At 34.6% G+C, this 72,089-nt stretch overlaps 1 protein-coding gene across 1 annotated transcript; it reads left to right on the top strand.

The window, feature by feature from the left end:
- The first annotated feature begins 40,320 nt into the window (after positions 1–40,320).
- On the top strand, positions 40,321–61,736 carry LOC128997815 (homeobox protein slou-like). Its single transcript, XM_054423557.1, has 2 exons — positions 40,321–40,924; positions 60,842–61,736. Exons 1-2 carry the CDS (start codon positions 40,321–40,323, stop codon positions 61,402–61,404), a joined length of 1,167 nt encoding a protein of 388 aa, XP_054279532.1. The 3' UTR covers positions 61,405–61,736.
- The last annotated feature ends 10,353 nt before the right edge of the window (positions 61,737–72,089 follow it).

Below are 72,089 nucleotides of genomic sequence, written 5' to 3'. Positions count from 1 at the left end.
TGTTAATTGTTATGTTTCGCCAAGACCTGTAAAATGATACCAAACTCGACTCCACTTGTCATTAGCAAATTTCGAGCTACCCCCTACCACCACACACTAAGGGCAAAAATTGACAAAAATTCAAAATTGACCACAATTATTGTAGCCCCTCATAGCTAAGAAGGTTGTCGCAAAAAGATTTCAAATATCTCAAATTGTTAAAAAGGTGAAAGGGGGTGCAAGTTAATTTTCAGCCATCCTCATGGTTATTTGGATTTTAAACGTTTTATGGCACCATTTTGTTATTAGTGGACCGATTTTGGTTTTCCTTATGTCAATTGTTATGTTTTGTCATGACCTTAGAAATGAACTCGACTATACTTGTCATTTTATGATTTTGAGCTACCCCCTACCCCCGCTACCCCTAAGGGGGAAGATTTTCAAAATTGACCATAATTTGTGTAGCCCCTCATAGCTATGAAAGTTGCCACAAACTGATTTCAAATATCTCAAATGGTTGAAAATTTAAGGGGGGGGGGTGTAAGTAACTTTTCAGCCACCCTGTATATTTTCATCAAACTTGGCAAATATTTTTATTTTATACTAAGCTGATAATATTTTCCTAAAAATCACACTTCTTTACCCTCCCTGTAGCAGCAAAACTTGGTACTCGTTAAACCTAATGTCATTGAATTAGATTTTATTGAAAATAAAGTCACACAAATGGAAATTTGCTTAGGCTGCAGGTTTGTTGCGTTGGGGGTTATATGGAATTGTAATTGATGTAGAAAGAAGACTTTGTAGTAGTCCATGATTAACTCTAATTTATATAAGATTCTAAATAAATCAATCCCGTTGGCCACAATTAGTAGCTCCGGTTGCTTGTTATTTGAACAGCTACTGCAAACCAGCGCTAATATTCGTATTTGCTAGCAGCTATACCCGTGCCTTGTAACGGGGTCAGTATGCAAAAGAAACAATGCTGGTTCTTTGAAAATGCCAAATGGTATCACTCCTACCATTTAATTTAGAAAGAAAATTTTACCATCTTACTTAACTTGATAATAGTAAGTTTTTGTTAACTCATACTGTGAATACTTATTTAGGCTACCTACGATACAAAACCAATGATAGATTTTAAGGTATAATAAAAGAATGTGTTTAATGGTTTGCACTGTAAACGAAAAGCTAACACAATACCTAGTTCAAAAACCTATCAATAGGGTCATTTTCTAACATTTTTTAGTGAATGGTAAAAATTAATTAATATCAGGCAAATGGAAATTCACTCAGTCTATAGGTTTGCTGCGGCAGTGGGATTATATTACTGTTTACACAAAAATAATAAAAAACTAAACCTCATAAAACTCAGGATAAGGGCCTAGGTTGATACGGCAATGATTATAGAATCTTAAGTATTTCCTATAGCCTATTCATGAATGATTTCTTTTACAATGAATTATTCCCTGTAAAATATTATTACAGCATATCACAAATATTAGAACAGACTCAGTATAATAGATCATAAACATAACGAAATGAAGTAACTGAAAGAATCATATACTAATGAAATTTCATTAACATTATGGTTTGTCAGCTCCATTTTAAGTAATGTTAAACAATGTTTACATTCGGGCTAGTGACATCATTATTTTACATTATTTATAATCCTTACCCTCCCTGTTCCAATATTCGTGCAATATTTAATACGTTAGAACCAGCTGTGTGGGATTGTGAAATCAAAACTCATTTGACAGTTACATTCTGCAAATTCTACTTACAACTAGTTAACGGCCCGTGCTCCGCCACGGGAATATTGTCAGCAATAAAAGAAATAATAATTAACAAATACTGTTAATCTTTGTATTTTATTTAGGGGTTGTTTAATTTTTTACATGAAGTAGAACTGATAGTTTGCCTGTATAAACTATTTTATGTCAATCAAACCGATGTATTATTTTAACCAAATGAATGTTTTATATCAATTCGAATTTCATTTGAAAAATAAATAGTATACGAAGTGGGCAATGCTGATAACCTAATAAGCAGCTATTTATGCTATTCAGATAATTTGCTCAAGTATATTCCTATATTCGTCGTTTTTTTTCATTACATTTGTTGTCACTTAGCCTATATGTAAATCAGCATCAGCAGTTGGTCGCATTTCACGAATCTTTGACCCATACTGTGAGTAAAAGCTGTGTTTACGTCGTATATATAAAGTTGGGCATACTTTGTTCAATGTTAGAGGGTATTAACGGTCCAATTTGATGGAAAAGGAGTCGTGGATTTTAAAACTATGTAGACTACCACTACCAGAAAGATGTTGATTCAAGTGAGACTTAGAGCTGGCCATTTCAATTGCAGATTTGTATTATATTTTACTCAAATAGTTTTTTGTCTCTTTTGACCCTTAATACTTTTTTTATAGTCGCTGTTGATAAGATTTTCCATAAACTCAAAATGTTGATAAGGAGTTCATTTTACCTTCCCCTTGTGACAACATAAGGAAAAAATATTTGTGTCCCAGTTAGTCTGTTCTGACTCAAAATTCATAGATTTGCAGTACTGACAAATCCAATCTAACGACCCCAATTCAAAAAAGTTGGTATTTTTAGAAGAGACTTCCAGAGCACATTTAACATCATCACTGCTCTTTACCTTTTTAGTTCGATGGTTCTCTACATGTTTTTTTCGTTCTGTATGTCTCTTTACAGGTTAATGATTACCTTTTCTTTTTCTTTTTGTAATTTTCACATCCTCGGGTTAATGATAAAGTTTTATAACGCTATAATGACCCAAGTCAACATTGCCATTAAACATCAAGTCAGATACTTCTTCGCCAGAACCGAAATCGTAAGTCACAGTTTCTCAAGCAACTTCCCTGTGTAGGCCTACTCGAAAAAATATAGTTAGGGTATAGTTCACTGATGAATTGTAGTTCCAAATATCCCAGCGTACTCGCCATCTCGAGAAGGTAAAATTTGGACGTCGAACACTGATCTTGAGTTAGATTAATCACTTACGATAAAATGTTTGTATGTTTACCAATCATTAGCAATTATCTGTACAACTTGCAAGCGGATTTCCCTATGATTGTTCTGGTGGCTATAGAGAATAAATTATATTGATCAAAACAATAAGTTTCCGTCCCCTACTATGGGTATTATTTCACATTCCATGCTCAAACTTAAACTCGATTACCACTTTCCTTCAGATCACTTTGCAGGAAAACAAAAACATTTTTGTGTCCCAGTTAGTCTGTTCTGACTCGAAATTCATAGATTTGAAGTAGTGACAAATCCAATCTAACGACCCCAATTCAAAAGAGTTGGTATTTTTTTGTAGGGACTTCCGGAGCACATTTAACACCAACACTGCTCTTTACCTTTTTAGTTCGATGGTTCTCTAAATTTTTTTTCGTTCGGTATGTCTCTTTACGCCCGGTTAATGATTACCTTTTCTTTTTCTTTTTGTACTTTTCACACCCTGGGGTAATGATCAAGTTTTATATCGCTATAATGACCCGAGTCAACATTGCCATTAAACATCAAGTCACATACTTCTTCGCCAGAACCGAATGGTAAGTCACAGTTTCTCAAGCAACTGCCCTGTGTACTTGAAAAAAAAATCACTGATATATTGTAGTTCCACGTATCCCAGCGTACTCACCATCCCGAGAAGGTAAAGTTTGGTACCACTGAACGTCTAACACTGATCTTGAGTAAGAATCGTCACCTACTATAAAATGTTTATTTGTTTCCCACTCATTAGCAATTATATGTACAACTTGCAAGCGGATTTCCCCATGATTATTCTGGTGGCCGTAGATAATAAATTATATTGATCAAAACAATAAGTTTCCGTCCCCTACTATGGGTATTATTTCACATTCCATACTCAAACTTAAACTCAATTACCTTCAGATCACTTTGCAGGAAAACTAAAACATTTCAAAAATAAGTTAACAAATACACTTTCCTTGATCAAAATTGTGTGTTTATAAACAGAAACTCCAAGTTTAATAATTGCATACTAAAAGTGAGGTTATAAAAATAATAACAAATGTTTGGCAAACATTAAACAGCTGACGAATAATTTATAAACTGTGTATTATATTCTTCAATAAGAATTATATTGACTCGACCTTTAAAGGGCTGTAGGTTTTAGCCCTTACAAAAAACGTAAATTCTAAGGAAGTTCGGCAAATCTACACACTATCCCCTTTAATTTGAGACATAAATCTTGTAGATCGGTCCAGTAATTACTGAGAAAACAGTGTTACAACTGTGTATTAAATATATAGATTCTGCTTGTTTACTTTTTTAAACTTTGTAGGTTTGTTCTTTGTTTCCACCATCAATCAATATTTACTTGTAAATCTCTTACCTCAGATTTTTTAAAGCCCACCGGGCAGAGCCCTAGGTCAATATCGAAGCGGGAATAGTTCTATATCATCGGAACAATAGCTTCATTTGTGTGAAATTTGAGCCCAGCCGATTCAGTAGTTTTTGAGTTTTTCTCATACAAACGCACAGACAGATACACAGACACCACCTCTTCTTTATAATTACTAGCAGCTATACCCAATACCCATGCCTTGCAACGGGGTCAGTATGCAAAAGAGACAGTGTTGGTTCTTTGTAAATGGCTTAAAAATGGTTTCACACCTATCATTTCATTTTGAAAAGAAATTAAACTGTATTACTTAGATGATAATAGTACGTTTTGTTAACTCAGATTGTGAAAACAAATAGGCTACCTAGGATACAGAATCAATGATTGATTTTAGGGTATAATCAAATATCATGTTGAATGGTTTGTACTATAAACGAAAAGCTATCACAATAGTTACGAACCTGTCAACTGTGTATTTTTCTAACTTATTTGTGAGAAATTATAATCAGACAAATGCAAATATTTGCTTGGTCTGCAGGTTTGCTGTGGCAGGGGTATCTTACTATTTACACAAAAATGTAGGTATCTAAAAAAATGCTCATAAGAGTCTGACTTATTCCCTGTAAAATATTATTACAGCATTTCACAAATATCAGAACAGACTCAGAATAAATCATAAATATAAGCAAATGACCTAACTGAATGAATAATATACTAATGACATTAACACATGGTTTTTCAGTTCCATTCGGGAGAGTGACTACATTTATTTATGTTTATGATCCATACAGTTTCTGTTCTAATATTCGTGCAGTATTTAATATGTTTAAACCAGTTGTGTGGAATTGTGAAATCAAAATTCATATGACAGTTCGTTTTGCTTGTTTACATTTTTAATCTTTGTAGGTGTGTTCTTTGTTACCATGGATACCATCAATCAATATTTACTTTTACATCTCTCACCTCAGATTTTTGAAAGCCCATAAGGCAGAGCCCTATTTCGGGAATGGTTCTATATGTATCCTCGGAGCAATAGCTTCAATTTTGTGCAATTTGAGCCCAGTCCGTTCAGTAGTTTTTGAGATTAGCTCATATATTGTCATATATTGTCTGTGATTCAAGTTATGTGTTGGAAGGCGCGTTAGTGAACGACGGACAAGCTTTGTTACTCAGTAATATGAACTGGTCCTTCAGCCAAGAAGTGCAGTGATCAAGGGCTGTCCAGTTTTGAACCATTAAAATATATAGATTAGGTATAAGTTGACTTTTCTCGGGTTCTAACCGGTGGCCTTCTGATTACCAGACGAGCACTATTTCAACCCAGCCACACAGATTTATTACAATGGATATTAATACAATTTATTTCAATCTCATCTATATAAATAAAATTACAGTTTTGTCTGTATATTGCGTAGAATCATGTATTTTTTGGCAATTTTTACGATTCATAGCCTAAGAAAGCCGAAACGGGTCTTATCTCAATTTTTGTCTGTCTGTCTGTCTCTCTCTCTGTCATTCTGTCTGTGACGCCAAAATGTCAATTTACGCGGCCTACTCCAAGGAAACTAGAGTACCGATCAAGATTCAAATCATTTTTCTGGATTGGTGAGAGTGTCTTTGGGTATTAAAATATGGCCTCCCTACTTTTAAAATAAAATAACAAACCATAAAAAAACCCAATTTTGTACGATTTTTTTTAAATATTTCTCCCAATGTTTACTACATACGACATAACGAACAGCTGTTTGGATTAGATTCTCACTTCTAGCTGTGACTTATACAGGGTTAGGCAAAAGTCTGGAACCCCCCAGTTAACTTCTTAACGCGTTGCAGTAGGAAAACCAAACCCGGCAAATATTTACAACATAAGAAATTGCACTTTTTCATCAAAGTTACAACTTTGTCCCCACCCCGAAAATGGGGTATTTTGGGGGCAGCCCCAAATTTTTAAATGTAAACACCTATCAAGTGACCCCTCATTTTAAAGGGTTTATCAAGAGAAATTGAATGGAGCAAACCAGAGGTCAATATCGCACCCCTAATCAAAATGGCAGCCATTTTAATTATTAAAGATGAGCAAGCAAGATAAAGTCTGGGCAGCCCCAGTTAACTTTAAAAATTATATATTTTAATACTGACCAAAAGGTGAATTCTCTTTTTTTATAAAGGTATGCTCATTTTCCTGTTCATTTTTCCTGCTATAACCTGTTGCCATTTTGATATGGGGTGCGATATTGACCTCTAGTTTGCGCCATTTAATTTGTCTTAAAAAAAACCCTTTAAAATGACGGGTCACATGATAGGTGTTTACATTTGAAAATTTGGGGCTGTTACCATAATACCCCATTTTGGGGGCCGGGTACAAGTTCTAACTTGAATGAAGGAGTGCATTTCTGTATGTTGCAAACATGTGCCGAGTTTGGATTTCCCACTACCACACGTTATAAAGTTAACTGGAGGTGTCCAGACTTTATCTTTGCTTGCTCATCTTAAATTAAAATGGCTGCCATTTTAATTAGGGGTCCGATATTGACCTCTGGTTTGCGCCATTCAATTTCTCTTGATAAAGCCTTTAAAATGAGGGGTTACATGATAGGTGTTTACATTTGAAAATTTGGGGCTGCCCCCAAAATACCCCATTTTGGGGGCTGGGGCAAAGCTGTAACTTTGATGAAAAGGTACAATTTCTTATGTTGTTAATATGTGCCGAGATTGGGTTTTCTACTGCAACGCGTTAAAAAGTTAACTGGGGGGTTCCAGACTGTTGCCTAACCCTGTATGTTTACATTAAATGTTGTTTACAAATACTGCAACATTTCCAATCACGTTTTGTAAGCAAATCGAAAACCAGTCTCAAAAGAATATTGAGTTATTAAACGAAGTGAGATTTTTTTGACTTACATAACGGATTTAATTGATCGCAAGTACAATAATGTGTAACTGTAAATTAAAATAATCATCACCTGGGTCCAGGAACCTGGAGATTCTATGTCTATACAATTCTACTTGAGTTTTGATAACCTGGAAAAATACTGTAAATCAGTGTTGTGTTGTATAAGACTGGGAAACTTACATTTTTTTAAATCATCGACGCCAATAGTTTACAAACAAGGTTTCACTCATTGATGCAACTTTAATCACAGTTGTGTAAATTGTAAAGTAAATAATCACAGCTGCACTGGGTAATTATGGATGTTGCTGCGACCTCAGAGGATCTTTTCGATTTCGTTGTGATTATAACATAGGTTTACAACATAAAATGCCGCTAAACTTACTTTTCCAAAGTATCACTTTCGGTTTCTATCAGCGTTTAGTGCTCGCTGGTTTCTACTCACCGCAATGTGCTGCAATCAATGCATACCACCAATAGGCACATAGCCCATCTCTTGGGTACGTAGGCCTACCCAATTATTCATAACCACCTTTGACTACGATTCTTGATACCGGTACTTTTCCCTAAAGTTACCTACTTAGGAAAAAAATTACAAAACGTCCAAAAACCCAATTTTGTTAGATTTTTGTCACATTACCTCCTAATAATTACTAGATATACCTCGATATACCAATCATTTTTCAGGGAATACGTCATCTATTATCTATAACAAAACATTTTCCGGATAAAGGTTGTTTCTTAAAACTGTCACCGATATATTTACATTAAATGTTGTTCACAAATAATGCAATTAATGGGAAATAACTTTGCCTATCCTCTACTATTTTGTGATAAAATCTAAAACCAAGGGAGATTAATAACCTTGTGACTTGATTAACGCATTTATTTGGTTGGAATTACTATAGTTTTTAACTACCTGTAAACGTTGGTTTTTGGTACTGGTACTTTAGAACCTTTGTTTATGAAAATTTCAACCGGAATTCAGTGTCTAATGGTGAGGTTAAGGTAGTATTGTAACTACTTTTAACCAAACCAGTGTGGAAAGTAGCTTTCAAATATAGGCCTGTTTCAGGGCTATGTCTTATATATCAAAGCTCTTTTTTGCAAAGCATTTGTTTTGGCTTGGAATGGTCGGATATTGTATTTGCGAAGGTTTATATGTACTGTATTCTTATAACAGTTTTGCCAGCATATCAGGAAAAATTCACACTTAATATGCAAACCAACTGCTGTTCTGCATATAAGAAGGTTTCAACTGTCTACTAGATCCCCGTCCGTAGAACGGGCACACAGCTTGTTGAGAATAAAGAAGCACATTTGTATTCAGAATTATTTTTTGAACATTTAGTTACCATCAAAGAACGAGGTTGGACCTGAAAATAAATATGTTGAAATATGCGATTGACTGTGCGATTTTCACAATATTTACATTTCATAGGACTGTTGATAAAATGTACGGAATATACTTTATACTTTTCAATTAAATGGCGACCATACAAAGTAGGTATTTTAAGTCAAGTATGAATGGAGATGAGTGTAGGATGAGTGGCGCGATCTTGTAGTCTTGTTAGTGACTAAGGCCGACATTCCTTAGAAACAGCTGTTAATTAGTAGCCCATACAGATAATGGCAACTAAGGGACCTAGTGGAATCCGAACCACATTTTCGCCTTGGTGTATACGAATTGGTCTAATTATCAGATAGCCCTGCGGATAGTCGTAGTACTTACTAGTGCGGACGTTAATTCATACCAGGGAGTATCGCATCCACAGTGAATGCCTATAAATATCCACACAATTCGTGACCTCCCAGTAGCTGGATTACAGGACGACGCCACCCGTCCCAGTCTTATTTATTTTATTTATTATTACATAAAAGCATAAAACTTAACACTCGACTGTGGTTTTGAGTTATGCCTTCGTTCTATCCTACCGTAACCTAAGACAACTTATTCTACAATAACCTAATAAAAAACAGGACTTGTAAATAATTATAACATTTCAGCCTGAAAAAAGCAGAGTGTCAGGGAAAGAACGGAACAGGTCCTTAAGTCCCCCCTTCATTTACTGCTTGTCGTCAACAGCTGTAGTAGGCTTGCTTGCGGTCAGACGTGATCTCAGCAACCGCGCTGGGCTACATGGTTAATGTTAGAACGGTGGGAATTGAGCCCTCGCCCCTCTAATACTCTGGAACTTTCCCCGTCATTGTCTTGCAAAATGAAATGATTTGCTAAAACTATTTGATCATTTAGTCGGCTTATCAGCTACCTTAGTTGATACCACTGTGGAGACCAACCTGTTAAATGCAAATAAAATTATGTTCTTTTAATATATTTTGTCCTTTTTTCTGATCAAACAACTTTCAGCTAACATAAGCTAAATGTAGCAACTATTAAATATTTTTGGTAATGGCAATTTTCTAAAACGTATTAACTACTAGTAAATATGTTTTAACTCATACAACTCTAAATAATGTATTTGTTTCTTTATGCAAAGATAAATATCATAAAAATGCTCGTATATCTATATAAATAAAATTACAGTGTTGTCTGTACATTGCTTAGAATAATAACGTTTTTGGTTAATTTTACGTTTTATACCCTAAGAAAGCCGATACGAGTCTTAACTCAATTTTTGTCCGTCTATCTGTCTCTCTCTCTCTCTCTGTCATTCTGTCAGTCTGTCCGTCTACCTGTCATTGTGTCTGTGAATGCAAAAATTCAAATTTACGCTGCCTACTCCAAGAAGATATTCAAGAAATGTATTATACCATTTAGTAAAAAAATACAATTTGTAACGTAAAAACTATGCTAAAAATAAATCAAACCATATTATTAATACCCTCGCCACAGCAAACCTGCAGACTAAGCGAATTTCCATTTGCCTGAATTGATTTTAAATTAAATCTATTTAAATAGCATTAGATTTAACGAGAACCTACGTTTGCTGCTACAAGGAAACTAATACAGTATGATTTTTAGTTAAATATTATTAGCTTAGTATAAAATAAATAAATTTGCCAAGTTTTATAAAAATATATCCATAAACAAGCAAACTACAAACTTTTAACAATATTCTCCATAGGAATTTAAAATTTAAAATTTTTTGAATTTTCTCCGTTACTAATAACCGTACAAAAACACTTTGATATACTTAATTATTATCTTTATTAATTATCTTTAAAAAGGTCGAGAAAAAAAGAAAACCCTTTAAACAAAATTTCATCAAAATCAGACAAATATTACTCAAGTTATCGCGTTCACGGACATATATATGTCAAATATGTCAAAATATAAATTAATATTTTCTATTTTGTTTTAATTTCTTAGCTCCTTTCAGGAGACGTTTTTTTTGGAGACACTCCAAATAATTCCAGTTTTTTTATTTATTTATTTTTATTTGTACCTGTTGTGACTAAGTACAGAATGAATTTATATCCACTTCAATTCGTAATTGATCAATTAGATTAACAAAGCATATAGTTTAGTTAGTCTGGAACAGTACAGTGACTTGTTTAAATCAAGGAAGGTATTTTTGTGTAAGATGGTTTTAGTTAAGTTTTGTATCAACTCGGAAGCCAGGCAATCTAGTGGTGAATTTATAAAAAGAGATAAAATCTTGTCACCGAGAAGTATAAAATATTTCTACAGCGCAATCCAGCCAATATTCCTGAACCGAGGTCTATTTAAAACTCCAAACTTTAACAAGTTCCCTACCAGCCTTATTACAATGTCCTAAACTTTTCTTCATTGTAGCGAGCAAAACCATAAAAAGTTGGGCAGGAAAGAACGTGGATGACTATAAAGATCACGGGTAAAAGTTGTTTGTATTTATAAAGCGGCGGTTAATATCGCGCAGTCGGCTTCATTAGGACAAATCGCTGGAGAGGGCGTGGAAATGGCATTTTAAAACGTAATAGAGTCTGTTGGCCTTTCGCTGAAATATTCAAGCGCTCCTCAGCCAAATGAGATATTAGCTTCTCGCGGGGCCGCTGAATCATGCAGCCCGCTATATCGCCGCCACTCCAGCCTCCACCACTCGTTGCTCTTATTTGGTGGAAATGAATTCGGTCCGTGAATAAATAAAGTTGATGATCCACACCGTGCTCGCGAGTCGCGTCATCAACAATATTTCACAGCTGATGTTTTCATTTCTGTATATAGCGCGCATGACACGTCCCGCCTACATAAGTACATCCTGGCCCGCTGAGATTTCAGTTCTGCGATGATACTCAAGATACACAAGATAAATGTATAAAACACGTGGGTCGTGTATCTGATCATACTTGTGTGCTGCTGCTATTTCATTTTATAAGAAACTTGTATTACTCGTACTGTATTTAAATATTGGCCTGCACAATATATACAGCATATTTATATTTACTAGAGGTCGTCCATTGGTCAAAAACTCTGCCAATATATGTAATGAGTGTACAGACATCTTTATTTTTACCCTACGCTGTAAATAAAACATGTAATTGGAATTTCTTCCATTTCTTTTGATTTTCTGTTTATATTGCGTTGTTATTTAGTCACCAGCATGGCAACCCATAAGGTCTACGTTATTTTTTATTTTAAATTCATTTTTGTGCAGATTTTTTTAGCCTATTTTGATTTATGATGGGATTCTGCACATCTACAGGAAAATATCTTTCCAACAGTGTACGCAGATGTTCCTTGTGATACACACGAGCTGCAAAAAAAGGTTTGAAAGAAACATGCTTGCCTATCAATATATAGATTTTAACTTTCATGTAAACACTTTCCTAACCAACCTGTTCAAATTAAAACCTCAAACAAAGTTAAAATACTTAAAATCAAATGTACAGATTTTACGATTTGTGGTTTATTCGGACCCAGTAAACTACTGCCGTAACAATAATTCTCAAGGTAAAAACCAAATATCCCTCATTTGAACGACAGTCACTATTTTATACACCAGCTAAAATAGAAAATAACTAGTGACATTTAATTCATTACTAGTGTAAATTAAACATTTAAATTATGAACGACAAATGGATGGTTTAATTCTTTAATGTCTTGAACTGAATTTCAACGTTATCTTTAGGAGTGGACTTTTTAGAAAAGAAAAACTTAAGAGTTTCATTTAGTAAAACATAAAAGCTATGAAGGCTCATAAATATATAGTCAAGTTTTTATCATTAAAAACCCGACTTATGAATAAATGGCATTTAGTCATTTATAAACATACAAAAGCATTCCATCCATCTAAATCTTTTATCTAAAACTTGTTCACAAAAAAAAAACCGATAGTTCAGAGTTTGAAATAAGTTAAAAATATAATGTAAGGCAGGAATTTCTATTTTTAATTTTTTTAAAGCATTATATTATTTTAATGATGATCTAATAACACCCAATCGTATTTTAAAGTCTCGACAGGCAATAAGTTTGATTATGTTTATTTGGATGATAAAATAATATTTTCCAACTTGCTCAAGTAAATAAAATGATAACATAAATGCCTAACTAAAAATGAACAGTTTTAAAGCTCAGATTATTTAGTTTTACTGCAAATAATAAATTATATGGCAATAATAAACGAAATTAATTAACCAAAAATAATTAATTTAAAATTGTTGGTTAATTAGTGGGTAGCAATTGAGTTTTTCCGTTTTATTCATTAAACTCGAAACTACACTGTGATCACATTTCAGCCGTCACATTTGCAATGGTGCAAACAGAATAACTTTGGAGAGCGAAAGAACAAATTGGTCCCAATTAAAAATTGACACAAACGAAACGCATAAAATAATTTAAAAGCGAGAAGTGCCAATTACTGGTTCAATCTGCCGGTGAAACTGTGAATTGACAATGCACTGATTGCACAGCTTCCGCCGAGCTTCAGCTACGCACTTTGTCTCCAGCGACAACTAACTATGATATTGATACAGAATAGTAGACCTAGGCCACTGATCACTTTCAACCTAGCGGTGGAACAGTGAAATAACAATGCGAGCTTCTAGCGGTGGAACAGTGAAATAACAATGCGAGCTTCTAGCGGTGGAACAGTGAAATAACAATGCGAGCTTCTAGCGGTGGAAAAGTGAAATGACAATGCACTGATTGCACAGCTTCCGCCGAGCTTCAGCTACGCACTTAGTCTCCAACGACAACTAACTATGATACTGATACAGAATAGTAGACCTAGTCCACTGATCACTTTCAACCTAGCGGTGGAACAGTGAAATAACAATGCGAGCTTCTATCGGTGGAAAAGTGAAATGACAATGCACTGATTGCACAGCTTCCGCCGAGCTTCAGCTACGCACTTTGTCTCCAACGACAACTAACTATGATACTGATACAGAATAGTAGACCTAGTCCACTGATCACTTTCAACCTAGCGGTGGAACAGTGAAATAACAATGCGAGCTTCTATCGGTGGAAAAGTGAAATGACAATGCACTGATTGCACAGCTTCCGCCGAGCTTCAGCTACGCACTTAGTCTCCAACGACAACTAACTATGATACTGATACAGAATAGTAGACCTAGTCCACTGATCACTTTCAACCTAGCGGTGGAACAGTGAAATAACAATGCGAGCTTCTATCGGTGGAAAAGTGAAATGACAATGCACTGATTGCACAGCTTCCGCCGAGCTTCAGCTACGCACTTTGTCTCCAACGACAACTAACTATGATACTGATACAGAATAGTAGACCTAGTCCACTGATCACTTTCAACCTAGCGGTGGAACAGTGAAATAACAATGCGAGCTTCTATCGGTGGAAAAGTGAAATGACAATGCACTGATTGCACAGCTTCCGCCGAGCTTCAGCTACGCACTTAGTCTCCAACGACAACTAACTATGATACTGATACAGAATAGTAGACCTAGTCCACTGATCACTTTCAACCTAGCGGTGGAACAGTGAAATAACAATGCGAGCTTCTATCGGTGGAAAAGTGAAATGACGATGCACTGATTGCACAGCTTCCGCCGAGCTTCAGCTACGCACTTAGTCTCCAACGACAACTAACTATGATACTGATACAGAATAGTAGACTTAGTCCACTGATCACTTTCAACCTAGCGGTGGAACAGTGAAATAACAATGCGAGCTTCTAGCGGTGGAACAGTGAAATAACAATGCACTGATTGCACAGCTTCCGCCGAACTTCAGCTACGCACTTTGTCTCCAACGACAACTAACTATGATACTGATACAGAATAGTAGACCTAGTCCACTGATCACTTTCAACCTAGCGGTGGAACAGTGAAAAAACAATGCGAGCTTCTAGCGGTGGAAAAGTGAAATGACAATGCACTGATTGCACAGCTTCCGCCGAGCTTCAGCTACGCACTTAGTCTCCAACGACAACTAACTTCGTTTTTACTAACTTTTTTAACTAACTAACTTTCACTGTTGAACTTTGAAATAACAATGCGAGCTTCTAGCGGTGGAACACGACCTGGTTCGCTCACCGGCTGGTTCGTTCACCGCCGAGCTTCTGGCGGTGGAACTGTGAATTGACAATACACTGATTGAACATCAGCTTCCTCATCCGAGCATCTGGTGGGGGAACTGTGCATTGACAATGCACTGATTGCACAGCCTCCGCCGAGTTTCTGACGGTGGGACCGTGGATTGACAATGCACTGATTGAACATCAGCTTCCTCATCCGAGCATCTGGCGGTGGAACTGTGAATTGACAATACACTGATTGAACATCAGCTTCCTCATCCGAGCATCTGGCGGTGGAACTGTGAATTGACAATACACTGATTGAACATCAGCTTCCTCATCCGAGCATCTGGCGGTGGAACTGTGAATTGACAATACACTGATTGAACATCAGCTTCCTCATCCGAGCATCTGGCGGTGGAACTGTGAATTGACAATACACTGATTGAACATCAGCTTCCTCATCCGAGCATCTGGCGGTGGAACTGTGAATTGACAATACACTGATTGAACATCAGTTTCCTCATCCGAGCATCTGGTGGGGGAACTGTGCATTGACAATGCACTGATTGCACGGCTTCAGCTTCGCACTTTGTCTCCAACGACAACTATGATACAGAATAGTAGACCTAGTCCACTGATCACTCTCAAATCAAATACTGTCAATTGTTTACAATTCTTGATAAGAACTATATTATCGAAATTGTTTTTATGATTCGGGTGTATGGAAAAATAAAAACTGATAAGTTTATGAATATTAAAGTACTTTTGAAACCTGTGTTCGTTGCCTGCCTGAGACGTGTGCCATCAGTTTTGTTTTATCTGGCACATGTACGTATGTTATCGCCGTTTACACATGTAGGGGAGTCTAAGACTCGTATCATAAAAATGTCTGGGACGTGTTTAAAAAAATAATTTTAATACCCAAAAATGTTATTGTTTACTAGCTGGCCCGACAGATGTCGTCTTGTCCTAATGTGGTTTTATGGCAAATGCTCGTTCATTTTCAAGATGAGCTTGTTCGAATCGCTCAATCACGTCCTGGTTGAAGTTCGTTCACTAGACTCACTCGCCTCCAGGTTGAAGTGAGTGAGCTAATGTAAAAGCATTTTTTTTTAATTTCTAAAATCAAATTACTAAAAAACGGTTGGATGGATTATAAATTTCCTTACATAAAAACCTTCCCCTGGCACTAAGGAACACCACAAAAAAAGAATCATCCAATTCGGTGCATTCGTTCTCGAGTTATGGAATACCATAAGTAAGGGATTCATTTTTATTTATTTAGATACATTCCTCTTGCATATAATTTCAAGCTCAGACTAAAAGTAACTTTTTATAAACAGGTAAATGTAAAAACCTAGTAGTTTTGCATTTAAATATGAATTACTACACTATCTTATATCGGCACTAGATGTTGAAGTAAGTGGAGACTGCATCAAATTGGTGTTAGACCGTCGATGCGACGCCGAGGGAGAGATGAAAAATGAAGAGCCAATCAGAAGGCGAGCAGAGGCGTCGTGGGTGAATGTTTCATGGGGCTAATGTGACCCCCACGATTGGCGGCCGTTACTTGCTACTTGCTACTGGCTACTGGTTACTGAACCCTGGCCAATTTACTTTTATGTGTTTTCGAGCAAGGAACTGCAGCCAGTGTTTGCTGCTATCCTCTCAGGCATTGAAACAGCTTTCAAACAATACTTGACCAGCAAATATTGGCCGCTACGTATCCAGGGCTCTGATATTACCTTACGTCCAGTCTCAGGGGAGTTTCACAAGCATTTAGTTTGGATAAGAAATTAAAAAATATATATATTAAAGTGACGAATCCATGTTTAAACCAGGACTTACAATAAAAGTATAAATTAGAAATTACTTTTATAATATTAGATTGATTACTCACAATACTTCAGTATTTATTCCTTTATTATGTTCCACATAAACTATACTAAACATGTTCAACATTTACGGCTTAACTATAGTAAAGATTAATCATTATAAAGTCAATAGCTATACGTGATAATTGGGAAAACCATTGTCAATTGAACAGGTCAAAGAGAAATTTCAAACTAGTAGGGTTATTATTTTTTATCAACAAATTAATTAATATTTTCAAATTAAAGACAATGTTTTAATCGTTAAAAGTGTTAATTGTGAAGCCCCACAATATTACTGTTTGAACATTACTAAGCCCGCGGGTTACTGACAAAACTGTCTGTTCCGTTAAGATAAATAACTAAGATTTATTTTCCTGCAATCTTTTAATGTAAATATGCTGACAGTGACATTGTTATAATCAAAGAAACACGAAACTAGCGTCTGTCTGTGACGGGTCACCCATCTACACATGTACCACTCGTCTCTCAGCGGGCCGGTGACACAGCGACCGTGTAATTGGAGGCGTATCCGAGGTTTTTGTCAAAGCCAGAAGATCGCGTCGCAGTCGGTCTAATTGGAGAAGAAGAAACCGCGACGACAAATAGCCGCGAGCCGACCTCCTAATTGCTGCCAACTGGGCAATAATTAGCTTAAACAGTTTATATTTATACCTCTGCTGGACGCGCGTTTAGTTATAAATATATTACCCGCTTCCGAGCCGCTGCTAGCGACGATGGAAATATTCTTCCCGCAGCTCTGTTTGTATTTCTGGATTAGTGTAACATAAATCTGGTACCTTTATTTCCTCCTACCGGGAGAGTTGTGTCGTCCCTAATACACTCTCGGATCTGAATGAAAAGACGGGGATGGTTATAAGTATTGTTTTAATGTTATTAGAGGGTTAATCCAATAGCATATTACGCTACAAGGATGTGAAATAGGCGTTTTCATGTGAGTACCCACCTTCCCGTATGAGTCACTTACGATAGTTGTTGCTACACTTTTTTGCCCTCAGACGCTAGGCACAAGCCCGGGATTGTTTTCACGTTACTTCAGGCTTTTTGCGGCATTATCGCTTGGATAAAATCCATTGGTGATTTGGTGGGATTTAAACCCGGGACCTCAGGGACCGAAGTCCTGCGCCCATAGACCAGCTCGCTCCTCACTTCTTGCTACACTACGAGCAACAAATTAATAGGAGGGATGTAGCTTCAGCAACACTTGCAAAACCGACAGGTAAATTTACAGAAATCCAGCTGACCCTATTGGCAACTTTATGCAAATAAAGACTTTCTGTTCAAAAAAGAGTACAGAGCGCAACTGCTTGCTGTGCAGTGTGGGGAAAAGTGTTTAAATCAGGGAGACCTAAAATAACCAACAAAAATAAGTACTAAACTGAATCGATGAGATAAAAATAACGCAGCGTGTTTTAGAAATAACCTCAGTCGTGACATGACGGGTTACAGATGCAGTAGATGGACAGAGAAGAGTCGCCCCAGAGGGTGGTCCGTGATTGGGTCTTCATTTTTCATTTCTCCCTTGACAACTCGTCGCATTGCTTCAACAACCATTGATTTGACATACACACTTCCATAATATATAGTTTGAAACATAACTTATAATTATATCCAAAGCACTTTTATTCGAAACAAACACTAATTAACTGCTGGTCTTTATTACAATTAAATATACAACTAATATATATAGAGTGCAATATACAGATACTACTAGGTATTTTTTGTGCGTTTTCTCCACCAATGTCATTTTTTGTTTGTTTTTCTACGCTAATGCATTTTTAAATTAAATCAATTCAAACGCTTTTAGAGGAAAGTGGTCCAAATCCATCAAAGGTTTGTGTATATGCCGGGAATAGAACCCGTCCCTCCCTCACCGAAGTCCGAGACGCTAACCACTAGTTTACATCCTGATAACAATTTGGAAAGGAACTATCCAAACCCTTGTCTTGTTACTATATAACGTTGATTTTGTTGTTATATATTAATACATAACCCAGTGACAAAATGGCATCTGAGTCTGGAAACGATCTCGCTTGGAATTAAAACAGAGATGGATAGCTTGGATCTTCTCGGTGAAATGTTTAGTGTTTCGAGTCGAACTCAATTAGTGTAGGAATAGTTTATAATTGGTAGTCTATTTGGGGAAACAATTACTTTTCTGGAAAGTGAGTGAGTCGTGTACCTACTTACCTGGTTGGGAATCTGAATTTCTCACGGATACACCTCCTAACTCTCTGTGGCCAAAATATGCGTATCTATTAAAGAAGCAAAATGTAATAAATTGTTTCTTTCTTAAAAGTAAACTAAATTCTCATTCTAGTTTAAAATTCCGTAAACACCAGTAATAGACCAGTGGCGTACTTATTTCCCTGGTAGCTGATGTACGTTGGTAGGGTAAGTCCTAAGTCCTAACATACAGCATTAGTCAATCTAAAATTGGCACAGCTTATATATTTTTAAACTTGAGGGAAGAAGCCACTCAACATGTTAGGATAGCATTTGCAATTTCTTGCAGTTCTTTAATTAGTCCCAAACAACATTAGGCCTACCTTAAAACAAGGAATGCTTGAAAAACGCAATGATGTTTGTAAATGATTCGGCATATTTTGAATATTGATGTCGGAACACAAAATTATTATTTTTAAATAATGTAAAACACTAAATCCTATTAATTACAAAAGATAGCTGATCAGCGTCGTCAAAGTAATCCGCCACACGTATCTGCTTGCATTACCTAATTATTTACACATTTATTGTACGTCAGTGGACAGTGGACAGGTGAACAGTGGACTCTTATTAGAAGTAATGACCAGAACGCAGAATTATCACACTTGATGGCATCGTTTTATTAATGAGGATCACCAAGAGACCTTTTGTCGGGAGGATAATAGAGAAGCGAGTAAGTGCCCGATTTAGCCGCCAGGATCGCTAGTTACTAGTGCTGACTAATAGTCACTCCTAATTGGCTACGATGACAAACGACGCTGCCGCCATTTTGCGACTTAATTAACGCACCAAATTAATGACTTGGAGCCCCAATTTGTAACGCCGGGCCATTACATATCCGTCAAGAAATTAGCCTGCATAGTTCCGTAAGTTTTGGTTTTTCCAATATATTTCCAGCATTAGCCTAATGAGTGCTTACTTTGGCACAGTTAATTTACATTTCCTGTACACTTTCAATGAATTTATATCCCTGCACTTCTTAAATATAAAATGAGCGTAGTGTAAAGTGAATTCAAAATTGTTTACTGAGGTCACAGTGTGAGACACCAACATTAAAACAACCTTGTATCGGGGGGAAATACTAGATTATTCACAAAATATCGAGATATCAAATATAGTTAGTCGGACGAAGACATATGAAAAACCTTATTACCTTATTACCTTGAACTAATATGTAATGAAATCCTGTTGCTGTTCACACATATTCTATATTTTGGAATATGACACATAGCTGTATTCGATTTCAAGACCATTTTTAGTTTGGTTTAGTGTACGTATGGCTCAACTTGGATAAAATTATACAGGCGTTTTATATGATGCCTAAATAAAATGTAGGTTATCTTAAAAAATCCAAAGTAAAAATGTTACACCTATTAGTTATCAAAGATTCGTTGAAGAGCTTAGTTTCAGTAAAGAGTATTTTAATTAATTTAGTTTGATTGTTAAATTTTGATTACTTCGATCCGTTAGTATTCCATCGACACCTTTCAACAGTTAGTAAAGTATCCGTATGTTGAATACCTTGTTATATTGAATGTTTTATATATTAAATACTAGCTGTTGTACCCGTGCTTTGCAACGGGAAGAGGACACGAAATAGATACATTTTAATCTTTACATCTGTTGCATATAATAGTTACACATCCTCCAACGCTTTTAGAAACAAAATTCAACTTTTATGGCCTTAATAGAAACGTTTAAGTTATGACTTTAAATCTGGTAAGTAGTGGGTACCACCATTTCATCTCCCTTAGTTACATATATTTTTATTTATTATTGACATTTTAAATTTCAATTTTGAAGTTATTACTAATTATTAAATTTAAATGAACATTTTTTTTTAATTTCACTCTTCTTTATATTAAATCACAAATCCTTCCATCTTCAGTATCTTCACTCACAATAAATCATTAGCAAAACTAAGTCAGCTGTTATAAACTTTAGAAATATTGCTGTGTCTTACCAATACAGTTTTTTGAAATATTAAAAAAACTATATCTATAGGTACTATAAAAATTTTTAAACAAATAATTTAGCATTAAAGACAATACAGTTTTTTTTATATTAAAGAAACTATATCTATAGGTACTATAAACAATTTTAAACAAATAATTTAGCATTAAAGACAGTAGACAAAACTAATATGATTATAAAAACATCAAGGACTAAAAAATGTAACAGAAAATACAGTATATGTTTCACTGCATCTCTGATTCTACTCTACAAAAATATCAACAAACAACTTAATATACAAACCAGTTTTTTTAATCAGTTCCATCGTCCATTGCCTTTACATATTGCGCACTTACCATTAAGTAAACATAGTAACAGATATTTCATCGATTTTAGAAACAAAGGAACACAGTGTTGTAACCGAATTCCCAACTCCATTGATCAAAAGGGTGAAGCCCTTGGAAGCGCAAAATCAATGGTGGGATTCCGGCACAATATTGCTGAGGTAGAGGACCAACAATGACAACACAAGAGCTGGCTGGACAAAAATATAAATTTATTCAATTCAATATATATAGGAAAAATATAACAATACAACAATAAATAACAATAAACATTAGGCATTGCCCTAGCCAAGATAATAATCAAAGCTTTAAAAATATTTAAAAATTTCTTTAATAAAACAATTTAATTTAAAATTAGAAATGCTATATTTTGGTAAGCCTGAAACTGCCATAAGGCGAAGACATTTAGATGTACTATTTCAAACAAGTTTAACTTCAGTTAGGTTAGGTGGCCACCTTATAAAATCATTTTTAAAACATTTAAAAGAAATCACATTAGCCCTAGGCCTACATTTAAAATAAATAATCTTTACATTTACAAACATGAAAAAACATTTACGCTATCAACAAAAGTGGTCGCCTCGCAAAAATATATTCCAACAATATATTCCAAGCGGTAAAATAACCGTCAAGGGAAAAAAAAGATTTTACCCTCAATCAAGGGGTGTGAAACAGAATTAAGAGAAAAGAATTTAAAATTTGAATAAAATATTAAGGATAAATTAAATTTAGAGAATGAAAGCCTAATTTGTTAAATTGCAGGTAAAAAGATTACAAGGTTTAGTTATATAAGTTAAGTAAAAAAAGTGCCTATGTTGAGTGAGATTTCTTCATGATGGATGAGACTCTCCGAATGGACTGGACTGACCTGACCGTAAACCCTCGCTGTTGTCCAGGTGGGTTAGCAGGGAGTAGAAGTGAGCCAAGGGCATGGTGGCCGCTCCCCAGACACGGCAGCACGGTGTTAGGCCGGAGTAACTGTAGTCCTAGCGGTGTAGGTGGGTGGTGCACAGGGAGTGGTATGGCGCAGTCCCATCAGAAGTCAGTCCCACCGGAGAATGCTCATAAGGGTGCAGGTTCTAGCATTCTAAAGGTGGCAGGCCGCAGGTGGAGTCACCGACCCTGATACAAAGTATAGATCACTGACCTGGCCTAATTAAGGCTAACATGTCTCAGAGTCCACAATTTAGTTTGCACTTGGTCTGAATAAATCAAAAGAGCGTAAAACATTCTCTTTACCTGCAGTCAGCGACCACATTTTTACAAAAGCTGTTCTAGCGTCTAGCCTAACCAAACATTGTTTTCTAGAGAAAGGTAACATGATCTCACATGAATGAAAATGCATGAATGTGCTTGCTTACTATTCACAAGTTTAAGAACAAACAAAATGGATATTTAAAAGGTTATTATCTTGGCTAGGCTACTGTATTTGACCAGAGCAAAAATTTAGGCTAGCAAAAGTTACTAGCACAAACAAAATTAGAACTAGCCTAGAAACGTTTAACATGATTGGGTCCAGACCAGCTCACATTTAAACACAGAAATTACACAAAAATGACTCAAAATGACACAGAATTGACGTTAACACTTTACTAACTTGGTCTTTTAACCTTAAACATGAAAATTGGCTCAACTTTTAATATCACTTGTACTGACCAAGTTAACTCAACGAGGCATGCACATTGTGTTATCTAGTGGACTCGAAACTCTCAGGAAACAGTACAATAAACATCAAAATGACTCTATAAAACATTTCTGAACGATAGTGAAACAGTGAAAATGAAACAAAATGAAATAAGCGAGGACTAGGCCTGGCGAATTCAACTTACCCGTGGTATGAAAACTCTACTCGCAGAAATGCTCCATTCCGAGCAGTTGGAAACGGGTCTATGAAACTAAAAACTTCAGGGTTCACAAAAGAAAACTCTTCCGGAAGAAAACCCCGTAGCCTTGGAACAATCTCAAACCCAAAGTCTGACAAAACGGGAGCCACAAAATCACCCGAACGACGTCCAGCAGAACGCAGCCAGTAGCACCAACCACGCAACAAATTAAACAGTGCCGTTGAGCATTGAGCACATACACACGGCACAGTGTACTGCTTAGTTTTATGATATTTTCCTTGGTTTAATTTAATCAGTGGAGTGGCAAAACACAAATAATAAATTTATCAAATAAAGTAAATGTGAACTCAAAGCACTGAAAGCTATGTTAAGATAAAATAAGAGTTTTTTGTATTACCATTTGATAATTAATTATAGTTACACATATACAACAGATTTTAAAAAACAAAAATCAACGACGTACAATTTAGTTATTGATGATATTCTTTAGTTTAATTTAATCATAGGTTTAGCAAAACACAATAACTTAATTTACCATATATATATATATATATATATATATATATATAAATATATATATAAATATATATATATAAATATATATATATATATAAATATATAACAATGTGATGTGCAAGTTATGTTAAGTTAATCTGTGTTAAGCAGTTAGAATTTGTTTAAAGTAGCCTCCAAATTCATATAAAACATCTATACATTGTAATGTTCATACTGTTTCCATGAAATAATATAAATCATATTATTTTCATAACTTAGACGCTTTAAAAAAATCAAAAGCAGAGCCGGAGTTGATACCAGGAGTTGATACAGCAACGGTTATAGAATCTTTTTTTATATAATCATTGACATAGTTTTAGAATAAATAATCCATGATAAAAGGTTAGATTAAAATAAACCTACCTCATAGTTATGGAAAATATTATATTTAATTTCTTTGTATCAGCTGTCTGAAGTTGTGAAATATGCAGTTTAGCAGTTCTTCTTGTTTACATTTAAATGTCAAAGCAAATGTAAACAAACATTGTTAGTGTTCTCATCACAGCCATGGAGACCAATCAATATTTACTTTTAAAATCTTCACATTAGAACTTTTAAAGCCAAAGGGGCAAAGCCTACGGTCAGTATTGAAATGTGAATATTCCTATAATGGTCCTTGGTATGGTAACTATATTTTTGTAAAATTTTAGCCCAGTTGGTTCAGTAGTTTTTGCACATATTAGTAATACACATACAGACAGACACCATTAGATTTTTATATAATAGTATAGATTTTACTTCTTTATATACTATTTGTATTTTTGATTTTTGCTAAACCATCTGATACAGAGTGTTAAACACTTGTATTTGTTTTTCCATTAGGGAAGTAGCTATTACCGTAGGTGACACTGTAAGAACTAAGCCTGGGACCGATTTACATTTTCATTTTGATGTCGCCAGAGGCCAAAAACACCTTTCGTTCAAATTGTTATATAGTATATAAAAATTATACAATATAATATATTATAATATAATATAACATAATATAATATAACTTAATATAATATAATATAGGTAATATAATATAATATAATACAATATAATATAATATAGTATAGTATAATATAATATAATATAATATAATAATATTATATAATATATATTATACACTTATATATAAACGCGATAACTTTAGTAATTTTTGTCCGATTTTGATGAAATTTGGCTTGCAATTTGGTAAGGTAGGATAAACTTAAATGAGTTCGCGAACCAGCAGTCCAGCATGATCATAAATAGCCAGAAACCATAAATATATATGTATACATAGGAACTGGATTTTAAAGGGGCTTTTATGGGGTAAAAAATGGTTTTTCTAATTTTTGACCCTTAAATCACAAATTTCCCCAATTTCTCTCTAGACCTTATTAAAGAGCTTAAAAAACAAATAATTTAGTAGGTAGCCTATATCAAAGTGTTTTGTACGGTTATTGGTAACGGAGAATCTTCAAAGAATTATAAATTTTATAATTCTCATGTTATTTGTATGGAGAATATTGTAAAATGTTGTAGTTTGCCTTTTTGATATATTCGGATCAAACTTGGCAAATCTATTTATTTTATACTAAGCTATTAATATTTTACTAAAAAAAAACACACTTTATTAGATTTCTTGTAGCAGCAAACCTAGGTACGTTTGCAATACTCGTGCTCATTTACGATAATGGTATTTTAGGTTTTTTTAGGGAATATCCAGTCTCTAGTACTATCTAACGTCGACCTGAGATTGAATAGTGATAACATTATTCTGGATCCGCTCGAGGTCGAACCGTTGTATTTAAGTTTAAACAAAATAACGATTCGGATTTACAGACAAATATATTATAACTATGAGGCTTATCCAAACACATAATGTGTTCTGTATCTAGGTTAGCTTGCATTTAGTGACTGAGAATTTATTTGAAATGTCAATGGTTATTTTGTTTGTTATTGAGTTCGTCAGATGACATCTTCCTTCCTTGACCTTGACCAAGGCCGCGGCTTTGCCTTGACTTATGAATTACAAATCTAATTCTGGTACGATAGCGGATAGCGGCCTGTAGAGGTCTGATGCCCTCCACTTGCAGTCCTGGATGTTAATCCTAATGACGTGGAGAGTTCCTGAGGGATGTCCGGGTCGCTCTACTAGCTGCAGCCCGGCCGTGCCTTGCCGCCACATAAAACCATCTCAAAATCACCCGTCCTGGCCACATGATGCACTACGTATTTATAACCAGAAGCAAAGACCGCGCTCCTACCACAAGAGGATGTTTGATTTCCAAACTACCCTGCAATGTGTAAGGTCTGTGTGTATGTATGCTTGCTGTACATAACTTAACGGCTCCGCCATTTTTTTCGGAAACTTTTACAGTAGCATCAACATTGTAGACCTACATAAATGTAATAAACGTTATCTTACGTTTGAATAGATGTTCCGGATTTGATGAAATGTCAGTACAGTATAACCATGTAGATGAGACTTTACTTCATAACGGTTTGAACCGCTGGACACGACTGTAGGAGGGATGCAATGAGGAATAAAAAAATATAATGTAGGCCTATTATTTATTTCCCTAACGAATCTTTTTAAATGTTAAAACGTATATTCCTACTTCCATTCTGCCTAAATATACCAAGTATTTAGCTGGTTACATTACAGTTCTCAATCTATCCAATCGGCTACAAAATTATCCAAACTATCTCCCTATGACATTTTATAAGTTTCATTCTTACCTAAATTAAATATTTACAGTCTAAGTAAGAAGTATGTGTCGGGATTATGTATATAGATGATAACTTAAGTTGCTGTGTTGTTATCTATTATGTTTTTAATAACGAATAAATATATTAAGAAAGAGGCTTAATAGCTCTTTACATCTTTGTTAGCTTTGCTCGATTGGCGGACTTGAAACCGTATATACCACCTAATAACCTATGTGATGAAAATGCAGAAACATGAGCAAGTGAGTTTTACAAATGACTTTTGGATAGTGAGGTTGATATCCCATCAATGAGAACCAGCGGTGGCCAATTATTTATATTGAAACTTGAAGGGGTTTGGGTTGCTCAAAGATTCTGAACCACCCACTTGATAGATTTTCATTATCATGTTTTTGATTTTCCGATGATTATGGAAGAAAGATAGTTTTTATACTATGAAATGTTGAAGTTATTTTAATTTCAAGTTTCAGAATTTAATAAATACAATTTTTTATCTATCAGCCGACACTAACCTTTTACAGTTGTTGTTGGTATGATACCATTTAGATTCACTAAACTCCTGCAGAAATTCAGCATATGTGACTCAAATTTTGCATTTTGATTAATGAATATGAAATTTTGGTATTTTTTTAAATGTATACTATGTGCATTTCCATTATCAATGATAAGTATAATCAACTGATAAAAGGATTACCGATGATTTATATATCTAAAGACAAGCTGCTCTAATTTAATATTTTTACATCCTGGCAGATGACTTTAAATTTTAAGTTTGTTTAGCGCAATGTAATTTATTATTACTCATAGCCGGCTTTATAAATATACATACAGGGTGGGGCAATGAAAGCACCCCAATTAATAAGTAGTACAAACTCAATAATATTCACCCTATGGATATAAATTAATAATTTTACCCAGTTCACGATTGTTTTCCAATTTGGAACAGCGCCATGTCGACCAAGGATGGAATGTGGTCCAAACAATCTCTGGGTTTTTGCACAAGAATCACTATTTTAAAAATAGGTTTCCACATCAAAATCTCAGTATTAATAGCCTCAGGCATAGTATTTAGTAATATGGCATAGTTTAATTTATGTTATAAGCACAGCTGTTAATTCATTGTTGCTTTACTTATTGTGTGACAATGAAAGAAAATTGGGGTGCTCTCACTGCCTCACCCTGTATTTAGGAACGAATCAATCTCTGGTTCGAGTAATAAATAGGGTACAAAATTATTTAAACATATTTTATTTTATTTACATGCTTCAATACAACTTACACCATTTACACCTTCACTTGATATTCGAACGAGAATCTAAAGTTATACCGTGACAATTGAAATTTATTGGTCAGTGTCATTCATGGTGGTACAGTACTAAAAATGTATTTTTAACTTCTCATAAATCAAAGCATTTAAATTAGGAGCCATAATTATATCAACTTACAGTAGTTTGTTATAGTTACGAGTCTTTGATACTACTGTACTACTTAATATGTTTTTGGAATTTTGCGACTATACAAACCCTCAAAGGCGCCTAAAATGAAAATAAAATCGTAAGAACTTTGAAACAGATATGTTTTTGCTAATTGTACTGTAAACTTCACTCGTGTTCGACGTAAAGCTAAACACTGTGTAACGTATAAACCAAATACCCAAATCAACCGTGAATCTTTTAAATCAAAAACTACGTTGAAAAATTGCGAAAAATATAAATTAAATATTAATATAAATAATAAATTTGATTAGATATTTGCCATTTGATAGCTTTATTCTCAAAAAACAAAAAAATGCATCTTTGAAAGAGAGCGTCAGCGTTAGTTATGAACAGAGTATACTTTTATACACCGCATCAGTGAAATATATAACATATATTCAATGATATAACGCACTCACAAAACTGAGTTAACCAATCGCTTAATTTTTTCAATGAGATTTTGCTATTGTGCCAGAACCAATTATATCAAATTAGACGTAATGACACTGGTGTTTTTTTCTTTTTTTTCTTTTTTTTACTGAATATAACTTTAATTGAACAAAAATCACCCTTTCTAACAAATATTAACATTATTGTGCACATTAACATATTGTATTGGTTTGAGACTCAACAATTTCCCCGCAGCATAATCCAAGTGTTTCATAGCTTTCTTCCAATTATAATTGTCATATCAACTGGTACGAAGCCATCTGTCCGTTTTGCGAGCGAGAGGCTAGTCGCATCGCGGCCCATTGGTCACATTAATAAACAGCGAGGACACGATGATCGAGTATAATGAGGTGGCATAAACAGGGGGACATATGGCACTAACAGGCCATTTATCCGATATCATAAAGAGTTGGGGCTTGTCGAACATTTCCCGAGGGCCGGGGGTCGCCGCCGCCGCATCTGTGACGACGGGGGTGAAAACGCAATTATAACGATTTATAAAAGAATAGAGGCGGTTTGGCCACAAGGGATACAGTTTAGGGGTAGTTTGGCTCTGGGGAAATGAACAAGACATTCACACTTGAACACACAGACGCACGCTCCTCGTTAATTAATTGAGGGGTGCAGTTGGCGGACCACGACTTGTGACGGAAGTGGCGCAACACTACCAACGCTTCAATTGTAAAATTCCAGCTAAACTGTTTGGCGTGTCATGACTGAGCGCCTCTTTACTAAGCCACTAATGAGTTACAAACACAACCAATTCATGTTGTCATTCATCTCATGAGATTTGAAACTTGATCGCAGTCATATTATGCGATGTCTACTCTATTATAACGATCCCACGTAATTAGTATCATTAGTGTCGACTGTGGTATATCAATTACATACTGTGTATATATAACAGCCATGGTCGCTGGTCGGTGGTGACTGGTAGCTGATGGCTGTGGTCGTGGTCGGTGGTCACCGCTGCAGCACCAAATGGGGAGGATTAAATGCCGATGAGGTGCGATAACACGCTAATCAGCTGAGTCTCAGGGGCATCACCACCCCTCCCCTCACAATCACCCCGCACACTCGGGACCTGTTTTATTGTCAATTATATTACATCCCGCATGCTAATGTTCCTTGCATGACCTTTAATTTCTTCCCCAATCGTAATCACGTGTTGTTTGTTGGATAAAATTTAAAATTCCATCTGCACTCGTTAGGAGAATTACAGTGTTACGGTCTCTTATTTCACAAAATGAGACTTTTTCCTGTTTTAATCTCGGTTAACAAGGTTCATGGAATCATGTAACATTGAAGTACTTGAGCACTAGATTAAATTTGCCAAAGTATTAAGTAAAATACAATATTATACTATTTATAACATTAAATTAACCTATGTTTATTATTTGTTTTTCATTACAAACATTGGTGTTTCATAATTTATACATAGAATTAATGTGTTTAGTTTTATTTGATAATTATACAAATACACACGCCTATACAGGGTGATTGATACTCAGTGTGACAAAAAATTTTTCGTGTAAGTACAAATTAAATGCAGTATGATGATGCATATAAAATGTTCTAAGTCTAAAAATTAGCTTCCCAAAGAATTATTTTATGTTTTTCAAAAATAACTATTTTTTAACTTAATACAGCTATTTCTCAATTACCTGTAAATGGTTTTGAGTAGATAATGTCATTTTCGTGCTCTACATTTTAAATTTGGACTAATAATAATAGAAAATGACAGAGGATAAGTTGTAAAAACTCCATTGTAAATAGATTCAAAGATAAAAATTTATATGTTTGATAAACATTTTAAAAACATTGGTCAATTGCATTTGTTCAGACCCTGTATACAAGAAAGTGTCGGAATATGTTAAAAACTGCACCATTTTATACGCTTTCCAACCATATTATACACCATTTAGCTTTATGTCTGCTTATGTCCGCTTTAGTGGTTTGAAGATTACAAAGCATGGTGTCTTTAACATTTAAAACATAGAAAGTCGGCATGTATTAAGCAAAAGTTGTATTTTTATTTCAGCTTGAACAGTAAAACAGTAAAAAGTTCCCTGTTTTCTAGCATTCAAACCACTAAAACAAATAAAAAAATATCTAAACCTCAATAGTGTAGCATATGGTTGGAAAGCTTATAAAATGGCGCAGTTTTTATCTGACATGTTCTTGTATACAGGGTGTGAAAAATGCAATATACCATTGTTTTTTTTTTTAATTTTTATCAAACATCTTAATTTTTGAGAAATCGTTGTATTAAGTTTAAAAGCATGGTTATTTTTGAAAAACATAAAATAATTTTTCGGGAAGCTAATTTTTAGACTTGGAACATTTTATATGCATCATCACACTTCATTTACTTTGTACTTACACCAAAAAAAATTTTCACACTGAGTACCAATCACCCTGTATAATACAATACAATACAAATACTGAATAGCCTATATAATACGATTCTTTATACACTTATAAAGAATTGCATTTGCCTTATTTACCATTAGACCAATAGGGTTTGAATCAATTGCCAATTTCGGTTTGGTATTTTGTGGGAAGTGGTAATATTCAAATGTATAAATTTTTCTATCAGCTCTAGGTCTCTACACTAAAAACTACTTCAGCAAGTAAAAGCTAGAGTAAATTGACTGAATCAGGGGTTTTATGTAGCCACATATTATAGTAGACATCTTTCTACCATGACAGAGGAATTTCCAATCAACCACACTAAAACGCATCATTTGGAACTATATACATTGCTCGTGCTTTGCAACAGGGTGAGGAAGATTCAGAAGAGAGCAATGTGGTTCTTTATTGTACTGTAAAACAGTTACACACCCATCCAACTGTTTTGATTTAGATTGTAATACTCTGTTTATATCTTATGCTGTATGATGACAGACGCTACCATCGCAGGTGAAGCCACGGGTACAAGCTAGTTATGCTTTTGCTATAATAAAAAATGCCCAAGATATAAAACAGTTTAAAAAATCACAAACAGAGTGACATACAGAAAATATAGGCATTTTAGTCCCATACTTATGCGACATTTTATGTTTTTCTTAGCCCAAGGAACAAGTCCACAAAATATATCCAGCCAATTTGGTAACACCCTGTATATATTTTAATATCAATAATTAGTGCCTAGGATTTATAATGTTCAGATGTTCACTTCAGGTATTTCGCAATTCAAGTCCATTTAGTTTCAGCGTGCAGGAACATGAGAGGAATATAAGAGTTTAAAAGTAGGTAAGTATCCTAAGCAACATTTAAACTGTGAACTGTGGACAATTAAGTAATCCCCATTTTTGTAAGAGAAAAGTATCAACCAATAAGAATAAAAACTGTATTATCAAGTATATTTCACAGGATAGCCGAGTAGTTATAGTTACCCTTTTAAGTCTCAAGCTTGCTGGAAGTTGATCGTGGACCTAGATGTCATTTACATTGGGTGAGATATGATATCATCCATCAAATGGTCGACATTAGATAGTAACAAGACCAGGGCTTGGGCCGTTTCCTAACCAAAACCTAGAAAAAAATGCCAATCATGTATAAACACAAAATAAAACGAATGAGAAAAGGTATAGTTTCAATTCTAAACATGTCGTATCCTATTTGATCTAACTTTTGTCAGGTTTTCCCCAAGTTTGTTGAGAGCACTGGACAGTTGGTCCGACTGAGTTTAGTGTAAGTGGTCCTTCACTTCGATTAAATCGCAAATCCCCCCCCCCCCCAATGACTGGGATGTTCGTTTAACGGAGACCATTTAGGGTGGACTTCAGTCACTCGTGTTGCTTAGGTACATCCTAGCTAAGCTAACCTTGAAGTCGCTAGAAGGAGACCGCAATCATTTCTATAAAAAAAAAACCAGTAGCTGTATTACACAATACACTAGCATCGCTAACCCCAATGTTAGGCCTATGTCAAACCATAGTTTAAGTATTCACATATCGCAATATTCTGTGAATTTAAGGTGGAACTGAAATAAATAAGCACAACTAATCATACCTAATAATGTAAATAATGTTAATGATTTTAAAGAAATAGAACTTGGAAACACACAATAAACTGAACAATTAAACTGTAATAAATATTGACATATCCTTTGTTACTGAAAAACATTACATTAGACAGACTATTTGAATTGGCACAGTATTTAGCTTATCCAAAACCAATGTTAAAGTGTCTACCAATCATACGCACAAAAATGCTAAGTAGCTGGACACAATTTCTAGCATTTCTAATCGTCATAATATACGAACCCCTTTTAAAGTGCCTGCAAGTCACGCTCAGCAAAGGCGTCTTAAGCTCTAGCACAATATTCTGTAATCATTAACATTAGTTCATCCAACCTCATAGTGAAATTGAATACAAATCACGCGCACTACATACAAATATCACGATATTCTGGTATCACTAACGTCCAGTCAAAGAATGAGGTGTAGAGTGCGTGAGCAGGTAACCAAGCGATTCCTTCAGAAACTTGTTCAGGGGGCTTAGGGTGTTAACATACCAAAAGTCCTGACTCCTAGGTGGTGAGCCAGGGGGTGGAGAGGGGAAAAAGGGGGGGGGAGAAAGGTAAGCATTTTGGGTTTTTTGATTATATCTTGAAAACTATTAAATTTTTGTATACTATAGTAAATTATAAAATTGAAGAAGATTAAATTTTCTACAAGAAAAGTATATAATGTGTTTATTTTGGTTCAACAGATTACGAGTTATAACTTATTTAATTGATATTAAAATACTCCTTCCATAAGAAATACATGTAAACTAGTATGCGAAATGGGGTGAATCCTATCCGCCCAAAGGAAATATAAATGATATTCTGGAAATATTGACAAAATTTCCAGTAATTTGACACTTTAATCATTAAAATTGATCCAAAATTAAGGCGAGGGCGAGGTAACAAAATTTCGAGTTTTGGTGTTTTTTTTATTGGAAATATAAAAAAAACCTTAAATCATCCCATTTTTAAACGCTCACCCTCGCTTTAATCTTTGACAAAATTTCATGATTAAAGTGTCAAATTACTGGAAATTTTGTCAATATTTCCAGAATATCAGTTATATTTCCTTTGGGCGGATAGGATTCGCCCCATTTCGCATACTAATTTACATGTATTTCTTATGGAAGGAGTATTTTAATAAGATATCAATTAAATAAGTTATAACTCGTAATCTGTTGAACCAAAATAAACACATTATATGCTTTTCTTGTAGAAAATTTAATCTTCTTCAATTTTATAATTTACTATAGTATACAAAAAGTTGATAGTTTTCGAGATATAATCAAAAAACCCAAAATGCGTACCTACCTTTTTCCCCCCCTTTTCCCCCCTCCACCCCCTGGCTCACCACCTAGGAGTCAGGACTTTTGGTATGTTAACACCCTAAGCCCCCTGAACAAGTTTCTGAAGGAATCGCTTAGTTACCTGCTCACGCACTCTACACCTACTTTTGGATCATTCATTGACTGGACTGCTTAGTTTATGGTAAAAGTGTGTATATCAATAACGATAGGATTGTTTTATATCACTGCATTGCTATTATATGTAGATATGTTAAAATATTTAAATTATGTAACTCATTGATGTGACTTTCGAAGTGATTGTTAATGGGTGAGAAGTTAATTGACTCGCTTTGGCTAATGCGCGAGGGCCGGGAATGAGAATAAAACAAGAGTTACTAAATGAATTTACAATTTATTAATCAAAAGAGAAAGGTAAACTCGACCAAACAAATCTATATATATAATACGTGAAGCAGTTTTTTTGTTAACGCAACTCCTCCTTTATTTGTGGACCAATTTCAACGTTTAAGGTTTCAAAAGATTCGTCCTAATATGTAGTTTTGCAATAAGGTTTTAGAATTTCGAAATTCCTACTCTTAAGGGCGTGAGACCCTCTCAAAGATCGGGTTTTCCCATAAGAAATACATAGAACAAATTTAAAAACAAAAAACAGCTGTTTTTAAAAAGAAACTGATTAGCTTTTTGGGAGTAAATATTAATACTTTAATATTCAATAGGTTTAAGACTAAGTTAAACAGTTGATCAGTTTTATTGGAAGAACAAAAAAGTCTCAAGTAGAATTACTCGAATTTAAGCATAACGTTTTCCTCGGCGTTATGTTCATACTATGCGGCTCATTGAGCTGCACGGGTTCTCTAGTACAATAATAATATATAAATTGAATACAATTTAAAACAAGGGGAAATGAACCAGCACAGTGAATAATCAAATTATAAAGGTAAATAAAACTTTCTCTTTACAAATAAATTGGTAATAGGAGTTTAACAAAATTAAAAATCTAAAACAAATTAATAAAATATTAATTATTGTTTAAGCTGGGTTTTCCTAGACGCGGAGTCGGCCAGCGGAGAGCGGACAACGGAGAGCGGAATTGAAATTAACATGGCATTCCGCTCCGCTTCTAGGAAAACAGTAACATTAAATTGCCTAAGACAAGCTGAGTCCGCTCTCCGCGTTCCTCTCTCCGCTGGCCGACTACGCGCCTAGGAAAACCCAGCTTTAAATTCAAGTAAGTAAATTGATTAAATAAAAAAATTTGAATATTAAACTTTTATAACCTTAAATTATTTATCCCTGAGTAAGTGAGCAGGACTTACATTTTTAGTTTAATAAATTAAAAAATTAACATACTTCATGGGTTAGTTGCACTGCACACTTCACTGAAGAATTGTAATCTGCATTTTAAGGCCTTTAATAGCTGCCTTGATGTATGCAAAATACGTTTTGTGATGTGTACGAGCATAAGCATTGGTTTTGGCAAGTTGTTTGACTGGAAAACTTCTACGGGTAAATAGCTTATTTTTAAGCTATCTATTAGTACCTTATTTTTAAGTTAGCTTGTATTTTACTGATATCAGTGTATTTTTCATTTCTTTATACTTTATAAACAGTTTGTGTGTAGGCCCAACAGTTAATATTTTCATACTGCTCATTCTAAAAACACCCTTATCCCCAGTACAGATCCGAAGAGATTGGATTATACTGTATTTAAAATGCCAGCTATAAGCTTTACAAGTATACTTTCAATTTATTAGTTTCCTAAACTTTGGACTATTTTTTTACCGTTACAAGGAAGAAGAGCCATGCCTATAATAGTCTTCACGCAAAGAACAACTAACTGCATCGTATGACCCTTCTATTGAGTAGTCGTTTACGAATCATAAAAGTAAAACCTTTACAACTTGTTGGTGAAGTTTTATACTTTTCACGATTCATCATTGTTCTTTTTTTTAATCATCGAAAAAATGTCATTGTATACATATTATTTCTTTGATACGATACACTCAATGTTAAAAACTCCATAAGTTTAATTGGTCAACTAAATATGTTACATAGTTCATACAAAGTTAGGCCTGACATTCTCTGGCATTTGAGGGTCTCGGACTGTGTTAATGTAAGCTTTTTGTCCGACGGTAAAAATGTTTCCGATTTCTAGGAAATTTCATCATTGATGTATGACATTTATTGATATTAATTAACAGTTAGGATTTGGTTGTTCCCGAGTTTAATATTTTATCTTTATTTGATGCTTCAGACACAAAAACAATAACCAAGTAGAAATATTCTCAGGAAATTCACATTCAGCAGCAAACTTATATCTATTCAAGTCGCACATTTGACCTCATCAATATAACATTATTGACTCCAGTTTGTTATAAGTTTATAATTTAGATACTACAGTGTTGTATCGAATGTGCAAGTTGGCTATTTGTGGGGGTGACACATGTCCCGCTATCAGTGACATTAGCGTTATCAGGCAGTGTCAACATATCGATCCCCCCTCAACCCCCGCCGCAATGGCTTACAGACTAGGAGCCCATTCATTAGCACTAATTAACAAAGAGATAATTAGGAAATGCATAATTAATACATTAGCAAATAACCAATGGAAATTAATAAACTGTAATTACGCACGCTGGTGGATATATCGAGGGCTTTTAATATGTTTGCCATTTCATTATCTGTGCACTGGCATTAATTATTACAACTCAATTAGTAGGTTTTCTGCGTCGGATTGGACCGCACTGATTTGCTGTTTACCGACCTTTTGTGGTTCTTGTAATCAGCCGGACCGATTTTCCGGGATTTCTGCATTTGTTGTGATTAATCTAATTTCGGGTTCGACCGAGTCATAAAATATTACTTCTTCTTTAATCAAACCGAACTCGTGATTGTTTCGGACTCTCGTTTGTTAACTTCAGTTTTAAGAATAAGCGTGAAATTGATTGCATTTAGTGTTCAGTTTGATTTTCATTATGAAATCTTCAATATTGTGTGCTGGATTTAGATTATTATTTAATTAAGTTTTCATGTGATTTCGGTGATTATGTTTGTTTTGCTCACAATACTCATCCAGCTATTCTAATCTAAGATTAAATTAATTTGGCAAATACAGAGTGTTATGTATTTATAAATTAAGTTATTAATACATTGAGTTTTTTTATATCTTGGAAAATCTTATTATAAGTAAAATTCCTTAGTACCGTAGCATTTTAAAAATATGTTTCAGGACCGAAATTAAACTTTAAAGAAAATTGTTTGGACAGTCTTGGTAAATTGTAAACAGTAGTAACTATTGTTTACAATTTGCCAAGACTGTCCATAAATAAACTAACAAATAAACAATAAACTGTTTATTGAAATTGTTCTTTCATGAACAAAAACTGGAGTTAGTCACTGAACTTATTTGAAGACCTTATATTTAACTTTGTACTAACATTTAATTTTACGAAATAAATTCATTCCAATGTGCAATTAATTGTGCTCAATGTACTAGTTGAAAACTAGAATTACACATTCAAATGAGGGTTGTATATATGAGCAGGATTTTGTGTTCAAAGTACCGTAACTTACACAACATAAATTCATACATTTCTCAAAAAATATGACTGTAGCTTCGTATCACGGACATTGTACCTGTTTTGCTTGAATTTGTTTGATAATAATATATTTCGTATGGTTGACAATGATAAAACGTACTCTTGTGGGACGGAAAATGATGGTACCTGTGCTTTTACCGACAGCAAAAATACTTGATTATTATATAATTGGATAAAAGACGAATGACTAGCGACAAACAGATGGATCTAATTTCAAACCTAAACAATTCAATAATCCTTTGCTAATTTCCCTGTAGAGAAGATCTAGACCCGGGGACGGTTAACTTTATCATTTTAATGTCCCCAGAGGCCAAACACACTATTCGTTCAAATTTGAGTGTAGGCCTATGTATAAATAAGTAGGCCTATGTGTCCATGAACACGATAACACGAGCAATGTCCGTCCGATTTTAGTGTCATTTTGGCATGCACGTGTAGAGCTCAATTAACTTAAACGAGTTCGCGATCCAGCAAGATCTAGTAGTGGAGTGTTAGGCCTAAGAGTTTTGAAACATTCTAAAGTATCTTTTTATAATTGTTACCCTTTAAACCATGGAAATGCCCAATGTTTATTGCATCCATCTTAAGAGTTTAAAAGAACAAACAAATTATTATTAGTATGTTATTGTTGTACGACTAAAGGTTACGGATAAAATAAAAAAATAAAAATAAAAACTGTACTTAAAACCCCCTATGTTATTCTTATGGAGAAATATAAAACTGTTTTAATCGTATTATTTATGGATAAATTTTTAGAAAATTTGGCAAATTTATTTATTTAATACTATACTTCTGACATTTGATCAAAACCACTTTTACCTTCGTCATAGTAGCAAACTTAAGAACTAAATAAATCAAATATTATTTAAATAAGGAAGAGATATAACTTGTTTATGTAACGATTTTAGTAAATAACCTATCAGACAAATTGAAGTTTGCTTAGTCTCTACAGGCTTGCTGCGGCGAGGGGTAAGTGTCAAATCGTCAAACTTTGCTGGAGAGCACATACATCATTGGGGAATACTTACACCAGAACTAGTTAAAACTGTCCCTTTTTACAACAAATACAAACAAGATAGTATGAAAATACGAAACTGTAATAACTATCAGTGCAATATTCCTCTAATCTAATAAGATAGTTATTTTAATCATAATCAAATTTATATGACGCTTCGTTATGTTACACAATAGGGAAAAAGAATATTTCAAATGGATTTACAACAAAATATAAACACACCATGAAACTATTTAAACAATATTTTTTTGATTTCAATGGACATAAAAGTAATGCATGTTTGAGTTTGGTGTTCTGTTTGTGCTTCAATCTCATCGTGCAGTTATACTTAAACGTATCACAGGTTTAGATTAATGCATTGGTCCATAGCGCGAGTCAACGTTTAGACAGCTATTTAAAAGCTATCAAACATTTGGACTATCCAGGTTTAGATTAATGCATTGGTCCATAGCGCGAGTCAACGTTTAGACAGCTATTTAAAAGCTATCAAACATTTGGACTATCCAGGTTTAGATTAATGCATTGGTCCATAGCGCGAGTCAACGTTTAGACAGCTATTTAAAAGCTATCAAACATTTGGACTATCCAGGTTTAGATTAATGCATTGGTCCATAGCGCGAGTCAACGTTTAGACAGCTATTTAAAAGCTATCAAACATTTGGACTATCCAGGTTAATCTGAAAACATAATTTATATCTCATAATTTGTCCATTACGATGCACGATGAAGACTACAATTACTAAAATCGGGTTATTGGTCTCAGACATCCTAGGTTCTATTGCAGATATAGCTCATCTATGATCGCAATTCGAAGCGTACTTTTTGATAACTTAATACGTGTGTTCATTTGGTCGAGTGAGAAGACCATGGGTCTTAAACAGTTGTTAAAATTAACTAGTTCAAGGCATAGGCCTACTTAAAATATGTATAACACTAATATTATAGTAGACAGACACTTATAATTAAATGCTTAATTTAAAAGCTGGTTATAGAGTGTAGCTTAAATTTCTTTTTAATTATTGTAATTTAATAAGTTTGTGTCCTTTTGTGAAATTTCTGGTTAAAACCAGACAGAAAGTCCGTGCCTTATTATTTTGTCTCATTATGAAAAGACCTAGGCTACGACAAAATGTCTACACTTACTGTTTAAGATTTTAGCAAAAATCATGGGTTAAATAACGTTACAACTGAAGCTTACACATTTCACTGAAATTATCAGTAGGATTTAAACTGCAGCACTCATAAAATTTACTAAGGATTTTTTTTAGGAATAAAAACATTTCTTATGGCTTCTTATGACCCAACGCAATTTAAAAAAGACAAATGTAAAAAAACTGTTATTTTCATACTCAGTTGATATCCTCATTGGTTCAAGTAAAATCCACCTTTTTAATGAAATCCCGGTATTTTGCAGAAACCGTTTTCATTAGGTGTTTGTGTGAGTTTAACCAGAGTAAAACTGAGTTTCGACCGGCAAGCACCGGTTCACTTGCTCTTATAATTTATGCAGCGACTTAAAGCGAGAAACTTGGCTTATAATATCAGTAACTCGGGGGTAAACAAATTAGTATAAACAGGGTTAATGTCGGGAAGGATTTAATTATTGTTAAGAATTCGGTTGTAACGGAGTTCGCTCGCGGCCAAATATTGTGATTAATTTATCCGCTAATATTCTGTAATTAAGAGGTGGGTGGGTAGGGAGAGAGAAGGGGTAATGTGTCTTAGTTTACATTGGGTCGGCAAATTAGAGAAGAGAGCGCTCTTGAAACCGCGGTTCTTCATACACTAATAGAGCCCCTCTCAGGGTGGGTTAAATAAACAATGCGGGATCCGCCCACCGGCCAATCAGAGCACGTGACGGCCCGCTCTCAGCCAATCGGATTAGTCGCTCATTCCCTCCTCTAGCAGAGCCATCATTCTGTCACATGTGTCGGTTCGGGTTCAGTTTATTCCCAGCTTTAACCCGCGAACATCTTTTAGTCAGTCGATGATTTGGCTGAGACTTAACACAGAGTGGGGGTGACAGCGTGTTTACAGTGATGCCGCAAGTTATGATATGACGTTGCCGAGAGTGTCGTGTAGTAAGTGTAAAAAATGCAGTTAATATTATATATTAAATGTTGAACAGGCTAAATCTTTTAAAAATTTCAAGTATGTAAAATAGTATAAAATGCAATGAGAACTCTGTGATGTTTACTGTTTCGAGTGGCGATAGTTAAAAGTGAGTCAGGACTAAAGCTACCGATGATGACTATGATGATGATGCAGCGGCTGTTGCAAGACAACGCGAGCGAAGCGGCGACGACATCCACGTCGAGTCAACCGGTACCTGTGACGTCACCGCGGCCCTTCAACGTGCTGCACCATCATCCTGCGTCAGCGTTCCTGCGGCCACCGTCCTCAAGGTCCGAGGACACCAAGGACGACTCTGAGGTGCAGGACGATGCGAGTGAGACCAGCAAGAAGGACACTGAGGAGCGCGTGTGTAGGAGCCCGGAGGACTCCAAGAGTAGGGTGTCCGAGGAGTCGATGGACGTGGAGGATCGCCACGACAGGCTGAGCTCCGACGAGGACTTTCTGACGGTAGACGACGAGTTGGGCTCTCCTGTGGACCTTACCTCCAGGCACCATTTCCTGAACCGCATCCATCACCGTAGCACGACCACCGCCTCTAGTCCCGAGGCACAGGACGAGCCGCCGCGCCGCCTGGCCTTCTCCGTCGAGAACATCCTGGACCCCAACAAGTTCACTGGCAAGGAGAAGGAGATAGCTCTAGTCAGACCGAGGTTCCAGAGTCAATGGAGGCCGCTTGACATGCTTGCTACATCGCCCGACCTGCTCGCCCATCCAGGTATAGGAGCTTCCGTTGTAAATAGTTGGTTAGTTGGTTTAAACTTAGTTACAATGTGCTATATGTCAGCACATGATATTATAGCCTGGCAAAATGCCTCGTATCAGACATTCAAAAAGTTTTAAATCAATGGCTATAAAGATAAACAGTTATAAAAAGCTTATTTTAGTGAATTATTCAATTCTGTATAATGTAGCTTGTATGCATATCATCCGATAAAGTTAAAACTTAAAATAGTTGTTTATCTTTTACAACATGACGGTAATGAAAAACTAACTAAAAGTCAATCTGTCAAAGCCCTCCAAAAATCTGTAGATTTTCACTGAAAATGCGCTCACCCATAAAATGCATTAAGACTGTCAAATTACGTAAAATCCGTTTCATCTGAGACGTTCACTCAGTATCACAATGTAGTAGGCCAAGTCCAAGTTGAGCGTAAAGGCTATTTAAAACCTCGTCAACAAATTATTATATAGGCCTACCCTCCTATTGTTTGCATTTTTGATACTGTAACGGTAGTGCCGGTAATCTGGAACCAGGTAAATACATATGTGAATATCTGTATTTTCCTAACTGCAAAGTTCTTAAAAAGATTAGTCTAGATATATGTCTAATATTATGCAACTAACATATCATTATTTAGTTAATGATCAGTGTTGTATTCTTTTTAACTGGCTGCTAGTCCAAAAAAGTAGGCCCGTGAACAGAGAGCCCATTTATTAATTTAAAATGTGAAGTGATTAAAAACTAAAAGATATAATTGCTTACTTGAATAATTAATTGTATGGCGAATCTCAGCCTTTAATGGTAAACCGCATTGTTTTAACTTACTTTGTTATATTTATAACATATTGTTAAATTAAAACAAGTCTTGTGGAGATGAAAACAAAGATTTCATTTTATAGTTGACTTTGGAAACGGGCCAAAAACTATCCAAACAAATTTGACGGTCCATGGGAAAATTAAAATAATAGGACGATAACTTAAAACACATATTCAAACATTCACGAGGCATTCCTCGATGTATCCTTGTAACATTATCATGGTAAAGGAGTGCCATTTCGGAAAGTTACCTGAAATAGTTGAGTAGTATTCCTCATTTATTAAGAGTGTAAATTAAATATAGGAAAATATTGAGTTTTATCATTGGTAGGAACAAGGTTAGATAAGCCTACAGACTGTGGATTTTTCCATTGATTTTTAAGACATTCAATGAAAAAATAACTTTGAAATGAACCAAAGTCTATCAAACATCTTTGGTAGTCCAAGGATAATAAACATGAAACGTTAAACAATGAGACATATTGAAAAACACTTTGGAAAAGTAGGAGTGAAACTTATATTTTGTCAATGAACAAAAAAAGTTGCTCTTGAAGTACACAATGTTTATGTATTGTTGCCAATTTTTTCAGAATATTGGCTTAAGTTATTAGCCGGAAGAGTGATCATAAAATAAAAACAAACTTTAAAAACTTAGTTACCTTTAGGTTTTAAAAGTATAAACCACTACATATTCAAATATTTATTTTGAATAGAGTTTACGTGTTAAGGTATTTTCACCTTTGTTTTGCTATCTAAAGTAGACCTTTTGTTAAAATCATGGTTGACAGCCCAATGATCAACATCTGTGTCCGAAATCAATCTCCTCGCTTGCCATCGAACCAGTGACGACGAACACACATGAATCAGCCGAGCAAATCTACTCGACGGTGGTGTAACAAGTAAACACATGTTACTCTGCTAGGAAAATTATTACAACCATTTAATCGTATACGGCTTGGGCTGGGCGGTGTGGGCACGGTGCCGACGCTGGATGTAGGCCTAACTGCCGCACCAGTTAATACTCAATTCCTGCTTCTCTCTTAACAATTGAACGAATTAAGGTAATTTACCGATGTTTAAAGTAGTTCCAGGTTATTGGCTTGGCATTTAATTCTATTACTTTGCCGTAATAGTTAGCAGGTAATACAGCTTAGTCTACAACTTGGACCACTCACTGATCGTGCTAGCATTTAGATTTCAGGATTTACGATTTAATCATTACGGAGTTTTAATCCTCAAGACATATGAATCCAATACACGTCACAATGAACCACTCTATCAATGGACTTCAAACAAGCACGTTTATACTACAGTATGGTACTTCTAAAACTTGATTACATATTTTATACCTACTTTGATTCAGATCATGAGCCCAAACTAATAAATCACAATATTAATTATTATTACGATTTGATGGTTCAAGTTTTGTTTTTTTAAACTTGCTCAAAGTAGGGTTGCAGTCGAGAAAAAGGGTTAAAATATACCTAAACTATTATAATCGTTCTTTAAAAAGTAATAATTATTCAAAAGTTAATTATTAGCGAATTTCCCTATAGGGAAGTAGCTATTACCGTAGGTCTCATGGTAAGACTTAGGCCCGGGACCGATTTACTTTTTCATTTTGATGTCCCCAGAGGCCAAAAACACCATTCGTTCAAATTTTTATATATGTATATATATATATATATCTATATATATATATATATATATATATATGTGTGTGTCCGTGAACACGATAACTTGAGTAATTTTTATCCGATTTTGATGAAATTTGGTTTGAAGGTGTAAGGCGGGATAAACTTGAATGAGTTCGCGATCCAGCATGATCGGACCATGGGAACAGGGTTTTATGGGGTAAAAATTGGTTTTTCTCACTTTTGACCCTCTAAACACAAAAATTCCCAATTTTTCTCTAAACCTTCTTAAAGAGCTTAAAAAAACAAACAATTCAGTATATCAAAGTGTTTTTGTACGGTTATTGGTTACGGAGAAAACTAATAAAATGGCAAATTTAAAATTCCCATGCTATTCTTATGGAGAATATTGTAAAATGTTGTAGTTTGCTTGTTTATGGATATATTTTGATCAAACTTGGCAAATATATTCATTTTATACTAAGCAATAATTATTTTACTTAAAACACACACTTTTTTAGTTTCCTTGTAGCAGCAAACCTAGGTACTCGTTAAACCTAATGTTATTTAAAAATTAATTGAAAATCAATTCAGCCAAATGGAAATTCGCTTAGACGGCAGGTTTGCTGCGGCGGGGGTATATTTTATATGTGATCGTGTTGGTTATTACAATTGATTAAATTTAATCTAAATATATATAGATACATCTCAAACATTGAAATTTTTTGTTTGAAACAGAAAATAAATCGTTTGTTAAACTATACCTCTGCCTTAAATGTTTAATTTGTTACGAATGGATTTTCGAGCGGGGATTGTCCGAATTGATTTAAAATTAGTCTCGCGGGAAATTATGTTCGGTCGAATCACGGCAGTAGCCTCGGACCGTCACGCGGATTTGTTATCAACGTAGACAACATAACATAGTCTCCTTGTACTTGATGATTACGGTAACGTCTTTATTAAACGCAACACAGAATGCGTATTTGATGGTACATAATATACATATTATGTCAAATTATTGACTATTGGGTACTGAAGTAGACGTCCCATCTGTATGGACCAGCTGTAACAATTTTTTTTTTTTAAGAAACAAAGTAGTTGTGTGAGCCAGTCACAGAATGCGCTAGTGACTAAAACTGTATTTTCTACGTTATATTTTGTTGCTGGTCAAGTTGATGGGTCATAACAGTTGCTATAGTTCACAATAAGTGATTCCATTAGTTTTAATTGGTAAAACAGATTGTGTATACATCAGAAATAATTAATTAAGATCAGCACAATCTGTCTGTGGTTCACATAAACTACGACAATTTTGGTTAAAATGCTGGCTACAAATTTAACATGGGGCTGGAATGAATGCAACGTAGACTATTGAGATGCAACAATGAACATAGCCTACATAATAAAATACAACAATGAACTAACGAAACTGCAATTTACTGAACATAATCGATACAACCGTTACTTTTGATTCAACCTATTGCTTATAATCAAAGTTAACAAGAGATTAAAAAGTACCTTACTTCTAAAGTCATCGACTCCAACTTATTGTTATTCCCCGGGGGAAAAATACCCACAACTAATGTTTTACAAACACCTTCTTTTGCCATAATAAGACGAAACATGTGAATGAATTGTTATAAATCAATTCTTCAGCCAGGTTAACCTACAAAAATTATTCATTTAGGTAAGTTTCAGTTCAAAAATATTACAAATTTCCATTAACACCGTTCTCTTAAAACTAATACTTATGTACAGTATCTAGAAGTAAGTTAGAATTGTAGACATGAGTAGAAGTTGTTATGAAAGACTTTCTTTATGTAAAACAACCTGTATAATCACGAATGGCGTGTGCTGTAGCTCAAATTTTTTTAGAATTACTTTAGAATTAAGTCTATGAAAAACTTGAGGTCCTGGTTGGCTGTTATTGAACTATTCTACGACATTTAAATATGAGGCATCTTTATGTAGTTAACATGATCATTGCTGCTAGGACTTAATGGCTTGTTTGAAGCAGTTATGAACAAGAGTTTACAATATTCTACAGTAAATGATGCCATAATTTGGCATTGAATGATTTTATTATGCTGGAAATCAATTATGGAGCATGTTTTAAATGTCAGTTTAATCGATATAACGTTTTGCCATAAAACATGGATCATCAGTCAGAGCTTTATAAGTATTTCTTTGGGGCCACAGTGGAATTGTGGTGTTATAAACAACAATTACTAGTTATTTCCTAGTAAGGAAATACTATTATAACACGCTTGTCCATAATACAATGCAATTCAGTTCAATCATATAATATAATATAACACAATTTACACGTTAAAAATCCACGCTACATCATACTAGGCTTAAGTAATGTCACCAAACGGTACAATACTAGCTCTCCTAACAACCACCACCTATGATGGTAAAATAATATGAGTAATATAATCAAGCTTACCCAATAGCATTGGCCATGGTCGATTTACACACTAAGCCAATATATTTCAATTTGCCTATTTATAACGACTTTACGACTTTTCGTACATTATCTAGCAAATTTTGAACAAATACAATAAATCTGTAAAAGGCTGATGATCGGAGTAACAAATTAACGCTGAATAAACTGATTCAAGCTAATGTTAAAATGTTTAACCTAATAGTATACATACCTTAATAACTTTGAATACGTACGATTAACCTGAATTGAGTATCATCACAGCAATTGAGTATATCGATTAAACTGCTTCGGTCCTGCAAAGAAAGTAAAATGCAGAATTTTGTAGTATTTTTGAAGTAAAAATACTTTTTCCTACAGTCACCCGACAAAGTTGGCTTCCCTGTACTGTTTATAGTACAGAAAGCTGCTAATTGCTGCATATTTATACTTTGCCGTACGGTTTATACTTTGCCGCACGGTTTATACTTTGCCGCACATCAGGATTCCAACCAAACAACACAAAACAGCGTGGTTTTATTATGCACGTAGTCCGTGTACGCTTGGAAATAGGTTGGCAACACTTAAAGATAATAATACTGTGAACAGCTGATTGACTATTATAACTACGATTTAACCTGTCATTTCGTGTTTAAAGTTTTGGTATTTCTGAACTTTCTGGACTTTTCTTTTAAACGTTTTTAAAACATTCCTACGGTCTTAATAAACAAGAAAATACCTTTAAAGCATTTTTTTTAGGCGCGGAAACCACTTCAAATTACAAAAACATACGGAACTATATTCTCAAAAGACGGAGCACATTTCTTGCCGAGGAAAAATAGCGGAGTGATACGGACCACGGGTACTACTTTCTCCAGGGCACCATTTGTGTAATTGTGTTGCTAGCTGAACCTAAAAACGTGTTGTATAGTGTTTGAAAGACTAATTATTTATGTTTTATAGTGACTGTAGGAAAAATATAATGTGTAACACGAGTGAAAAAGGCCTTTGCTGCACTCGAGATCATTCCGCACTCGCCTGCGGCTCGTGCGTAAACATTGCTCTCGTGTGCAGCAAAGTGCCACTTTCACCACTAGTTACACAAATAACTATTCTTAGTCTCAAGAAGCCAGGAGAGAGTAATTACTTGAACTATGAATGGCGCGTGTAGGCCTATCTTATAATTATCTTGAAAATTACATGATCTTATAAGCCAATAGTATCATATTTCTAAAGCCCGCTACACACGGTCAGTTCGGTGTGTCAGTTTGGTGTGAGCTCACATCAAAAAACTGAACTGATGGACTGATGAAAATTCATCATTTCGGTGTGACACACCGAACTGATGTCAGTCCGAAGTGAGCGTGTGTACCGTCGCGTCAGTTCAGTTAGTCAAATTTTGGTATTTGAGCATACGCAGCGTCATTATATAACCTATACCATAAATAAAACATACTTTATTAGTAGAATTCTCATACCTTAAGAATAAGCTGAAGAAAATTTATTTGTTAGTTCTGTCCGGTGTACTGTAGATGTCATTTTTTGTTTACAGTTTGTTTATTGTCATTTAAGTCATAATTCATATGAAGGTTATCACAATTTACAACAAATAATAACTTTAGTAATCATATTATTCTTTTAGGTATTGTGGGAAAGGTGAAAGAGATCCATCTCATCACCAACAAATCTGTCCTGTGTAGGAAGATAAACATTTTTGTGAAAATGCATACGAACGAGTACGACTTCCCAGGAGGGGAAGCGTACCTGGGAGGATCACGCTCCCAGGTAGCACATTGAACTGACACACCGAAATGACCGTGTGGATGCAAATGCTGCGTTCAGTTAGAAGTGACAGTTAGAAATGAACACACCAAAATGACACACCGAACTGACCGTGTGTAGCGGGCTTAACAAGACGAGGTTTTACCAATTTAGTTTAACAACGAATGTGAATATAGTTTTGTTGTCGGTAGTATTACAACTATACTTGTATTAATTTTAAGTAACCAGGAAAGGACTGGTACTAATACGTTTATCTGAAAACTATATTTTATATACAGTAGATCAATAATGCTTAATTTTTTAACAAATGCAGATATTAATTTCTTAAACTCTACAGCAAAGTATAGAGTAGAGTAGTTAATATTATCAAAACGAATAGTTTTTGTCTGATTGCGCTGCACTAGGGTTGGTATTTTCTTATACAAACTATTTTTGAATTATTATAAAAAAATATTATAGACTATTAGGCCTAGTTTAGTGGTACTCTTTCATCAATTTAATATTTTTACCTATGACCTCAAAAAGTGTTAAAGAAAGAAGTGTGAAAAAATATTTTCCAAAATATATAGACACATAGTTCATATCATATTAGGCTACTTTTGAACAAATCCATAAGTTAACCACTTTTACAATGAAGGTAAATGAGTAGTTGATGAAACTTAATTAGTCTCAAGAAGTCTGGAAATAGTGTTAGCCTGATTGGTGCGGGCTAGATAACACTGACCAGGTGGCGTTAACGTTTGTGGGATGCAGTTAATTTGAGCGCACGGCCCAAGTGGCCCCTTCAGGCTGTAGATAATTGGTGATCAATATCTACATGCATTGTTGGTGTAATGCATAAGGCCGCCTATTGTTGTGTAATACGGCAGCATACACCGCATCATCCCCCGTGCTACGGCGCGTGTGCTTGTGTGTGTGCGTGTGCTTGTGTGTGTGTGTGTGTGTGGCAGCCACCCCTAGTGATTTACATATCATTGACCTGCAGAGCTCCCGTGTTGATTGAATCATGGCTTACCCTCACACAAACATAGATTGACGCACCTGTAGCACCCCACACTGTGGCACAGCACGCCATGGTGTCAGAGATACTTGGAAAGCAAATGGATAAAGAAATCTGCACACCACACTCGACTTCTTTAGAAAAAAATATATAAATAGTAGTCAATTTCTTGAATAGCATTCAAAAATAAAACTATTATCTAATGGGCGTTGGCTTGGACAACAGCTAACGCACTATACTAATACTGACTATACTAATACTGACTATACTAAGACTGACTATAATACGCACTATACTAATATTTTAAGCACAACATTAGGTAGTCTGTTTACGTTCATTTCCATTTAACGATACAAATAAATTCATTTCAAATTTATGATAAATATGTCACGCGACAATATTGAAACCCAAGACTATTCAATTCTCCTATTAGAACGAGGGACGTTTGCTCGATTAATTGGTTTCTTGAGCTATTTTAAGGCGCGACAAACTGTTAAGTGCAAAATATATAAAATCTTAATTGAAAAAAAGTTTGTATTCATCAGTCCCAAGTTTCACAAAATGTAAATAAATAAATATAACACCCTTATAAAATTTCTTGAGCTGAATGAGCGAAACTCCTATACGTCGATTTTTATGCATTTCGTCACACGCAAACTCCTCCTAGACGGCTGAAGCAACAATAGTTTTTAAGATAAAGATAATTATGGTGAGTGCCAACCATCGATGTATAATACTCTACCAACATCTATTTGGCGTTAATAACTCTACCAGGAATCCACCCCAAGGGGTTTCAACGTGTCAAATGTATTCCTTATGGAATTAGTATTTGGCACATAAACAATTGCATTTTTAAGATCAGCTGTTGACTTAAAACAGTATATCAGGAAACAGCTGTTATGCAACTTTTAATCACGGATAGTAGAACAGAAATGGTGTGAATCATAAACATAAATAGGTGACGTTACTGGCTCGAACCTTACACCAATAAAATTAACATATGATTTGGACGTTTTGAAGAGTTCTATGATAATACAAAGAAGTTTACATTTGAGCCACTGACTTAATTTGTTTATGTTTTGATCAATACCGTTTCTGTTCTAATATTTGTGATGTTAATCATCTTGTTGTGTATTAATTTAGTGAGTGATTAATGGTTTCAGTTTGAAAATTATTTATTATATACAGGGTGTCCATAAAAAACGTTTCAGGACTTTGGGAAATGAATCCCCATACTAAAAGGAAGAAAAAAGTTTATGGGAAGGTATGTCCTAAAATCCATATTTACCCAGATATCCGCCATTTTGTTTTTTATACAAAAATATTTTTTTCTGTGGAGTTTTTTATTCGATGATTATGAAACTTGGTAAAAATGTTACCATACACAAGACCTATAATAGAAAAAATAATAAAGTTGTTCCGATTGTAAATTTCAAAATGGCGGCCGTTTGAATTTTTCTAACTCAAATAACTCAAAAACGGCTAATTCTATGAAAAAATGTCAAGAATACTTTTTTTTAGCATTTTTAATTTCCTATCAAACAATACCAAGATCAAAAGATCGGACAAAAGATAACTGAAATATAACGGTTTTTGTGTAAAAATAAGGCAACAATTAAGGGTTCGCCGACTAACTTTGCCTTATTTTTACACAAAAACCGTTATATTTCAGTTATCTTTTGTCCGATCTTTTTGATCTTGGTATTGTTTGATAGGAAATTAAAAATGCTAAAAAAAGTATTCTTGACATTCTTTCATAGAGTTAGCCGTTTTTGAGTTATTTGAGTTAGAAAAATTCAAACGGCCGCCATTTTGAAATTTACAATCGGAACAACTTTATTATTTTTTCTATTATAGGTCTTGTGTATGGTAACATTTTTACCAAGTTTCATAATCATCGAATAAAAAACTTCACAGAAAAAAATATTTTTGTATAAAAAACAAAATGGCGGATATCTGGGTAAATATGGATTTTAGGACATACCTTCCCATAAACTTTTTTCTTCCTTTTAGTGTGGGGATTCATTTCCCAAAGTCCTGAAATGTTTTTTATGGACACCCTGTATATATATTTTATCACCTACAAAACAAGTTAATTATTGCGTGTATTTGAATACGTGTTTCGTTAGTTTTATCTAGCAAATCAACCATTTTTAATGCTGTAAAGAAAGTTTATGTTTTGTGCCTCATGATTTACATTATAAGAAACTGATACAATTTAACATAACTGCCCAAGACTTAGGTACTAGGATATTTGAGTTTTTTTTTTATAGGAGCATACATTAGTAATGGGTTTGTTTGAATGAAAATGTAAAAATATACATGTCTTTAAACAATAGTTGAAATGGTGTGTTTCGAGTTCCCTTTAATTGGAAAAATCTTATTTGATTGTTTTATAGTAGCCCTAATATTAGCGATTAATTGGTTGGAGTGAAATGATAAATTGGTTTGATAATATAAATCACGTGGAATTTCAATCGAAAGGGACGACATGTTTCAAAATATAAACAAAGTTGTTGGTTTACATACCATGAATAGAAATAGTCTACATGTAAAAGCTTACTTTTTGTTTGAAATTAGCATAAAATGTGAAAATTTAAATTATATTTCTAATAGTAGCCTAGTTATATTAGTGATGAATTAGTTTGAATGAAATCCATATTGCGTTAGAGCCACGTTCGATAGATGGACTATTTTCAACCCTAGATTTCCTAAGGAACGACTGACGAAAAAAGCTCGGTCTGGACACATACACAAGTCGATTATCAAGTTTTATATCACAGTTTTAGTTTTAAATGTTCTCATTCAATAAAATTAATTGTTCAATCAACAAACTTGATATTTCAGTAAATGTAATTTGGTTTAGTGAATATTTTAATCTATTTGGTTAATGTGTCTATTTCTTATAGTTCTGAGGGTGTCAGATAAAAAAGCAATGCTATATATTTCTGGTCTCCATTCATACATTTACCGCCGCAACTTCTATGCACTTATCAGTACCTAACCAAAAAGTAGAAGCCGAAACTATTGGCTGAATTATCACTAGTTAGAACCGTTGGAAACCTCTGAGGTATGCAAATGGGATTTCTGACAGGTCAAAATATTAAAATATCTAAAATTCATGGGTTAAATATCATACTACGTACGTATTACCATGAGCGGCAAGAGCCAAAACATAGTTAACGAATATTGTATTGCATTCGGACTTATGAGAAGCTTTATTGGAGTAATTTTATTGTTTAGCGGTGTAAACAGATTTTAAAATGTTTATTTATTATTAATGATACTTTTTTAACTGTATTTAAGCCTGCCGTCATTTATTACACAATGACAAACCAAAACATGCATATTCAAAACATGTTCAGGAAATGAGGTTTTACAGATTTGGAGGTTAGAGTCTTGACAAATTCCAGAAATCTGTATATTCACAGTAAAGAAAATATGTTATCTCTACTGCCTGATTTAATCTTCAAAACTATGTAAACATCACGAATAAACCATAATTTTAAACAACAATAGGCCTAATGCATTCTCCTACATACAACGTATGAAGTTAATAAAAATGGAAGCTGTGCCGCGGTACCGGTTACGAGTAGAGAGATGAGACAATTATATTCACTATTCCAGTATAGTGAGATCCGCCTGACATTGATATGAATGTGACCAAAGGGTGTGTTCTCAGGGTTTATTCTGGTTGCTCTTGTAGCTATCCAACAAAACAGCCATAAAAGGATCGAAATGACGCGAGTCGTTGATAGTAAACATTAATTTGTTGGCTTCTAACAAGCAAATCCAGATATTTAAAAACAGTCAAATACACTAGTCCATACTAAATGTATATGTTATATTCAGGTTTCAAAAAATGCATGCAAAATTAGATGTAGCCTATTCTATGTAAGCAAAACAAATATTCTACGTAAACCCTGTTGTCTTGAGGAAAACGTGTTTTATATCGATTTGAGGTTAAAAGTTGCGAGTAAATAACATCGGATTATGTTGTTGAACGTGAAATGCGATGTAACAACAAACAAGTAACGATGGCAGCGCTCGCGGTGGCAGGAGTGGTAAGTAGCAGCAAAGTGGCTCCATCCTGCGGAGTGGCCCTCAAATAAACCACAGCAACAGTATCTAAAAAGGCACATAAAACGACAAGAAGACAAGATCGCAAACCCCCTGTGTAATCCAACACCCCCTCCAGTGACTGGCTGAACCAACAAACGATATGGTAACCATGGTAACAGACCCCTCCCCTTCCCCTGCCCTCGGCAGCAAGTCTTATCGACACCCTAATCTCCACTCTCATTACCGCCACCTTTATCGGAAACCGATAACACATCTTTCATTTAACCACTTACATTTTATCTCTTTCTGAAAGTGTTTAACGGCATTTTTATCTACCGCTAAGTTAAATCGGCATTTTATCGTATGCGTAAAATTAAATTCTAAAGAGTGTAAACATGTTTCATTGAGTAGGGCTTAAAACATATTAGTATAGCTTTTGGAAGTTCTGAAAGGAATAGTCCCATGCAGTTAAAAATGACAAACTCATTCTAATATACGCCTTGTTCTAATGTAGTTGAGAAATGTAAGCTATCATTGTTGTTTTTAATAGTTGTTTATACTTGAATAGAAAATTCCTAGAACCAAAGTTTAATAAATACATGTATATATAATCTTACACCACAATCTGGGCCACACAAATATCTGACATTTTAGGTGCAAGTTAAATAGTAACGATTTTCCTATATAAGGAATACGCTATTACCGTAGGTCATATTAGAAGAACTATATCCCGGGACGATTGAGCTTTTTCGGCATGATGTCCATATCCCCAGGTACCAAAAATACCACCCGTTCAAATAAATACATGTGTGACTTCGTTAGCAGGATAACTCGAGTTTAAAATGAAAACCGTCCGATTTCAATTACATTTAACAAACGTTAAGTCTACGTTTATTCGGACAAGTTCGCGAACCAGCATGATCGGTCCTTGGAAACTGGGTTTTAATGGGAGTTTCATGGGGCAGAAAATGTGGTTTCTCATTTTTAAGAAAAAAAAACAAAGAATTTCCCGATTTCCTACTAAATTCTTTCAAAGAGTTCTGGATATTTGATATCGTATTATGTATAGTGGAATTATTTTATTTAATTTAATTCGGTCACAATTATTCTATTATGAAACAGAATCATCAAAAGCATAAACATATAAAGGAAGAGTAGTACATAAACAATTATTATAGGAGCCAGTAAATTTGGAATACACATAAAAGAGCTTAAAATATGAACAATTTGGCGTGTTTAAGTGTTTTTTATTGTTATTGGTTACGGAGGAAATTTGAAAAAATGTAAATTAAAAAATGTTTATGTTATTTTACGGGCAATAACTAATATGTTGCATTTTGCTTGTTTATGGATATACCTTGATGAAACTTGGCAAATTAATTTTATTTATACTAAGACTAAGCTATAACGATTTACTAAAATACACACTTTATTATCCTCCATGTAGAAGCAAACCTACTAATTAAACCTAATATTATTTAAAGAGCTGTCAGGTTTAAGAATATATGTATAAATCCAACCAGGCAAATGGCAATCCGCTTGGTCGTCAGGTTTGCTGCGGCCGGGGTGTTGTCTGGTTCCGTGTTGGTAAAGGTATACTTTAGACGATTAAACTATTTACAGCTACAGTAACTTGATACTATCAACACGACTGAAGACTGTCAGTGCATGGTGCGCGGTGCGCCGGCTCTGTGTCGACACTGGCCGCAACACACGTGTAGCCATGTTGCCGACCAACGCCGTCGTATTTTCAATAACAATTATTAGTATAGCAAACACTTTCATGTTTACAAATACATGTCCCTGCCATAGCGACCAATATTTAATATTATATCATTTTAATGTTGTATGACAAATACATATTTGATAGTTTGCTTTAGTAGTGATAATATATATAAACCCCTGCCACAGCAAACCTGCAGACTAAGCGAATTTCCATTTGCCTGATTGGATTTACACTAAAATGTCTCCTTAAAAATATCACATTTATTCCCTATTTAAATATAATTAGTTTAACGAGTACTTAGGTTTGCTGTAACAAGGAGGGTAAAAGGGTTTTTTTTTGTAAAATGTTAATAGTTTAGTAATAAATAAAGGCATTTTCCAAAATTTGATTAAAATATGTTCATAAACAACTAAACTACAACAGTTTACTTATTCTCCATAACAATGACATGGGAATTTTAAATTTAGAATTTTTTAGAATTTCTCCGTAACCATTAAGCGCATAATAACGCTTCCATGTACTAAATTATTTGTTTTTTAAGCTCTACAAAATGGTTTAGAAAGAAATTGCTCAATTTTATGTTTTAAGGGTCAAAATGGGCAAAACCAATTTTTACCCCATGAAACCCCCATAAACCCCCGTTCCCATAGTCCGATCATGCTAGTTCGGGAACTCGTTTAAATAAATATAGGTTTACACGTTTATACAAAATTTCGTCAAAATCTGATCATTTTTGCTCGAGTTATCGTGCTAACAGACACACACACATAACGAATTTGAACGGATAATGTTTTAGCCTCTAGGGATCTCTAAACGAAAAAGTAAATCGGTCCCCGGTCCAGGTCTTACCATTAGTACTACGGTAATAGCTTATTCCCTATATGGGAAATTAGCTAAATATGCCCTATATGGAAAATTCGCTAAAAAGGTAAACTAGCATTTCAATTATCATCGTTGGACTATTTCTTCATGCTATAGCTGGATTTCTAATCAAGCAACATGTATTTTTAAAGGTTATATTATTTCTAATATTAAATAGCCACATTTTTATAACATAGGCCTACTAATATCGTAACTGTGCTAACAAAAAATTAAGTATTGATTAATTGTAAAATGTTTGGGAACTCACTTATTTGTGTACTACTATATACATCGATGACTTAAGCTGGACTACAGTTTGTTTAATTGTTTTGAAAAAACGTGTATTATAAAACAAAATAATAGTCTATATTCATTATCACCTTAGTTATTGAAATTGAGCTTTGTGTATTGCTTTACGAATCATTTAAAATAATTTAAAAAGTGCTTAATAAATCTCTTTTAATAAATTCATGAAATAGTGTTTTTTTTATTTACATATTTTTTAACACACTTTAATTTTAAATCTTCTAATACCCTATCAAAATAATTAAAACATATTCGAACCATCGATTCAGGGGTGTGGGGATGTTGAAATGATGCAGATCAGTTTACATTTTGAGTCAACTTTATCACCAATTCTCATGTCGTAAAGTCAAACATTTGATTACTATCGTCTTAAAGGTCTAAGTTGTTTGAGATCAATCACGTAGCACAAAACTAAGGCTTTTCAAACTATATCCTTTACAATTTGTATTTGTGCGAGCGTAACGTTAAATAACACGAAATGTAAAATCTCATAGCGTGATCATAATATGATCTCAGTTACCCGAAAATAAAACATTTGCTTTAGGAAACTCTAATTAAAAAGGTGAGAGAATTAAAACGAATAAACTAGGAAGAACGAACGAGTAGTGTGTTGAAGAGATAAACGACAATCCGTGGAACCATTGTGTCGGCTAAAACAATTTGGAGGGTAATTGCAGGGGCGGGGAGGGGTAAGCTCTACATGGGCGATAACTCTCTACTTAACACAATTAATTGGCCCCTCTGTTAGTAATTAAAGCTAATTAAGTCGAGCCTGTGACTTAAGTCGTCCCTCCCCCGTTGCCAAGCGACTAGCGACTCTACGCCACTTGTGGCGGGCCCAACAACTCTTACAATGTTCATCCAACCCTGTAATGTACTACCTGTTTGCACCGTGTACACCGATCTAATACTCGCTCTAAAAACATCCGCCAAACTCACGTTTCTAGCTTTTAATTTCATCATAGTGCAATTATATCTAGTTAAACTATCAAATTGGTTCATTTTTCTGCTTTTTAATAATAGCTAAAAGATCGGAATCTAGAACCAAATTATTCCACGATGGGAAGTTTTAAAAGCCTAGTTATTGGGTTTGAGCAGGTTCATTTGCATAACTGATAGACAATTGTATGTTTGTAATACTGTATTACGTCACTAGTCCGGAAAACGGGTATTTGCCGGAGGACTAAGGTAAACTCGTTTTGGACGAGTGACGATATATTTTTAGCCATACTATTCTAAACTAAAGTAAAACCATTTAAACCCCTAAATAAATTAATAATCAGCATTTGTACTTGTTATTAAATTTACTTACAGTTAAGTACAGTAATAAAATGCGTCTAATAACACTAAAACATAATATTAACACTATTATAGGCTACTGTTAATTCATAAGACGGTGTTCGCATATTGAATCTGATGGTGATTGGATTGTCCAATCAAAATCAACCACCCATCTTTTATATACATTTTCCGTCTTGTGACAGTTAAAGTTTAAATATATGTTTTTAGTGTTGTTAAAAGTATTTTTCATTTACTTCCCGTTTAAAAAAAACTGGCTAAATTCGTGTTCCCACCTACTTAAAAATCACCTCTTATAGCTTTTTCGAAAGGTTACGTCTTCGTATAACCCATCACCACCATTTTATTATACTACTTTGATTACTTATAATATCAAACCTTTTTTCTAAAACTGTACTTTATAATTAGATTAAGGAAAAACTTATTAAATTGATAATTACTTATGTTTACAAAATAAATGAGGTTTTCAATGACTAAAATCACTATGATAATGCGGTGTCAGACAAAATTCGTTACTGTTATCACAGTTCCTTTAGAGCGTATATCGCCTTCGACCGGTTACATAGACGAGAATAGTCAAAGTTCTGATAGAAAGAAAACCAGCTTCGTACGATTCCAATTGAAGAATGTAAACACTGAGAAGAAGAATATAAAGAGGGATGCATAGACGAGAATAGTCAAAGTTATGATAGAATGAAAATCAGCTTCGTCCGATTACAATTAAAGAATTTAAACACTGTTTCGGTATATTGTTAATGAAATTCGTCCGATTACAATTAAGGAATGTAAACATTGTTTCGGTATATTGTTAATGAGATTCGTTCGATTACAATTAAAGAATGTAAACACTGTTTCGGTATATTGTTAATGAGATTCGTCCGATTACAATTAAAGAATGTAAACACCATTTCGGTATATTGTTGATGAGATTCGTCCGATTACAATTAAAGAATGTAAACACTATTTCGGTATATTGTTGATGAGATTCGTCCGATTACAATTAAAGAATGTAAACACCGTTCCGGTATATTGTTAATGAGATTCGTCCGATTACAATTAAAGAATGTAAACACTGTTTCGATATATTGTTAATGAGATTCGTCCGATTACAATTAAATAATGTAAACACCATTCCGGTATATTGTTAATGAGATTCGTCCGATTACAATTGAAGAACGTAAACACCGTTCCGGTATATTGTTAATGAGATTCGTCCGATTACAATTGAATAATGGAAACACTGTTCCGGTATTATGTTAATGAGATTCGTCCGGTTTCGATTGACGAGAAAGTCAAAGTTTTGATAGAGTGGAAATCAGTTCCAGTTCCGGCCGGTTTTGATTGACGAGTGTAGTCACAGTTCCGGTAGAATGGATATCAGCTTTGTCCGGTGACTGGTTCCTACTCCGAGACGTTCCGCTCGACAGACGAATACATCCTCTTGCAACATGGCTATTACTGTAGTTGGCAGTTGCATACAAAAAGACTCTTCTCACATTTCACCAAAAACAAGGAATTATTTTTGCCTTTGATGTTTAGTATTATTTTAGTACATTGCACTATTTAAGATAACGAGTTGAATACTGTAATTAGAGTTAACGATTTCATAGATTCTCGGTAGATGTGTACTTACAATTAATGTCCATCATTCAAATTAATTATAATACGTTTAATATTTGAACGTTCTTTATCTCAGATACCTTTAGATCTTGTTAATCGTCAAAACCGCCAAAGCCGTCATCGCTTCTTAGTTTTCACTCAAGTAATGCTCACTTGAGATTGACAAATTTTTACTGTCCAGAATTTTTAACTTTAAAATCGTAAAGCTGTAAACATGTAAAGCTTTTAATTGGATCATATTTATTTACAAGTGTCGTTTAATATATATACTGCTTAAATAAAATGTATCTTCAAGGGAATACAGTAGTGACAACTGTTGAAAATTTATATTTTCATTCTATACTGCAAACCTAACCCTTCAATAAATAGGAACTACACCCTCTCAGCTTAAACTGCGTCCAATAAAATTCATTAAAAATTGGCGGAGCGGGTTATTCGGTATTTAATAACCGCTCCTAAATCTCAGAGCGGTCGAAGCGTGTTTTTAATGGGTAACGGGAACCGAGTTGATATTAAATACAAATCCGACACAAAGTTGTGTGTTTACAGGATTAAAACGAGAGGGTGCTCGGTAGCGTGGCGGGGTGGGCGGGGGAAGGGTGGTAAGCCTGCTAGGCCTATAATTGCATGTAAAATGCTGAAAACAATCTCGAAGCTCATTACGCCGAAATGATTATTAATTTCGACAACGTTGTCTGCTCGCTGAAAACGTAAGCGGTTTTATTTGCAACTAATTGATTCAGTCGGTGTTAATCAAACCAAATGCTCCTAAAATGGCATCGCTAATTGATCGAATCGCCGCCACGGACCAGTGGCTCTGAGCCGGTTACCGTCATTACGTGAGCCACTGTGTGTGCTCTAGCTGCAATAGCACCTACACGTATACAAACATGTGCCCATTGTTCAGTGGCTCTGAGCCGGTTACCGTCATTACGTGAGCCACTGTGTGTGCTCTAGCTGCAATAGCACCTACACGTATACAAACATGTGCCCATTGTTCAGTGGCTCTGAGCCGGTTACCGTTATTACGCGAGCTACTGTGTGTGCTCTAGCTGCAATAGCACCTACACGTATACAAACATGTGCTCATTGACCAGTGGCTCTGAGCCGGTTACCGTCATTACGTGAGCCACTGTGTGTGCTCTAGCTGCAATAGCACCTACACGTATACAAACATGTGCCCATTGTTCAGTGGCTCTGAGCCGGTTACCGTCATTACGTGAGCCACTGTGTGTGCTCTAGCTGCAATAGTACCTACACGTATACAAACATGTGCCCATTGTTCAGTGGCTCTGAGCCGGTTACCGTCATTACGCGACTATTGTGTGTGTCCATGGGCCAGTGACTCTGAGCCAGTTGCCGTTATTACATGAGGTACTGTGTGTGCCCATGGACCAGCGACACTGAGCCAGTTGCCGTTATTACATGAGGTACTGTGTGTGCCCATGGACCAGCGACTGTGAGCCAGTTGCCGTCATTACATGAGGTACTGTGTGTGCCCATGGACCAGCGACTCTGAGCCAGTTGCCGTTATTACATGAGGTACTGTGTGTGTCCATGGACCAGCGACTGTGAGCCAGTTGCCGTCATTACATGAGGTACTGTGTGTGCCCATGGACCAGCGACTGTGAGCCGCCATTACGCCGTCATTACCGTCATTACGCGAGTCACTGTGTGTGCTCTAGCTGCAATAGCACCTACACGTATACAAACATGTGCCCATTGTTCAGTGGCTCTGAGCCGGTTACCGTCATTACGTGAGCCACTGTGTGTGCTCTAGCTGCAATAGTACCTACACGTATACAAACATGTGCCCATTGTTCAGTGGCTCTGAGCCGGTTACCGTCATTACGCGACTATTGTGTGTGTCCATGGGCCAGTGACTCTGAGCCAGTTGCCGTTATTACATGAGGTACTGTGTGTGCCCATGGACCAGCGACACTGAGCCAGTTGCCGTTATTACATGAGGTACTGTGTGTGCCCATGGACCAGCGACTGTGAGCCAGTTGCCGTCATTACATGAGGTACTGTGTGTGCCCATGGACCAGCGACTCTGAGCCAGTTGCCGTTATTACATGAGGTACTGTGTGTGTCCATGGACCAGCGACTGTGAGCCAGTTGCCGTCATTACATGAGGTACTGTGTGTGCCCATGGACCAGCGACTCTGAGCCGCCATTACGCCGTCATTACCGTCATTACGCGAGTCACTGTGTGTGCTCTAGTTGTAATGTCACCTACATACGGATACAAATATGTGCCCAGCCCATGGACCAGTGGCTTAAAATCCTAAATATATTTGTGTGATCAATAAATATAATCTTTTACAAACTTTCAAAGTATTTTCATAAAATAGCTAATCACATATGCACTTGGTTTCAGGGCGAGAAGGTTTTCACCAGTTCGGTGAGGATGAGGACGACGCCAGTATCGGAGAGGGAGCAGGAAGCGACATCAGTGAGGACAGGGACGGCTCCAGGAGAGGGTCGGGTGGCAAGAAGTGCAGCAAGTCTGACATGAGCAGCTCGTCCAAGGGCGGTAGTGGAGGTGGTCAGGGCGGCAAACCTCGCCGTGCCAGGACAGCTTTTACTTACGAGCAGTTGGTAGCTCTGGAGAACAAGTTCAAGACGACAAGGTATCTGTCTGTGTGCGAGAGACTCAATTTGGCATTGTCCTTATCACTGACAGAGACGCAAGTCAAGATATGGTTCCAGAACAGAAGGACTAAGTGGAAGAAGCAGAACCCTGGGATGGACGTTAACTCGCCCACAGTTCCGCCGCCCGGACCTCCTACCACTGGGCCGCCGTTCTTCCACCCCCTGGCGTACGCTCCTCATCACTACCCCTCGGGCTTCACCTCCCCCGGACAGAGCTACGGCGCCGCTGCCGCCTACTTCCACCACCTCGGGTCTACTCACCACTCGTCTCTCGGACATTCCTCCTGAGCCTAGTTCTGGTAGACTCTCCTAGACTACATATCAAAGATTACTCGGTGCCAAAGTGTTGTGCCACTGTTGTCAAGACTGTTCGATGTACATAGCGATCGGTTAGTATTAGTGAACATTACCAAAGACACCTCCAGAGGGCTTTAGAACTTTAACGGTTATTTAAGTGTTTCATAACTTGATAGTCTGCAAAGGATCAAACAGCAGCTTATCTCGGTTTTGTATTTAACTGAAAGTTAAATTTTCTAGTCAAAGATGAGTACCAGAAATCCTTAAATATAATTTAAAATAGCTTAGCTCAGACCGCTAATTCAACTACTACACGGGTAAAACAATATATTTTTGTAATCTAACAAATCCAAAACAAGCCAATATTTAACTTTTGGACATAACCTCAAAGTGTAATCTACCCCGTAACTGTTACATTGATGTAATGTTTTTACTGCAGGGACTATGTTTTTATAATCTATATGATGGGTGCACATGGGATAGAATTATTTGAAAATCCTACTGATATTTAAAAATTACAGCAATTGTATGCAACATTTTCAATTCTTCAAGGCTTTCATTTACAAGACAGAATAAGCTGTTTATAACGCAAAAACATATTACTTTTTTAAGTGCATTAAAATTTGTCGTAAAAATAGCCGAAAGATGAACTGAAACAAATTTTTAATTTTCCAATGTAATAACCTTTCACAATAAATACCTCATTCTGTCGTAAAATTCCTTAAAACATATGATAATAATGTCTATAATATGCAATTTTATTATAAAGATAGCACATCAAAACTAAATTATTGTATATTACCATTCATGCTGTTTTCCATGGATGCGTCGTTTGGAAGATGATACAAATCAGTTAAATATGTGAGGTCGAACGAAACGTGAAGTTTCGTTAGTATTGGCCCGATGCTACTTTGCCTATGATAAAACATGGAATAAATGACAAAATAGTTTTGTTAGTTTAAATATGCAGATAAAAATCAGAACAAAACATCAACGAGGTGTATTAATTTATATTTGTAAAACTGTTAACTGGTGGAAAATGCAATACATAAGATCTAGACTAATTTATTTAATTGATTATAGATGATCAATGTTATTTTACGAGATTGATTTCGAAATATCCAACCCTCCAAAGTTGCATTTACAGTACTTATTTACTCAGAGAGCGAATTTATTCAGTGGACCCAAACAAGAGCCAAATAAAATTCAATAATTAATAACTTGTTCAAACTGTGTTAAATAACGGCAATCAAATCTTGCATAGATGTGATGCACCCCCCCCCCCCTTGAGCCGCGCAAACAAAGTCACTCGGCTAAACTATTAGGCTAATGAAAATCAATTATAAAACTGTCAATTTCATTAAATGTGAAATAATATTGCTAATTAAAGTAATCAATTTACTTTCGTCTTAACTCTGTTTCTGTCCAAATACAGTAACTGAACGCTGGTGAACCAATTAAATTTAATTACTTTTGCCTCCATCGTTGAGGAAGTTATTTTCATTATCTTCAAATAGGTTTCACAGTGTTTAAGTAATATGGTCATAAATGTTCAATTCCAACAATTTTGTTTATTTAGTTAAGGATATAATTTGTATTTGGTTTTAATAGCTCAGTATGCTAAAACATTTTGATTTACAGTTACTTTTATTATTTGAAACGAGTGTATTGGTTCATTGCTTGTTGCGTCTCTCTTAGTGGTTCTTTATACTTGTATATGAAACTTGGTAAAATGAAAAAATATTGGACATCCTAAAAATGCAAGTATGGTCTTGGACATTACTTTACTACCAACGGTTACCACATACTTTTATCTCGAATTGATATTTATTTTTAATTAGTTGCATGTCGTTAAAATGTATATGAAGCACTTGGTAGCCTAGTATGTCAAGCTATTACTAGTCATTTTGTAAAAATCATTTACATTAATTCGAATCTCAACAAAACCCAACAAATAACACATCGTAAATACACTAACCATATGATTTTCTAATTAAGTAAAGGTGAAGAAAATGTATTATAGCGTTGACTATTGACATCCCATCTATATGGATCATATGTTGCCAATTTTTTACTAAAAATGAACGTATTTGTGTGAGCTAGTCACAGAATGTGCTAGTGTCTGAAATTCAATTTCTACATTTATATTTGTTGCTGAAATAGTTGGTGAGTCATATCAGTTGCTAAGTCGTTCCATCAGTTTGACTTGGTAAAAATCATCGTGTATTTGACAGAAATTACTAGTTTAGATCAGCCCAAACTGTCAGTGGGCCCATCAACTACGATAAATTTGATTTAAAAACTGGCTACAGCTTTAACATGGGGATGGAAAGTCAAAGATTATACTTAAAAATAACTTTGGATAATAGTTCAGACGATTATTTTATAAGGGGAAAACTCCTTATAAGAATACAATTTTACTTAAAGCATTAACCATCAGAAAATATCATTGTCTATTTTTTTTATAGTAAATTCAAGTATTTTCTTATTCTGTGATCACTTTAAACCAATAACATTTCATACAGTTATCAGGTATTTGAACTAACTAAAATTACATAGCACAAATATAGGCTTACATCAATAGAATTATTTATTTTGAAATAATGCCCAAAACTCTGACAGCATAGGATACTGTTAATTTCCATTTCAAATTTATAAAATAAAAATTTGCAAAATCATTAATTTTTATACGAGTTTAAGAATAAAAATCAACGCCCTCGTGTCTGTATTTTGTTTGTATAAGAATGTTCTTATAAAACATATTTTGTTTGATTACTGAATCACATGGTACATGGATTACATGGTAATTAAAAGTATTATTACGAGTTCATTGAGTGGTAAAAAAATAAATTCTATGTTCAGTTGAATCATTTCTGATTATATTTATTTATTGTTTAGATGCCAATATAACATAGGACGTCTATTTAAAATCTTTTATTTCTAGTCGGGTATTCTTAAATTTTATTTATATTTATGAATAACTAAAATATACTAATTACAATATGTGACTCTAGATTTAATGTTATGGCATCTAAATCAACTATTCTTTGTAAAAACGTCCAGCAAAACACTTGTTTGATTTGAGGGTAGATTTAAGTTTGTTTCCACGGCTTGTTATATTTCCAGTAGTTTATTTATAAGTAAGGCTCGATATACTGTAACATGAAAGAGCCTTGGCAGTGTCTGATCGAGTTTTTAACACGACGAGTTACAGTAACAGTGCCGATCAGACGTTTTGTTTCTGTATTTGAGGTTTTAACCTTTTTCAAAACCCCGTTAAAAGTTGTTAAACTATTTTGTTCATAGTCTATACACATGGTGAAAGTCAGCCATTACCTGCGGTGGCAATGTAGAGTTAATTGTTAAACTTACTTGTCTGGCCAGCGTTTTGATCGAGACATTCATTGTGATTCATTGAAATGTATTTATGTTGTAAAGTTTGTATATAATAAATTGTAGATTACTATTATAACACAAGACTTTTATATGTTCCCGACTGCTATCATAAGTTCGATACCCAAAACGATCCTACAAATATGATTTACAGCATCGTATGTGCTCAGTTATACCTAGCAGCTATACCCAGCAGTTATACCCAGCAGTTATACCTAGCAGTTATACCTAGCAGTTATCAGTGCTGCCTTGTAAGTACAAGATTTGTCTATAAGATCAGACCACTAAAAAGTAGTTAAAGTTTCCACTCATTTCCTCACAACGTGATAGTTGATCAATCAAAACTAATAAATTAATATTGATTAATGTGAGCGCTTGTATATGTATATAGTTCACATCACAATGATGTGCAATAATGTGTTTAAATAATTTATAAATAAAAATACTTTTTAAAAATTCCACGTTTTTAAACGCACTAAAAAGTATAAAATAATTTATAAATATGTTGAGAGAATAAATACTTGTAAGATTTAAAACTAAAAACGTGGGGCACATGCTAATTTACAATTAACTTCACCTATTGAACTATTATGATATATCAATATAATGTCTGCGCCCCACGTTTTTCGTTTTAAATCTTACAAGTATTTATTCTCTCAACATATTTATCAATTATTTTATACTTTTTAGTGTGTTTAAAAAAGTGGCATTTTTAAAAATTATTTTTATTTATAAATTATTTTCTAACAATTTTTAGTCTTTAATGTGTAAATGTGTTAAATCTATTTTATATGGCCTGTTAATACATAACCAACACCTTATTATCTGTAGTCAGATGTTTTATCTTTACTTTGAAATGCTCGTTTTATATTTTTAGAATATCTCGGGAGCAAAACCTGTGTCTCTTAACCTCTTCTCTTCGAACTGTCAAATTTAAGTATTTACAGCTGACTCAAATTAATTGATATATTTACATTCTTTCAAAATGTAAACATGAAAAATTTGGAAGTCCATGGGGCGTAGCCCAAGGAAAATAGGAAAATTAAATTATATAATACTAGCTGTTGTACCCGTGCTTTGCAACGGGAAGAGGACACAAAATATAACATTTTAATCTTTATCTCTTGCATATAATAGTTACACATCCGCCAACGCTTTTAGAAACAAAATTCAACTTTTATGGCCTTAATAGAAACGTTTAAGTTATGACTTCTAAATCTGGTAAGTAGTGGATACCACCATTTTGGTTTTGATTAATTTTAAATCTTGTGTAGGCTGATATGAGATAAACTGACCAAATCTTCGAGTAAAACTTTGACATACATGATTTACCAGATTTATCTTCATCTCCCTTAGTTACACATCTTTTGATTTATTATTGACATTTTAAATTTCAATTTTAAAGTTGCGAAAATACTAATTATTAAATTTAAATATCTTTATATTAAACCCTTCTTTATATTAAAACACAAATCATTTCATCTTCAATTAAATGATATAATATTGCATTTTCATCCATTTGTGTCATCCATGTTTCAAGTTTCAAGTCTCTAGCTCATCGGAAAGTTAGTATAAAATTGATATCAAAATTTGTACCGGACAAGAAAGCGAACTAATAAAAACATTTTAAAAAGGTAATTCATGAGTAAACACTCTTTTTAAAGAAATCTTGAGAATATTGTTAAGACACAAATTTATCTGTACCAATTATGTTATTCACGCATGAACGGGATGTACTGTACCATGATTAGGTATTGCTTTGAAAGTTTCGTATATGTCATATTTCCTTGTGTAGTTTGGTTTTACAGTTTATTTTTTTTTAGTTTCGGGTGTTTGATAAAAAATAGGGATTCTAAATGAAAAAAGGTGTAATTTGGAAAGTTTCTCTATTACAGATTCATGTGAATCATCCGATCTTAATAACTATCATGAATCATCATTTTACTAAACAGAAGATAGAAAATTCTCAAGATGTTGGGATTTGGATTTAGTTTTGAACACCACAAACAAATGTAAAGCTTAAATAATATTTTTTTTTAATCGAATGCAGGTATATAATATACAATAAATTTTATATATTAAATTGCCTGCTGTACAGTTTTTGGAATTAAAAATAAAGCAGTTTGCTAACAATAATTAAGCTGAATGATCCTAATTTGAAAAACAATATTTTGCTTGCAATAATTAACTAATTAAATTAAATTTCAGTTATATGTAAAATTAAAGGCAACTTTATGAGATACTGTGCAACTCTGTCCTAATGTACGCTCTTTTCACACTATACGGTTTCCTCCGTCAGGTTGAAAACAGTATGATTTTACGCCATGTTTCTCTTTATTTGAACGCATTGTTTATTTACATATTTATTGCACTTAAAACCAAACTATACACTCCTACATGTATCTATTTTTGGCTACAATTCTAGGTTATAAATTAATGCCTTTTATTTTATATTTATTTTTTTATTTTCTCTTTGACAGGTGTACCAAACTTATTGCTAACGTACGCAACTAAAACTTACAAGTATACTCTACAGCATCAAAGGATTATTACTTATCCATTTAAACTAATACTATCGTGAGTTTTTTAAACTAGGAAGTTCTTCGTTGTGCACCCTAATCATCTTCATTCTTATATCCATCTTTATGAAACAGTCTTGATGAATATGAGTTCATTGACAGATATCATGCACAAGCTAGGTTATTCAACAAAGGTCGTGGAGTAAAAGGCAACCCTCCAATAGTAAAAACATTTTGTGTGATTGTTCAGCCATTTAGAAGGTAACATTGAATATATCTAAAATGTTAATTTAATAAATGGAAGTAAATAGGGTCTGTCGATTCGGCGTTTATCTTTACCTCCATAAATTACTGTCAACGAGGTCATGGAACATAATGTCATTCATATACAGTAAGACTTGCTTTGTGCGAAATACTTTACCTCGGAAAGTTTTAGGTCATAGTTCTGTACACTAGTCAATCATCGAAATGGAACTCGAAATTATCTTCAGTAGATCCTTAAGCCGCGTTTACACCGGAGTTTGAAACACGAGTTGCAAACAAAAATTGCAAACACCTCTAAAAACACACATTTTTAGACGAAACATTTCGCTGTTGCAAACAGTTTTTCAGTGTTTGCAACAGAAATTTTTGTTTCCACTTGAAGTCGGTAAAGATCAAAGGAAGTTGCAAACTCTTTGTTTGCAACACTAGTTTCGGTCAATATGAGCCGTTGAAACACGAAACAGAAACATTTCTCCGCCATCCCCTATGCTACCACCTCCAGTCTCACTCACGTGATCACTCGCACCACCATGTATCTCGATTCAGTGTTTAATTAATCGGGAAAATGCTGTTTGACTGTCAATGAATTAACACTAATCTCAAATGACAAGGTCGTCTGATCTAAAAATAACAATAACGTCTCATGTGAATTAAAAGGGTTATAATTAACTCCTTGCAATCTTTAAAAATTAATAATAATTTTAATTTGATGATTTATACAATCACCGATGTTCACCCAGCATCGTCTCGCCTATGTTGCTTTGACAACACGACACACGCCGCCACGGCAAAAATAACATCCTCGACACTTGACATCCTCAAAAGGACTAATCTGAAGAACCAGAACGAGGCGAGTCATAATCAAGGTCGAAATTATTTCAAACAATTTCATGAAACATGGAAACAAATTCATGAAATAAAAATTGCAAACATTTATTTGAAACTACTGTTTGCAACTGCTGTTTGCAATAAAAGTTTGCAACTTTTTGTTTGAAACTCCGGTGTAAACGCGGCTTTACTCTATCTTTTTACGTATGATACTGTAACTGTTCCTGATGTATGAATGAACTCTACCATCAACAAAATATTTTACCAACATGAGTAGAAGTCAGTGAAATGAAATATAGAGTTTTAAAAGTCCCATTTCTACTTTATAGCGATTTTTTAAATTATATTAGGCTATATGTTGTCGCTGTTCGATATGAATATGATTTTTTGGGATTTTCTTAGAAACAGTAGCTAAAACCCTACATTAAAGCTTCATACTCCCTGCATCTACGATATTTATTTTACCAGAACATAGAGAAGTATTAAAGTCCATAGAGCCAGGTTTCATGCTGTCATTTCAAAAGATTTCTTAAATAATGTGCGTTAAGAATCTTCGTCAAAATTCTAAAGAGGAGTATAGGATGCTGGTAAACATAAGATTGTGTAGAATGTTTGGGATGGACATTTAACTAAGAACAAGTAGTTGAATCTGCACCCAATCAAAGTTGCATTATTTCCAAAACAAGCCGGAATTACAAAAGTGTCGGAGATGGAGTCGGCCGCGGTCGGGCAAGACGCGGCAACCCCTCCCTCCCCTTACCCATAATCCCCTCCAGCTGCTTACATACAGATCTGTTTTCCATTTTAAAGTGTCCCAACAATCCGCTTAGGACTCGCAGCCCTTCTATTCAAATGGATACCATATAATATTAAACAGTGACAGTGGTGACGCGTTCACATTCTGTTTAACAAAACATGAGATCGCTATCATATCTGACGATAAGGACTGATCAACTAGTGATAAATAAAACATGTAATTGTCATAAGGGACTTGCTGTCCGGGTGTATCTCCCACGTTTTGGTAATGATGATGGGAGGGGGGGATGAATAGACATTAGAAGCATCTCTGCATGAATGGTGAGCTTTGTTTTATTTAGTCACGGGCTTCAGCTTATAAGACCCTGACGGAAAACGTTTAAGATTTTATAATAATACAACGCAAAATTCTAAACCACGAAAAGCTTTTTGACACTTACTCAATTCGCAAATCTTTCATTGATTTACAGTGGAAGCTGGGCTATATGCCTACATTAAATCCTCGTTATGAATATTCCAAGTGACAAAAAAATGCCCCGAAAAAAATGTTCCGAAATAGTGTTAAAAATTCAGCATACAACCTTTGACTATTAATACAACATAACTTGCATTAATATACATTATACAAGCCTACATTATACATTTGGTTAATCTAACGAAATTGACTTTTACCAACATTTTTTTTTAATACATAATAATGTGGTACAGTCATCTAGTGACATAAATGTAACTCACAATATCCAATTTTGTCAAATACCCCCACTGCAGCAAACCTGCAGATTAAGCGAAATTATATCTGCCTTATTGGATCTTAAAGTTTTTATATTTGTATTCCCTATCTAAATCAAATACCCATATTTATTCCATTGACACAAATCGTACAGTGATTAATACAATAGTTTTAAAATACAATACATTCGTCAAAATATAATACATACAACTTAAGACTAAGCTAAGGTTGAGGCGAAACAATCTTCTATTTTATAAAACAAATTTTTAGTAGAATAATGCTCTTGATGGCTAGTTCTAAATAGCATTTGGTTAACCAGTATTTAGGTTTGCTGCTTCAGGGAGGGGAAAAGGGTTTTTTATCAAGTGAAGTTCGCTAACATGGTATTTTGTACTGATATTAATATAAAAAAAATTGTTTAAACTTTTGAAATTTTAAGTCGATATACTTTGTTGCTAAAATATCTATATTCAGCGTAAATGTAGATAAATTTATCAAAATATTCTACAAAGAGGTAAAAATTAAAAAGACTGTTAGTTGTTAACGGTGGATTAAAAATTATGTTCTTTAGAGAATGTTAAAAAATTGCTTGGTCAGCGCAATCCAACGATGATCGGACAAAATAAAATTACCAAGTAGTTATAAAGCCTATTTTTATATTCATTCATCAGTTTTATTGTCTTGGTTTACTTATATATTTTTCGGAATGTAAATAAAAATCCGCCTAATACTAGACCTTAAAACACATTATTTCGAAGAAGAGGCTTGATTTGCCTTTCGCCTTATAGTCTAATGATGATTGAAGTGTCCAATCGAAATCGATCACGACTGCCAGCTTTCTTATAAATTAACCGTCTTCTTAAAACAGGATAAGTGTAGGCCTATATATATGTTTTAAATGCTATTAGACTTATTTTTATTTACTTTCCGTAACATTATTAAAAGTAATATGTTGATTAAGATGTTATTTATATAGTTCTCATATAGTCTAAAAGGAGGATAAAACGAGAGAAATTTATGAAAACATTTTGCGCCATACTGCAGCAAAAACATCGGATTTTGTTTTTAATACATGCTTTGTGGATCTAAAGTATTTCTTTAACCCCCCAGGGAGTACTATAGGTTTAGTATTCATTGTTAAAAGTAAAATTTTGTAAACTTCGATTGTAAGCAATTTCATGTATCGTGATTATTGATCTATTAATTTGATCTGTTGTGGCTTTTTGTTGCATTTTTAATCAATAGTTCGACATATCGATAGTACAATGTCTATAGCCCCGGTATAATGTCCACTAACACAATCGTAATAGGCGAATAACGGTTGAATCTCTATTCAAACAACTGCTCATTTGCATTATCATAATTGAAAAACAGTTGGAAATAGTAGTTTTAAAAGGTTATTTTAACATGGAAAGTGATTTGTTTTCAATATTTTATTGCCAACTAGCAGTTACCCGGCGCGTGTTGCTGCACTAACAACTATTATTTTAAATTGCAGTTTTTTCTTTACGATAAATAATAAAAACGTATATCAAAAACAAAAATAGAATATTTATTTTTCTCAATTACCAGTGGATAACAATGTTTCTTTTCATTAGGTATATAAATATATAAGTTGTTTGGCTTACCTACCACCACGTGAGCACGCAACATACAGCTGTCCGTGTAAAAAGCATGCATTTTCTAAATGTAAACCGGCGATAGTCAGGGATTGCCCTTGTGCCTTATAATGGTGATTGCGAAAGCAAGACGCACAGGTATTCAAAGGGTAATTCGGATGAAATCATCGGTAATCTTGGGATTAAGATTATTTATCCTTTAAACCTCCGACTGATGATTGTTGCTTCGATCAAGTTTGGTGTTATTTTTTTTATCGTCAGTCTGCTTCCGTTGCACAGCATCCGTCGATTTAAGTTTCGCGTTATTTCATCTGTGCATTATTACCTATTGGAGTTCCTTATTTTAATGACAGTAATGTGGTGGATTGGGAGGCATTTTAATACCTCAGATAGCACGGCTAAATAATTTATGTTGGATTGTGTGGGTATAGAACAAAAGATAACAAAAATTAAGGCATTGCCATCCCTTATTGTTTATAATACTTATATAAAGGTTTTTACTTTTTATGTTTATATATTTAATAGCGGAGAATTTAAACGTTGTTGAGTGCACAGGTGTGCTGCGAT

Source organism: Macrosteles quadrilineatus, unplaced genomic scaffold (assembly GCF_028750875.1).
Source record: "Macrosteles quadrilineatus isolate MER2022 unplaced genomic scaffold, UCM_ALF_1.0 Scaffold_1__1_contigs__length_201487025, whole genome shotgun sequence".
NCBI lineage: Eukaryota > Metazoa > Arthropoda > Insecta > Hemiptera > Cicadellidae > Macrosteles > Macrosteles quadrilineatus.
The sequence above is the reverse complement of the archived record's forward strand: the minus strand, read 5'-3'. Positions and strand labels throughout refer to the sequence as shown.

What these genes read in the sequence shown, in the direction of transcription:
- LOC128997815 (XM_054423557.1), top strand. Translation starts at nt 40,321, where the DNA reads ATGACTATGATGATGATGCAGCGGCTGTTGCAAGACAACGCGAGCGAA. An exon ending in CGACCTGCTCGCCCATCCAG is followed by an intron (nt 40,925 to 60,841) that starts GTATAGGAGCTT and finishes ACTTGGTTTCAG; the next exon opens with GGCGAGAAGGTTTTCACCAG.